The sequence below is a fragment of the Microtus oregoni genome, unplaced genomic scaffold (assembly GCF_018167655.1).
Source record: "Microtus oregoni isolate MIOR12 unplaced genomic scaffold, Mior012 000014F_ref0000157, whole genome shotgun sequence".
Lineage (NCBI taxonomy): Eukaryota > Metazoa > Chordata > Mammalia > Rodentia > Cricetidae > Microtus > Microtus oregoni.
Window position 1 is genome coordinate 45,391,313 of NW_024543073.1, and position 72,089 is coordinate 45,463,401.

The 72,089-nt window shown below is 42.9% G+C and overlaps 1 protein-coding gene and 1 long non-coding RNA gene across 4 annotated transcripts; one reads left to right on the forward strand and one right to left on the reverse strand.

The window, feature by feature from the left end:
• Positions 1 to 1,773: 1,773 nt before the first annotated feature.
• On the reverse strand, positions 1,774 to 17,515 carry Lsm6 (LSM6 homolog, U6 small nuclear RNA and mRNA degradation associated). Of its 3 annotated transcripts, none has more exons than XM_041663483.1 (5): positions 17,378 to 17,515; positions 16,292 to 16,389; positions 10,908 to 11,012; positions 6,895 to 7,008; positions 1,774 to 2,053 (listed from the first exon to the last, which is right to left on the reverse strand). In XM_041663483.1, exons 3-5 carry the CDS (start codon positions 10,999 to 11,001, stop codon positions 2,019 to 2,021), a joined length of 243 nt encoding a protein of 80 aa, XP_041519417.1. In that variant the 5' UTR covers positions 11,002 to 11,012; positions 16,292 to 16,389; positions 17,378 to 17,515; the 3' UTR covers positions 1,774 to 2,018. The 3 variants fall into 3 exon arrangements, with proteins under 3 accessions (XP_041519417.1, XP_041519419.1, XP_041519418.1); XM_041663485.1 differs by lacking the exon at positions 17,378 to 17,515 and adding an exon at positions 16,693 to 16,862; XM_041663484.1 differs by lacking the exon at positions 16,292 to 16,389 and having other exon boundaries at positions 17,378 to 17,468.
• LOC121455798 lies at positions 17,505 to 39,186 on the forward strand. The gene is made up of 5 exons (XR_005975545.1): positions 17,505 to 17,555; positions 27,445 to 27,780; positions 28,111 to 28,238; positions 29,033 to 29,133; positions 38,729 to 39,186. It is a non-coding gene; the product is annotated as an uncharacterized LOC121455798 (long non-coding RNA).
• Positions 39,187 to 72,089: the final 32,903 nt, after the last annotated feature.

A 72,089-nucleotide genomic window follows, 5' to 3' on the forward strand; every position in this document is an offset into this window, starting at 1 on the left:
CAGGGCGATTGATAGGCCACACACACACACACACACACACACACACACACACACACACACGGAAGCTGCTGTTTCCAGACTGTAAGGAGATCCCTCACACGAGCGCGTCTGTCACTATCACATAATCAGGCGCTCCGCTCCTAGCTTGCATTACATACTGCCTCCAACAAGAAGCTCAAGATGGGAGCCGTTCTCTGAATGCTGAGGGAGAACACGAAAATCAGACCACATGCCCACCATCTGTATTTGTACTTGTCAACAGCTCTGTTTTTGGATAAACACGTTTGAAGTAAGAATCAATTCAGCTTGGAAGATTAGCCAAGGAATAGCTCACAGACCCAAACAAAATGTGAAGTCAGATAGTCTAGAAACCGAGCACAAGTTGTTTCCCACTAAACATTCTGTTTTGTCACAGCCCGAGAGGAAGATGGTGGCAACTAGGGTTTGGGGGCACAGGGACAAGGAAAATGTATTTACCCAAGCGGAAAAATGTCCACCCTAGAACAATTGTCTTTGCTACAATCCAAATGAAAACCATTCATGGACTACATATAAACTACAGTTAAGAAAAAGTAATTTTAGCATTTACAATCTGTTTCAGAATTCTATCACATAAAGGTATGCACAGGGGACAATATGTACTGGTCCAGGTGCATAATATGGTCCTTTATTACCATAAAAATGGTGGCATTTCCCAGAGTCAATCTTGATTAAAAGTGGTTCTGTGGATGAAAACACTGCTCTATAGTAGAGCTATTAAGCTGGAAATGACAAGGGGGAAATAAAGACTTACACACTGCAGGAGAGGTCGGGGAAGAAGAGAGCAAAGTTGGGGTCCCACACACTGCAGGAGAGGTCGGGGAAGAAGACAGCAAAGCCGGGGTCCCACATACTGGAGGAGACAGCAACGGAATTGCGTTCAGGGGCAGTTGATGGAGTGAATGAAGGGACACAGTAACCTGGCAGCCTCACACACTCTACAAAACAAATGAGAACAGGTGTGCTCCACACGGAGAGATATCCATTTTCTCCAGAAAAGCAGCCATTTGTAAAAGAACAAATTGGTGATTTGTACTTACACACTAGTTCCTATTCAAGTCTGTCAGGAAGTGATAAATTACTGAAGCTTCAGATAAAGTGTTTTATTTTCAATGTGTACACCATCAAACCTTACAAAACATTTCTCTTTCCCTGAGTTATCAATAGTTTCTGATTCCTGTTTGAGTGAGACAAATGTCGCACACACCTCTCCAAAAAGCCCCCTCTCCCTCCCTAGCTTCCCATCTGCCCCCAGATCCAATCAGGCAATTGTTAAAAAACACACTCCAAGTCCCAAGACAGGAATTCTGTTTAGATTGAAGGAGGGCTGAGGAAAGTCAAAAGTCTCCATGGTCTTCCAGTGTCCACACAACCAAAGCAACCAAACACACGGTTTCTAGAGTGCAAGCTTCATCATGAGGAACATGACCTGAAGACAGGAGCATCTGAGCACTTGAAAACTGAGTTATGTACTCCACCTCGACCATAGCCCGCTACACAGAAACAGCTGAGCACCTCCTGGCTTGGCAAGCCAAGATTTACACCGATTAACGCCAATGCTCCTGAGAGGAAGCAAGTCAACACAAGATGCCTACCTGCACAGAACTGGTGGAGCATGGTTAACCTCATAATTTCCAAATCAAGAGATTTGCAATCTTTGTGGAGATACCACCACTAGATTGTTCAATGAAATGACACTGCTGGAATCGGGTAAAATAATCCAGGAGAGATGTATTAGTATTTTTGCTTTTTTTTAATTTTAATATTCTGTACAGACAGGAGTAAATGTGAACATGAAACGTTTAAGACTTGATTTGTAATGTAACACTTCCATCTTATTTAAATGTCAATTAAAAAAACAAAACACACCAACCAACCACTATGAAAACAGGCGGCAACTAGGGTCGTAAAAGAACAAAAAAAACAAGCTCTTCATAATCAAGTACATCCAAGTGTGAAGAGGGCTGCTCCTGGTGTCTTCACATCCTTCGCTTCTGTGTACTTATATACAGCACTGAAAAGACAGAAAGAATTAATAATCACTCCTACGTCACAGTAGCAGATTTAAAGACAAGCAGGGCCCGGCCATCGACCAAGCAATAGAATATCAGTATAAAATAAGCTTTGAGTCTAAACCTGGCTTTGGTATCTGACACGATTACAACTAGTCTTATCTATACATGTTACTGACTTTACAAATTAGGACTAGAAATTAAAAGTGGATGTGCCTAAAACTTAAGAATGTTTTGTAATTAGCTATATCACAATTAAACAGCTAGATCCTCTAGGCTGGATCTCACAAGGAGAATGGCCAACACATGTGGCTGGAGAGATGGCTCAGCACTTAAAATGGCGTATCACGCAAGAGCACTCGCAGATTTTACAGAGCATCACTGCTGGGTCACAACCATCTGGAATTTGAATTCCAGGGAGTCCAGTGACCATGTCTGGCCTCAAGTACCAGGCACACATGTGATTTGTTTACATGCACGAAGATACACTAAAAGTATATTTTCATCTATCTCTCCAATATAAACTATAGTTTCTGTTCACTTTTATAATTTCCAGAGGAGAAAAAAAAAAAGGAGAAGGTATTTTTAGGAATAAGCAAGTGCTTAGCCTGAGATTGCTATCAGTAACAACCTTGGGTGCCATCCAATGTTGAACTTTGCTGGTCACACCACGACCAACTTACTGAGTACAACACAGCATGTGCTGCATAGAGACAGGTTCAAGGAGGCAACTGGGCCACTGGGCAAGCTACCACCTCAGGTGTACCTTCTCCTACCCCACACATCCTCAGACACTGACACACAGTAAGCATGGCAGTGAAGCTGCTCACAGCAATAGAACTTAGAGCCATGATGTGGGTTCCCCTTTTTGTGCTGTGAATGTTTTATTACTACTGGTTAATAAAGAATCTGCTTTGACTTATGACAGGGCTGAATAAAGCCAGGCAGGAAATCCCAACAGAGATATATAGAGAGAATAGGTAGAGTCAGGGAGATGCCACGTAACTGCCAAAGAAGGATGCTCAGAACCTTCCCATAGGCCACAAACTCGCAAAGATACACAGATTAATAGAGATGGGTTAATTTAAGATATAAGAGTTAGCTAGAAATACACCTAAGGTATTGGCCAAACTGTAGTAATTAATATAGTTTCTGTGTGATTATTCGGGTCTGGACGGCTGGGAAACTAATTTACATACTGGAGCCAACATGGGGCAAGAATTTCGACATACAGCCTAAGAAAGTTTAAATTATTAAAACAAAAAACAAATGACTTCTAGACCCACAAAAACAGGGATCAACTGCAGCTTCTTGGTAGCTGCATTTTTCTCAGATAGGCTCTGTTTGCTGGAGGTGAGCACAGGCATGGCTCCTTTAAGAGAAGGCTTCCTGACTCAGCATTAGCAGCAAAAACCGCATGGCTTCTTTAAGAGCCAACTTCTTGGTTCATGTTGGTAGCACAGATAGCTCTGGCTCTTTTGGGAGGTTTGTGAGCAGCGTGCTACTAGTTGCTTAATGGCGACATAGACTGGCTGCATCCCTGGAGCTGGGTGGTGAGCACAGCTAGCAGAGGAGGCAAATATACCTCTGCCATGTTGGACAGGGTGGAGCCAACAGGCAGGTACAAGGAGTTGGTCCTAGCCTGCTGTAGAGTCTTACAGCTAGTGGTTACCGGCTCACTGCGGCGTGGCCTCTTATACTAGACAAGCCGATGTAGAGCACGTGTCCAGCCTCTCTGTTCCGGCTGAGGATTTAGGTTTCTGACCTCCGTTCAAGCAGAGGATTCTGATTTGTGAGTCTACCGCTAAATAAATAACCATCTATTTCTCAATTCTGAGCTAGTGTGGGATTTCTTTTAAGCGTCCTTTTTCACTAACTATGCCCGCTTATGGTTTTAAGAAGCGTTTCTGGTCAGACAATGATTATAGATGCACAATAAAGACAGATTCAGACAAAAGTAAACTTCTGAACAGGTCACAGTGTGTTTAAAAAATGTACATAGGCGTGGGAGAGAAAGGAAAAAGAGTATAAATAAGAGTACAGACAGATATAGATTAAAGGAGTAAAGATAATAAATCTTAAAAATAAGTAAAAAAGTCATGTAAAAATGAAAAATACACAATCTGCATTACACGTATTATTGTGTTTTCTTTGAAATTTTTGACTGCAGAGAAACATTTAATTCTGGGGGAGCTAAGCTAAACCAACATACATATTTTAAAGGTGTCTTGACTTTAAAATTTGGGTCTAAGGATATATTGCTTTGGAAAAAAGAGGTTCTGCTTTTGTTTCCACAGAGGATGAGAACCTGTGGATTCCTTCCAGGCAATGTGGCTTGATGGAACAAGACCCTCTGAAAGGTCTCCATGAACCCTAAAAATACTTTACCCAACAAACAGCAGGAAGCAGTTTGGAGAAAACTATGCCCAAATTCCCAAAAGGATTGTGCATAAATGTTTATTTTCATTTTAAAAGGGTTGGCTATAAATGTTTAATGGTCACAGTCAATTTCTTTAAAAAAAAAAAGGTGGGAGGTATGATTAGAAATGAAATCACTGGTATGGATTTTGGTTTATGTCAATTTTATGTACATTTTTATTCTTGTTTAAATATATGTTTATACAGCTCATTAAAAATTATGGATTAAGCCGGGCGATGGTGGCGCACGCCTTTAATCCCAGCACTCGGGAGGCAGAGGCAGGCGGATCTCTGTGAGTTCGAGACCAGCCTGGTCTACAGAGCTAGTTCCAGGACAGGCTCCAAAACCACAGAGAAACCCTGTCTCGAAAAACCAAAAAAAAAAAAAAAAAAAAAAAAAAAAAAAAAAAATTATGGATTAATAGATAGTCATCTATAACAGTCAAACTTGTAGTCATGTTAGTTAGGTTTTCTAGATGTACATAAATATATTTCAGATGGATAGGTATTCTTCAAACCTTTCAAAGACCTACAGAACATGGCATTTAAAATGTTTTAAGAACTTAAGACTTTCCTTGACGGTGGGATATGTCTGCTTCAGACAGCATCAATCTACTTCAAGAGGATGATGGGCATCAAAGAGGGTCCTTATGAAGTTTGCTATCCATCTGAGCAAGAAACTGCTCTTGCCTGGACTGCTTGACAGTATGCTGTATGAACTGAATATGCAGGACCCCCAGAAAAGTGACTGCTGAACTTTCCAAAACACGGGATGGTCCTTCAGGGTTCCTGCTTCATGAAAGAGTCTGCCATACATTCTGCAGGACACAGAAGAAAGTGACTGACAAACTGCTAATATAGGTGAAATAGACTTTCCAATTTCCTGCTTCATGGAAAAATCTGCCTAATACTATGGGCCTGTGGGCTGAAGATGGATGACCCAACGTGACAGAAAAACTTTGGATGACTGTCCAGGCAGTGAGATGACTCTGTCAATTCTAGAGCTTTGGAAGTTGCTAACAATGCACTTCCTGCTAATGTAGGTAATATATCCTTCTGGGGTCTTTGATGGAGTTGAATGCTAGGTAGTCATAATGATAGTTTTCCTTAGTTATAATAAAAGATAAACTAAATATAAAACTTTAGACTCACAAAGAAATATTATAACTAATTCTTGCTTGATAACTGTTTTATTATATGTAATTTTACTATGTTAAAGTTAAAATACTTTTTATTTAGACAAAAAGGGGAAATGATGTAGAATTCCCCTCTTTATGCTATGAATATGTTTTATTATCATTGGTTAATAAAGAAGTTGTTTCAACCTATAGCAGGGCAGAATAAATTCAGGTAGGAAATCTGAACACAGATAGAGACTAGGCAGAGTCAGGAAGACGCCATGTAGCTGCTGAAAAAGGATGCTGGAACCTTACAGGTAGGCCACAGCCTCATGACAATATAGAGATTAATAGAAATGGGTTAATTTAAGATGTAAGAGCTAGCTAGGACTTCGCCTAAGCTACTGGTCAAACAATGTTGTAATTAATATAGTTTTTGCGTGATTATTCAGGTCTAGACGGCCGAGAAACTAAGGTGCAGTCTCCATTTACAGAGCCACACTCTCTACTATGTCACTTCAGCTGGACTGAAAGGCACAAATCCCCGCACCTGAAACTTACCTAGAAAAATGACAGAAGTTTGGAGAGTGTGAAGGTGGCATAGGAATAGCTTCTATTCTACAGATGGCACTGGGAGAATGTAATAAATGATATTTAAGCCAGGTAGCACTTGGGAGGCAGAGGCAGGTGGATCTCTGTGAGTTTGAGGCCAGCCTGGTCTACAAGAGCAAGTTCCAAGACAGGCCCCAAAGTTACAGAGAAACCTGTCTTGAAAACTCCCCCACCCCCCCCACCCCCAAAGAAGAAGAAAAAAGGTAGTCGGAGGGGAGGAAAAAGGAGAAGAAGAGAATAGGAAGAGGAGAAGGAGGAAGAGGAAAGATATTTAAGATAACAGGGTTGCCAGGCAGCAGTGGTGCATGCCTTTAATCCCAGCACTAGGGAGACAGAGGCAGGCAGATCTCTGTGAGTTTGAAGCCAGCCTGGTCTACAAAGTGAGTTCTAAGACAGATAGGGCTACACAGAGAAACCCTGTCTCAAAAAACAAAACAAAAGATAACAGGCTCCTGAAGAATAAAGAAATATCCTTCAGCTCTTCATCAATAGAGTGAGAGAAAAAATTTCTACTTCCAAGCCATGGAAAATTCTCTTTCCATTCAAAAACAGAACAAGTTTATGCAAAAATCTAAAATATAAGCACAACAAACAAACAAAATGAAAAGGGGCCTTACCATCATCTAGAAACCCCCAGTGCCCTCACATACGAGACAAAGACTTATTCTGAACACTACCACAAGAGAAGCGGTTACCATTGTTTCCGCGGATGAAGGCATCCCCATACTTATTCTTCAGCTGCCCATTTACATACTCTTCCGTCTGCTCCAGTGCTATATTCATGTAGCCATCCAGGCAGGCCAGGACCCCTGGAGAAAAGTAAGAAAGGACTGAAATTACAGGGTATATCTTAGAACCGACAATCACTTTATTCATTAGCCTCCAAACACATAATATAAAAATTCACACTGTAAACAAAACTCAATAGACTTAAACACAAAAGGAGCTTTTACTCTGTGCCAATCTTAATGAAGGCTGGATGGGTATAGCATCCACAACTCCACGACAGGCAACCAACTGCCACTCCGCTCCTGGTATGTGTGATCACCACAGCAACTCTGAAAGCCTTCACAAAAGTATAAGCACTAGAATATTCCAACCAAAGTGCTCTTCTTTGGGAGCGAGGGACAGACATAGCAACTATGCGTGGACAAATGAGCCTTCAACCCAGTGACATTTGTTACTTCAGCCACTGGGTGAAATACGGATCTGGCAGATTTATCTCACTCTTGCACGACGCTACTGCAGCAGATGAATGTGCTCCGGGTTAAGAGGAAGTCTCCACAATCTGTTAAGATAATAGACAGCAGGTGCTCCTGAAAGAACAGCTCAAAGCTGTGACTGCAGTCAAGAGCAGCTTGTGAACAGAGAGCAACATATTGCATTACAACACACTGCATTCTGTTTTGTCAGTTAACACTATTTTTAAAATCAAAACTAATAGAGAAAAATGGCTACAAACATTCCAGAGAGCTTTCAAGGAAAACAGCTCAAGTGAATCATTAATTGTGTTAAGATGGTACAAATTTCTAAAATCTGACCAGGTGACGTTTTTCTAAAGATGAAACCAGTAAGCTTCTAATTCTCAGCCTCTAATCTAAAGTGATATTTGTAAGAATAAAAACATAGTACAGATTCAATTGAATTAACTAAGCCAATAGTCCCATTTAAAATCTTAACTTCATTAATATGCTCCTCGCTCTCTGCTTCTGCCCCCATTATCCTCTAAACAGAGGTTTCTTTTCAAAACCGTATGTGTGTGTAATCAGAACACAAGACATTAACCGAGCAGAATTCTATGAGCAGCAGTAAACTTGCAAAGGATCAGACTGGACTGTCAACTATCAGGCACAATGACTTCTCAGCCAGAGGAAGCTCAGGACAGCTTTTCTGCTGGCTGCTTCTCTACTGCATTATATTTAAAGAACATTTACAGACTAGCAAGAAATTCAAGGATATAATATGGAATTAGTCAAAAGGGTAATTCAAAACATAATGCTACTATTACTTGCTGTTACTAAAAATATCTAATCTTATAAAAAAGTTAAAAGATAAAAAATGAGGTTTTGCTCAGCTGTAGGGCATTTGCCTAGCACATGTAAGGCCCTGGGTTTAATCGCCCATATGCAAGAAACACAAAACAAAACCATTCAAGGTGTTAAAGTTGTAGCTCTTCCTCTTCTCCAAGAGCGAGAAGAAAAATGACAAGCCAGAGAACTGTCACAGGACACGGGTTCTTCCCCTTTTCTTCCTTCCTAGACTTTTCACTATGGAGACACTGGCAGAGCACCACCTTCGCTGCCTCCAGGTGCTGGGACTAAAGGTATGCACTTCCTAGACTTTCACTATGGAGACACTGGCAGGGACCCACCTTCGCTGCCTCCAGGTGCTGGGACTAAAGGTGTGTACCCACCCCAGCCCTGATCTTTCTTGTTAGAACATTATCGGTTATTGTAGGAAGGAAGAAAAAAACAGACTGTATAGGTGTGAACGCCCTGCCCTGTGGCACAGGGGATTATCTCCACACAGGGGAATACAGTGAAACATTGCTTCCCATTACTTGCCCGGAAGGCCTAAATAACAAACTAAAACACGTATTATACTTTTATAAACAGAAACACTTTCCCTAAAGAGAAAAGAACAAAAGGCTAAGATAGCTAACCTCTTCAGAGAGCGGATATTGAGAAAGTACCACACACAATGTGCCCATCTTACCCGCTGTCAAATACATGGAAATCCCTCTCTCTCTCCTTTGGGCTTACCCAAAGTTTATGGCTGCAAACCGGGCAAGGCGGCACACACAACCATAATTCTCATTCTCTGTCTCTCTCCATGTCCCTGTCTCTATCTCTCTCTGTTTTTCGAGACGGGGTCTTGCTGTGTTAACAACTCTGGCTGGTCACTCTGTAGACCATGCTGGCCTCGAACTCACAGAGAGCCGCCTGCCTCTACCTCCTGAGTGCTGGGATTAAAGGTGTATGCTATCACTGCCTGGCCACTGCCATAATTCTAACCTAGGGATGGGAAGGGATCAAGACAGAAAGAGAACTTGCCTGAAGATAGCCGGGTATTACAATAAGATCCTGACTCAAAAAGCAAGCAAGACAAAAAATACTGGCAATATGCTATTAATGTCAAGAAACTAAGAATAAAACAAAGTTATTTTCCCCTTTATTTTTCAAGATTTCATCTTACTTTAATGATGTGTATATGTACAGGTACATGCACATGAGCAGAGGTGCCCTTGAGGCCAGAGCTGTGGGATCCCCGGGAGCTGCCCAATGTGGACACTGGAAACTGAACGCAGGTCCTCTGTAAGAGCACTCAGTATGCTTAACTGCAGAACCATTTCTCTAGTCTCTGCCTTTTCTTTCTGCTCTACTGGGGATGGAACCCCACCCTCCTGCTTGAATCCCCTCGTCCTAGTACTGGGATTCCAGTGGGTTACTAAATATTTATTGCAGTCTTATGTTTGCCTGCATGTGTGTTGTCTGGTGTCTGAAGAGGACTGGATCCCTGGGCATTCAAGTTACCGATGGTTGTGAGATGCCCTGTGGGTGCTGGGAACCGAATGAGTCCTCTGCCAGACAACCAGTGCTCCTACTTCTGAGCCAGCTTTCCAGCCCAGTGATTTCTTAAGAAAGCTCTCCGGTCAAGTTTGTGTTTGCCCTGGCTCCTCACTTCCTTGGTGAGGGTAACCACAAAATCTCAGTTTATAGAAAACAAAATGACAATGTAGTGAAGTGATCAACACACACTGGGTTACATGTAAATGTGTGGACAGAAAACCTTGAAGAAATGTAGGGAAGAGACAAAGAAATGTCAACAAAACTGTGCTGATGAATTAATTAGCTACCACTCTGAAATAGTCTAAGTAGTTTAGCACATCTTAATTCGAGAAGAGTAGAAATTTCATAATTGGTAAAACAGAATCTGGTATTATTTCAGAGAACTGTTTTTGAAGCTGCTGTCACTGAGACCCAAGCTCTGTCCCCGAGCTCTGGCTCCATAAACACCACGCTGTGACTGAGACCCAAGCTCTGCTTCTATTCCATAACAACGTTCATCTTTAGTGGCTTCGGCCTGGCTCTCAGTAGTCTTCATTACCTTTTTGGGTTTTTGTTTCTTTTTGTTTTGAGAGAGGGTCTTATGTAGCCCAGGCTTGCTTCAAAATCAGATATAGCTGAAGCTCTCCTCAGACTCCGAATCCTCCTGTCTCTTGCCGGTGCTGGGATCATAAGCATGTACATTTATTGTTCCCAGAGCTCCTGACAAAGTGTTCTAAAAACAAAGATGCATCTCTGGATATACATTACATGACCAGATGGCCATGCTGTAAAATGAGTCTGTCTAAATAACAAGTTGCCAATCTTGAACTCTTCTGCAAAAGCAAATGCTGCTGAGCCCAGGTGTTCTTCGGTTCCCAGTGTTTCATGGCAGAGCTACTTCTGCCTCCCGAGTTGGTGTCAGGGACTTAGGCAGAAGAGCTCTCAGAACAGACAGGAGATGGACTAAGCACAAACACTGCAAGTCAGAGCCTACACTGCCGGCAGGCTTTTCAGTATGAAAGAAATCACCTCAGAGGTAGAAGACAGAAAAATTGTAAACGAGCAACATTTTGGTCTACTGAGTATGTTTAAGAGGTCAATAAAGTAATAAGTCATAGATTCTTGGTTACGGTAGTTAGGATCAAATTTGAAAATCCTACCTCGATAATCCACCCCAGAATTGAGCTTCACCACAACTGGCCGTCCGATGATCTGCTTTAAGAAGTCACTAGGGGTTTGCTTCCGCAGACTCATTCTTAACAATCCTGGTCAGAAATAGGAAGGAACAATAAATGTGCACACTAAAGTTAATTAGTCACCAAAAAACAAAACCAAAACAAGGTAACACAAAACTCTCGGGCCTTAACATGTCTATAGGAGATGAGCCATCAAAGAACTTGTATGACGTCCTGATGCACAGGACAGATGGACTGCTGCACACACCACCTCGCATAGCCCCACAGCAGCCCAAAGCAGCCCACAGCACAGCCTTAGAGCTCTTCACAGAGCAGTTATTCCTAATCACGTGTCCTGCTGTGTCACACACAAGACACCCATATAGCCACCTCTGGCAACTCTATCACCATAAATACAACATGCGATCTCCGTGAGAACCCTAGAAGAAGGCATAATATTCCCATTTTACTGAAGAAAACAGAATAGAAAGATTAAATGACTTCTGTTAAATTGTGGTGAAACAAAAATATGGTAGAATATTTAAGTTAAATCTAACTTAAAGCCCACATTATACAAAGTAGGTCCACTCATCAACAACTGACAAGTCATAACTGAAACCTACAGTATAAACCAGCACTTTCCCAAGTACTTTACATGTACAGATTCATTTAAAGTTCACTATCCAAGGAAGCAGCATTAGTGTATGCTGCGTGTATGAAAAGGTACCTGCTGAGTGCACATCCACATGCTGTTGGTGCCCGTCTTTCTCAGCCCCTATCCACCTGATTTTCTGAGACAGGGTTTCTCGCTGAACCTAGAGCTCACAGATGTGGCTAGCCTGGCTGGCCAGGGAATCCCCTCCAGACCCCTCATCTACCTGCTCTGCTTTCCACATGGGTGCAAGGGATTTGAGGTCTTATGCTTGTTCAACGAACATGTTTTCTGACAGCCACCTCCCCAGCCTCATTTACAGATTGTTGAACACTCTGCTCCAAGGTCAGAGGTGGTTAAGTTAGACTTTGAATTGTTCAGGTACAATTGTGGTAGGAGTGCTCTGAGCAAACAGGGAAAAAGACTTGAGAGTTCAGATCTAAGAGTCTAAGCAAAAGAAACAGCACTGCACACCCAAATTAACTGGACCAGGCATGTCCCATCACATCTTTCAAACTTTATCTTGTTATGCAATAATTATCCCCCCAAAAATGTTTCAATAAAAAAGGAAACTATTAGTCACTTAAGCAAAAGTCAGAGACTAGAAATTGCTTTTGTTTTAGTGAAATTCAGCAACATCTCTTATAATATATATATATATATATATATATATATATATATATATATATATCTTATACTATACTGTCATGCATCGTGGAATACTATTTTAGGGACTTACTCTATCCCCAATTCTAGAATTTTGTTTTTAATCAAGACCACACATTCTTCCATAAACAACATTGTTGATTTTACTCCACGAATCTCCATCCAATCCACCCAGTGCTGTGAAGACGCTCTCCATGTCCACCATGGAGGACTAGCCAGTTGGTGAAGCTGGGATGCTAAGGGGTAGATCTCTTAGCAGCTCAACCAAAGTGTACACACACACACTGTGCAAGGCAATCAGAAAATATGCACCAGGCTTGCACTTCAGGAACTTAGAATCCAGAAGTTAAACTGTGTGTTAAGGACATGAATAAATAACCAAAAAGGGAAATAATTCTCTTTACCCAAGAAGCCAAGTATTCAAGTTAAATAAAAGAAAATACAAATTTTAGAAATTATCACTTGAACCATCTACAGCTGCTAACATGATTTGTTTTAAAAAAAAATCAACTGATTATTTTGCTTAGCAAATTTTAACTTTTCCACTAAGCTGTCAGCTCATTTTCTTAGGTCCATAGTCTTAACAAATATCTAAAATTACAACTGCTATTTATCCAAGATGCTGGCCATACAACAATCTTATTTGTGTTGTTTTGAGTTTAAAGAGAAAAATGGCAAAGTAACAGATTCAGTACTTTTCATGAGTTTAGTAAAACAAACAAATCTTCCCCCTCATCTAAGAGCCACATATGTGTGTCTTGCACATGCGCTGTTTTACAGCTAAAAAACTTTTAGGGACACCATTAACTCATCTCTCAAGTCTTGGGGTTACTTCCAATCACAGAGGCCAAATTCTACTATTCTAGTTCACTCACGTACAATCCGAAATAAGAAAAATGTCTATTTGCATTAAAAGCCAGAACCCAAACCCAGCAGGGGAGCTGGCTCAGTGGGTAAAGTGCTGTGTTCAAGCACAAGGACCTGAGCTTGGATCCACAGCACCAGCACTAGGGGAAGAGACAGGGAGATCCCAAAGGTTTGCCAGGCAGCAGTCTAGCTCCAGTGAGCTCCAGGTTCACCGAGACCCTAACCCCCTTACACACACACACACACACACACACACACACACACACACACACACTTTTTAAAATCTAGTTCACGGTAAATGCAGAAATTAACTTCACTGGTGCTAACAACATCTGTATTTTTGGATGAAAAAACAAGTGAAAGAAGAAAACACAACCCTAGGCTTGACAACAGTCAGTGCTTTAAAAATGTTAGCTGTCCGTACCTTTTAGAAAGCAGAAATACTTTCTTCTAAGCTTGCTAAAAATAACACCCCGATTGAACCTCATTTTTATTTCAACCACCATCAACCTCTTCCCAGGGCAATGCACACTAAGCTACCTACTAAGCCTTAGCTGTGGGGTGAGGCTGTAACACGAAGAAATGGCCTTGGCGTTTACTCTCCAGGGGGCTACACTCACACAGAAGTGGCAAATTCCATAGAGACCATATGCTTTCAGGTGGAATTACACACAAAGGTCTACCAAGAGAGGACTGAGCCCAGACGTGGCACATCACAGGAGGATTACTGAAAAGTACACTAGCTGCAGAGAGAAGCTGGGCAAAGGCACTGGATATTCTAAAGTGAAATCTACACAGGCAAAACAGAGACACTGTTGGAGCGCAGGGCCACATTCGTTCTCGGGGAATAGAAGCACAGGCTCAGCTGGAATCATCTGGACCATCAGGAGAACCCAGCCAGCATGTGCCAGCATGTCTGGACCAGAACCCGTACTCTTAGGAACTGGCTAGTTGGAGGATACCATGGTCAGGAAAAGGGCACAGGGATCTGCTGTGTCCTCCTTCCTATTTACGGTGGCACAGCACACATTAATTCAGACTCTGCCTCTTGTTTTCTCCGCATGTGTCACTATCTGCACTTCCTAAAAAAGGCAGGCTTTTCTCTAAAGACTTCAAGCCACATGAAAGGATGGGCTGAAAGCAAGGCCCTCATTTGTTCTCTAGAGTACATTCTGCTAGAGGGCTTGAAAGGGATGCTTTTGAAGTTATCTGGAACGAGTATGGTTGCCTCAAATTGGCTGTTCTCATCACCCAGGAAGCCAGACCCTTTGCATTACTCCTCATTAGGTTCCTCGGTACTGCCTGGGACTTAATGACTTGCTCATAAATCCATTCTGTACAAGTAAATTGGTCTTGACACCACAATTTTTCCCATCACTTGGCTCAAGTAATTTTAAGTTTTCATCTTTTAAATTGGATAAGGCAGAAGGAATAGTTCTGATAATTTCTGAAGCTAGAGCTAAGACTCTTGAACCAAAACACAAGAAAAGGACTTCCTTTTGCCAAGGGCACCTTGGTAAACTTCTCACTTCAAACTCAGCCGCACTCTCTCTAGGACTCTAGTACCTCCCCATTCATAGAGGTGTTAAGTCGCAGCATCTATTTCTGGTCAGAAGTCACCAAGTGGTCTAATATGCCAGGATCTGCTCACAGTGAGCAATGGGTTGAAGAAGGCGGGGAGGAGGTATGGTATGTGTGTCAAATTTTATTCACCCAATGATGAGGCATGTTAGATCCAGTCTCTTGCAGATATTTAAGGGGACTTGAAGGAGACAGAAAAATATCCTACTTCTCTGGTAGCCTTGGCTCCTAAAAAGACCGACCAAGTCTGTGGAAGAGGCATTCAAAGCCAGTGTCAAACAAAGCCCCGCCCATCCCCTCCTCACCAATGTCCATCCCACAGGTCCGGCGCCTACAACACCATGCACTTCAACATCTATAATCCCAAGGCCTTTATGAATGACCACGGACACAAAGTAGACAGGAGCACTCAATGCTCAGAAGGCGCATCCAAGTCTGCAAAGATGCCTGGGCAAACGCAGGTTTCTGAAGCTTATGCAGCCAAAAGGCACTTTAGGTTTGTTTTTCCCTGCATTTTACTCATTCATTATTTAGTGGGACAGGAGTAACAGCATCTGCCACAGCATGCACACAGGTGCAGAGGACAACTTTTGGGAGTCTGTTCCACTGAACTTCCTAACTGTAATGTTGCTACTTTTATGAATCATAATGTAAATATCTGATTTGTGACCTCCGTGAAAGGATCTTCCAACAGCCCCAAGGGGTCCCAACCCACAGGCTGGGAACCACTGGTGCAGAGGAGCCTTTACAACATAGGAGCATGTGGTCCAACATGCCAACCACAGAACCTCAGCCAAGCCCTAACCCCCACCTCTCCTTCCCTCTCTTCAGGCCTCATTTCCTGGTTAAAATAACAAGGTATTTCAGGACAATCAAGGCTTAAATGAGAACCAGATGATGAGCACATAAATGTCTCCTTAGCTGTGGGTCCAGCCAAGCCTGGTTCACACCTAGTAAAGCCAAGTCGCAAGTCCAACTCCAAAGGCTTTGCCTTTACAGACACAAAGGACTTTTCCCTTGTCATCTCCACCTAAACAACATGCTACTGCAACCACTCACATTATATTACACATGGGGAGTAATCTAGTGATCATGAACGTAGGTCAGATGTGACACACATATGGAACTTGAGCATCCATGCACTTTCTGGATACAGGAGTATTTTATCCAAACATGAAGAATCTGAAAACAACCATCAAAATCTCGAAGGGGAAGCCGGGCGGTGGTGACGCACGCCTTTAATCCCAGCACTTGGGAGGCAGAGGCAGGCGGATCTCTGTGAGTTCGAAACCAGCCTGGTCTACAAGAGCTAGTTCCAGGACAGGCTCCAAAACCACAGAGAAACCCTGTCTCGAAAAACCAAAAAAAAAAATATAAATAAATAAATAAATAAATAAAAAAATCTCGAAGGGGTCGACATTCTAAGTAATAAATTTCTAGTGCTGGTCACAAAAAAAAAAAAAATGACTTTTCTAATTTCCAGTCCTTCACTAGAAAAGAAAACAAGCCAGGGGAGTTTAAAAAAAATTTTTTTTTTAATTCTACTACTTACTAGGCCACCCCTCAGTGAGAAAAGACCTGATGAGTAGTCAAGGGTACTCACTTGGGAGGCCAGGAACTGAGTTCTAATCTCCTCCGCTACTTAATCAGCTGTGCAGCTGGTAACTATCACCAGGTCACCTCTCATGGCCCCAGGCTCATCTGCAAAATAATGGAGTTATGCTAGATGGTTACTGACATCTCTTCCTGTCCAGCAGTAATACCAACACAGACACACAGACACACACACAGAGAGATTCTGCAAGAAAACCATGAAGGCAGACAGGCACTACAATAAAAAAAAAAATAACAACGCCTGAATCAATCCCAGAGCAGCAGTTGGAAGATCCAGAGTTCAAGGTCAGATTGAGCCACCTGGTGCAACTTTAAACAAGCTCCCCAACGGTAGTGATGCCAAAAGAGAGGCTGTGCCTTGCTAACCTCAGAAACAAAATACGAGCATACCCGGGCTGGGTGAAAGCATCAGTGCCACACGCGAGTAAGGTAAATTCCAAACATTTTTAAAAAGAACCAGCCTGGCGATGTGCAGGAATTATCTAACCTAATAACTTCGCTTCTGAGAGCCTGTCCAAGTTGAGTTAAGGGTCACACGGGAGGCTAAAATGAACAAGTCAACCACCTGAAGGGGTCCCTCAGGGATCCAATGATAAAACAAGGACCAAACAGAAGAAATGAATTTAAAAATTACAACTTGCTACCTTATTAATGCAAACAGAAAACTAAATATTACTGATAATTGATTTAAAATAAATGGTGGTCTTAGCTGAAATAGAAACAGGCACACTCAAGAGAGAAGGAGGTGGCGTTCAGAAAAGATCATTTCCTTAGCTCGTCGTAGTTAGGGTTTTCCAGCGCGCACGGTGGAGGAGAGCACCGGAGTCGCGAGCCATCTACCCCTGGGCGCGAAACCCAGCCAGCCCGGGCGCGCGCAGGAGGGGACCGCGGCGGGCGCGCGCACCAAGGGACAGCGCTGAGCGCGCGAGGCCGCGTGGCCCGGACGGCCATCTCCTGCTGCAGGCCCGGCCTGGGCTCGAGCCGCTCCCCCGCCCGGCCCGGGCCTCCGCGAACCTCGGCCGACCGCTCCAGCGCCCACCCGCTCCCACTCGCCCCTCCCGGGCTGCGGACTCACCTCGCAGCCGGATCCGGAGCCTTCACGAGCCGGGCCTCTACGGACGCGCGCTGCGAAAACCGAAACCGCCCCCGGCAGCGCGCTTTCCCGCCTCACCCAATCAGCGGCCTGCTTAGCTACGGCAGCTCGCGGGATCAAAAAGGCCACACCGGGACGGAATGCTTTCCTCCAAGAACTGGTTTGTTCAATGAGAGATTTGCTGCCCAGGTTTTGAAGTAAAGGTCCGGTGTTTTGATGTCCTCTGTTGCTAGAAAATCGAATACAAAAACAAAACAACCAACAAAAAAATACTAGAAGTGATCTTTTAAGATTTCATTACAATAAAGAATACCTTAAAACCATAGGAAACAAAAACGAATAGGCTATTGTAAGTAAGTACCCGGAAATAGCCTTAATTTGTTTTGTTTCGTTTTATTTTGGTTTTTATAGACAGGATTTCCCTATGTAACAGCCCTGACTGTCGTGGAACTCACTTTGTAGACCAGGCTGGCTCGGAACCCACTGAGATCCACCTGCCTCTGCCTCCCTGATGCTGGAATTAAAGGCTGGCGTCAGCACTGCCCGGCATCCTAAAATAATTTAAAGAAAATAAAAGTTAAAAGCCGCAAGCCCCCAAACCTATTTCTAAATATTAATTAAATGGATGAAGTTTAAGTTACTGCTAGAGATTGTTTCCATAGCAATGTTGCTACAACAAAAATACAAATCATTTAAAGCAACTGAATTATAATGGCGCCAATTCTAAGAAGACATTACAAACTAGTTTAATTGAAAATTGCATGAGGATACCATTTAAGTGCTGTAGGGGAACTTGGTTTGGGATATTGCGTGAATTCTTAGTGTGTGTTTTCTATTTATAGAACGAAAAGATTACAGGAAGACCTGATTCCTTTCTATACCCATGCTTTCATTTATAGTGACATTTTAATTTATATTTTATATTGTATTTTGAATTTATATTTTAATTATGTTTCTGATGTTTATCCATCATCACAGTTATAATACCGTCAAAGAACTGCTACCCGCCCCTGTTAAGGATCTAAGATGCAGAATTGTTTCCTGAGACACAAAATGGCTCCTTCTTTTCTAAGTTCCTCTTAGAGAAGGGCGAAAGCAATAGACCTGTGACTGGTGTCACGGACAGAGAACAACTGGATAAGATTTGATAACAGCCATATCCTTTGGTTCCTCTGTATAATCCCAGTTGATGTCAAAACCATCAGTTACAGACAGTAATAAGACAGCATTTTAGACTCTTGAAATATAAAGTATAAAATTAACAATATAAGTAAAGTCGCATTTAAATGTAGCTGTTTACAAAGAAGAAGCATGCTATACTCTGTCCCTAAAATAAATTGCTTTGTAAACTGAACTTGAAGCTGAGGGTCTCTAGCAGTTGATGGCATGCCTAGTGTGTGTTAACATCTCTGCCACTACAGTGATGGTGCACACACAAGCGTGGGTGCAGGGGGATTAAAAATTCAAGTTCATCCTCAGTTAAAAAATGAATTTGAGACCTTGCCTCAAAAAAGGAAAGTGTACTGCATTCCTCACTGATGATTGTGGTTATTGGATGTGTATTACATATGTAGACAGAGACAGGTATATTCATAGCTGCTTTCGCTTTGCCACAGAGCTGTGACACAGCCCTCAAGCCTGGAGTGAGAAGAGTTTTGGGGGCTCAGTTCATCTGCAGAATAGAATAGCTGCCACTGTCTTCAAGGGCACAGCCCTATAAAGCACCAAGGCGACAAACTTATAAATATGTGGTTATTCCAAGAAACCTCTCAGTAGCTCACTACTGGCTTTGCCAAAACACCAGACGCACTCCACATTCCACGGGTACACTTTCCAGATCCTCATCCTGTATTTACAAAGAAAACCTGTCCAAAACGTATTCCAGATTCCAGTTCAAAAGCCAGTCCTCAAAATTCCACCCCTAACTTTACTAGGGAGATTTTAGTCCAGTGTACTTAGGTCAGATGCCACAGTAATAAGCCGACAGTGTCAGGTAAAGACCATCATTGGCGTTGGGATGCACCCCTGTTATACACTGCATAGTGTAGTAGGAGGCTGCTTGTTCGCTTCTGGCTGCCCAGACCACAAAATAATCACTCAGAAACTATATTATATAAATCACTGCTTGGCTGATTGCTTAATATTTCTGGTTAACACATGTCTTAAATTAGCCCATTTCTATTATTTTATATTTTACCACTAGTCTCATGGCCTACTAGCAAGGTTTCTGTGTGTCTGTCTCCAGTGGTGGCTACATTGCTTCTCCCTGACTCCACCTTCTTTCTCCCAGCATTCAGTTTAGTTTTCCTGCCTAGCTCTACTCTGCCCTATCACAGGCCGAAACAGTGCCTTTATTCATTTACCAATAAAAGCAACACATATACAGAAGTACTTTCCACACCATCTCCCCTTTTCTGTCTAAATAAAAAGGAAGGTTTTAACTTTAACATAGTAAAATTACATATTACAAAACAGGTATCAAGAAAGAATTATTACAGTTACAATATTTATTTATTGTTTTTTTTCTTTTTTATTGATTTTATTGAGCTCTACATTTTTCTCTGCTCCCTTCCCTGCCTCTCCCCTCCCCTTCAACCCTCTCCCATGGTCCCCATGCTCACAATATACTCAGGAGATCTTGTCTTTTTCTACTTCCCATATGGATTAGATCCATCTATCTCTCTCTTAGGATCCTCATTGTTGTGTAGGTTCTCTGGGATTGTGATTTGTAGGCTGGTTTTCTTTGCTTTATGTTTAAAAACCACTTATGCGTGAGTACATATGATAATTGTCTTCCTGGGTCTGGGTTACCTCACTCAATATAATGTTTTCTAGCTCCATCCATTTGCCTGCAAATTTCAAGATGTCGTTATTTTTTTCTGCTCTGTAGTACTCAATTGTGTAAATGTACCACATTTTCCTTATTCATTCTTCGGTAGAGGGGCATTTAGGTTGTTTCCAGGTTCTGGCTATGACAAACAAAGCTGCTGTGAACATAGTTGAGCACATGTCCTTGTGGCACGATTGAGCATCCTTTGGATATATACCCAAAAGTGGTATTTCTGGGTCTTGAGGAAGGTTGTTTCCTAATTTTCTGAGAAATCGCCACACTGACATCCAAAGGGGCTGTACCAGCTTGCATTCTCACCAGCAATGCAGAAGTGTTCCCTTTCCCCACAACCTCTCCAGCATAGGCTATCATCAGTGTTTTTGATCTTGGCCATTCTTACAGGTGTAAGATGGAATCTCAGAGTTGTTTTGATTTGCATTTCTCTGATGGCTAAGGATGTTGAGCATTTCCTTAAGTGTCTTTCAGCCATTTTAGATTCCTCTGTTGAGAGTTCTCTGTTTAGGTCTGTACTCCATCTTTTATTGGATTATTTGTTCTTTTGATAACCAATTTCTTGAGTTCTTTGTATATTTTGGATGTGGGGTTGGTGAAGATCTTTTCCCATTGTGTATGCTGTCATTTTGTCTTGTTAACCATGTCCTTTACAGAAGCTTTTCAGTTTCAGGAGATCTCATTTATTAATTGTTTCTCACAATGTCTGTGCTACTGGGGTTATATTTTGGAAATGGTCTCTTGTGCCAATGCGTTCAAGTGTACGTCCCACTTTCTCTTCTATGAGGTTCAGTGTGGCTGGCTTTATGTTGAGGCCTTTGATCCATTTGGACTTCGAGTTTTCTGCATGGTGAAAGATATGGATCTATTTTCATTCTTCTACATATTGATATCCAGTTATGCCAGCACCATTTCTTAAATATGCTTTCTTTTTTCCATTTGATATTTTGTGCTTGTCAACAGTTACACTATTTATAACTACTTGTCTTTTATCATAACTAAAGAAAACTATAATTATTACTATCTATTCTTCAACTCCATCAAAAATTCCAAAAGGATATAATATTACATAAGTTAGCAGACATTGTAAGCAACTTTTAAAACTCGAGAAATGACAGAGACATCTCGCTGACCAGACAGTCACAAAAAGTTCTGTATCGTTGGAGCATCCATCTTCACCTTACAGGGTCATAATATCTATCAGACTTTTCCATAAAGCAGGAAATCCAAAGAGCTGTTCTGCATTGTAATGGCGAAGTCCATCAATTGCTTTCTTCTGTGTCCTGCAGAAGGTCTGGCAGACTCTTTCATGAAGTAGGAACCTTGAAGCATCATCTCACCTTTAGGAAAGTTCAGCAATTATTTCTCTGTGGGTCCTGCATGTCCAGTTAAGCAGTCCAGGCAAGAGCAGTTTCTTGCCCAAATGGCTAACAAACTCCATAAGGAGACTCTTTGATGCCCATCATCCTCTTGAAGTAGATTGGTGCTGCCAGGAGCAGATGTGTCTCATGTCATGAAAAGTCATAAATCTTTTAAACATTTTAAATGCCATATTCTGTGGTTTTTGAAAGATCTGAAGACTATCTATCTGAAATATATCTCTGTACATCTAGAAAAACTAACTAACATGACTACAAGCTTGACTATTATAGATGACTCTCTATTAACCTATATTTCTTACCAAGGCAAATTATTGATCTCTATATCAACATAGGCTTTGACACATATATAATTTCATGTGTCCACAATTATAATAAAAAGAAATCCCACACTAGCTCAGAATTGAGAAAGAGATGGTTATTTATTTAGGGGTAAACTCACAAATCAGAATTCTCTGCTTGAACGGAGAACAGAGATTGAATCCAACAATCTGAAAGAGCAGCCGGGGAAGAAGGAGGGATGCAGGCTCTGCATCTGCATATATAGTATAAGAGGCCACACCGCAGTAGGTAAGTAACCTCAAGCTATAAGACTTCCTACAGCAATAGTATTGTAGAGGATAGTTCTTCAGCCCTAAACATGCTCTTCCTCCCTCTTAGTCGTGCCAATCACTCATTACTTTTTTTTTCCCATGGAGATTTTGCCCTTTATAGAGTGTTATAGACATGATATACTCTACACAGCCTTTTCAGATTGGCTTAGATTTCTCAGTGCCTTTATAACTCATGTCTTTTAAGTGCTGAGTAATATTCCATATGGATGTACCTCAGTTGGTTTGTTCATTTACTTGATAAAGGTCAGTCAGGTTGTCTCCAAGCTATGGCAATTACTGATAAACGTATTATAAATGTTCCTCTGTGGGTGTTGTGTGGAATTAAGTTTTGGATTTTTAACTTATTTTATTTATCTATTTTTCATTTTTAAAAGATTTATTTACTTTATTTTATCTGTATGAGTGCTTTCCCTGCATATGTCTGTATGAACTACCTGTGTGCCTGGTGCCATTAGATGCCAGATGAGGATAACAGATTGCCTGCCATTGGAGTCACGGATGATTGTAAGCTGCCATGTGGGTGCTAGCAACTAAGTCCAGTCCTCTGCAGGAGCAACAAGTGCTCTTAATTTCTCAAGTACTTCTCCAGCTCCTGAGTTTATTTTACTGTTTACTTCTGTGTCTCTATGTAGGCATGTGTGTGCCTGCATGTGGGTACCTGTGCCAAAAGAGGGTGCTGGATCTCCTCATGCTGGGATTACAGGTGGCTAGAGTTCTGGAGTTTGGTCTTCAGGAAGAGAGGCAAGCTCTGAATCACTAGGCATCTCTCCAGCCCCTGGAATCAAGTTTTAAACCATTTGTGCAAACATCAAGAACTCTTCCAGGGTACACAATGAGATGTAGGATGGTGTGCAGGAAGCGTGTATTTAGTTCTGCAAGGATGGCTGTGCTGTCTCCCTTCCCCGTGGCCTCAGCGGTGATTGGCAAACTCTATGCTCCTCGTGCTTACTCTGACATTATGTCTCCTTTATTGTGATTGTGGGCCGCTCTGAGAAGTCCATTGTAGAACCGCATTGTTGTCCTAGTCACGTGATGTGGAGTGTGTTCTCCTACGCTTGGCTTCCATCTGTACATCTTCTTTGGCCATGTGTCTGATCAGGCCTTTGGTCTAGTTTTGAATCAAGTCATTCTTTTTGTTGTTGACTTATAGGCACTCTTTTTAGATGCGAGCTAATAACCCTTTGCCAATATATTCTTTGCAAATGTTTTCTCTTGGTCTTAGCATTTTCTTCTCAACCTTCTAAAGCCATCATTCCCAAAATAGACGTGTGCTGCTGTAAAAGGCTGAGGTGGATTCTTGCCATGCCACTGTTAGTTGTGTGCTTCTACAATTCTTTGTGCCAATTCTTTTTTTTTTTTAATTTGTGTATAGGTGGTGTGGGACAATGGTCTGTATTCTGTTGATTATATTTTAAATAAACACTGATTGGCCAGTAGCCAGGCAGGAAGTATAGGCGGGACAACCAGACAGGAAGTAGAGGTGGGTCAATGAGAACAGGAGAATTCTGGGAAGAGGAAAGCTTGGTCGGCAGTCATGACCCAGCTACAGAAGAAGTAAGATGTGACTGCCTCGCTGAATAAGGTACTGAGCCACATGGCTAGCATAGACAAGAATAATGGGCTAATATAAGTTATAAGAGTTAATAAGAAGCTGAGCTAATGGGCCAATCAGTTTATAACTTATGAAGACCTCTGTGTGATTTCTTTGGGACTTAAAAATTGTGGGAACCAGGCAGGACAGAAACCGTGACAATATATATGTGCATGTGCACCAGAGGACAACATTGAGTGTCATTTCTTGGGACCTACATTTTGAGACAGGATCTCTCACTATGACCAACTTGCCTAATCAGCTAAGCTGGCTAACCAATGAGCCCTGTGGATCCACCTGTCTCTGCCTCCCTGGAACTGGGAATACAAACATGCCAACCATGCCCAACTTTTACATGAGTTCCGAGGCTAAAACTTAGTCCTATGCTTGTTCAGCAAATACTTGACTGACTGACTGACTGACTGACTGAACCATCTCCTTGTCCACAAACCAATTCTTTAGGTGTCATGTTTTTTGTTTGTTTTTTGTTTGTTTGTTTGTTTGTTTTGTAAGAGAAGGTCTCATGTCTGGCTTATTTCATGAAGCATCCAACAGCCCTCTGAGTATATGAGTGATTGGATGACAAAACAGATATTGGATTGGATTTGCCAACATTTTACGAAGCATATTTTAATATTGAACATCAGTGCGACACTTCCAAGAACAGTGACTGATCTTGTTTGAACACTGCCTCAGCCAGTGTGCTACACTGGTGGGGACCTAGACCTTTCCTGGACCTTCAGCCTGGGTAATAACAGCATTTGAGCCATGCTGTTCTATGTCCACTCATCTACATTTTCAAGGAAATGTGGAAATTATTTGTTAAAGTAAATGATAAGGAAAACATCTTCATTTGATTCTAGAATTAAATATCTTCTGCGATATTCATGCGCTAATTGACTGATCAGCAAATGTCACTGTGATAAAACATGACCAGAAGGGACTTCCAGAAGAAAGACTTTATATGGTTCCTGAGAGAAGAGTTCACAATGGTGAAGAAGGCACGACAGCAGGTGGTCAGAACTGAGAGATCACATCTTCATCCACATGTATGAAGCTGGTGTCGGGGAGGGAGACGAAGACAGACAGAGACACAGACCAGACAGACAGACAGACAAATATCAGAAAGCTGGGGCCAGGATAGAGGACTTCTGAAACCCGCCCCCCATCACCACCACCACATTACCCCTGCAGCCCCAGTGATACACTTTCTCCAGAAAGGCTGTATCTCCTAAAAGCTCTATAATCTCCCCAAACAGCGCTCCTAACTGGGGACCAAATATTTAATTCTTTGAGCCTACAGGAGGTATATTTTCATTCAGACTTTCCACAAAAGCCAATATGTCTTCTGTCTAACCTATAGAGAGTTTCTATTCTACATTATGAATACTTGACTTCAGATATAATATTTGATATGTTTACACAGTGTTTGAACTTCATCAGCCACCACTTTGGTGTGACTTGGATTTCAGTAGATGGGACCTGGGTCTGAGCCCCACGAGCAGGGTACCCTAAACGCTGTGATGTTTCATGCCCCGGGAGCCCAGAGAGCCTCTCTCAGCTGTAAGGTGCGGCGAGATTGCTGTGAAGCTGCCCTTGTATTCTAATCAAGATGAACTTGAAAGGTGAACATTATAAGTGGTAGAAATTATTTATAATTTGGTAATAAAAGTTTATATCTAACACTCCAGATTTCATACGTCTGCTATGTGCTGGCTCTGGGTTATAAAACAATTGTAGTTGCCTTTACGTTTGGCCTTATAAGAAAGGTCATAAATTAGAATGATAGCATTCGTCCTCTTTCTGAGCTCAGAAAATTTCCATATTAACATCTTCACCTCAAACATAAATGGTTACCCAACTACAAAGAAAAGAGTTGCGCTGAGCCTTATGAATTATAGTTTATGTTGGAAATCTGTGTACACACGCCTGCAGCAGTGCATTCCAACTTCAGGAAAGCTGGCTTGACCATAGTGGAGCTAATTCAACTGCATGGGCAACTTAAATAAAGAAAGAACAGCATATAAAACTTGGGGATATTTTAGATGTCAGCAAAAGGTTGCTAGGGTATGCAATTACTTTAACTCTTAAAATGCATTTTTATGTCTTCAAGTATTTTTCCTTTTCCAGAATATCTCTACCTCATTACTTAAAAATAAGCTTGCATTCAGTTTCAAATGTTTTTATATAATGTGGTTTTAACTGAAAATGTGACAGTCTGGGTTTTCTCCCCCCTACAGAAAAAATACACAGCACATTCTATTATGACATATAATGACTAAGTTCTTCCCAAGATATTGATGAATTGGACCAATGCTTTATGTTTAGACTTTCAAAAAATGTTTATAGCAAAACCCAGATGTCCTTAATTTTCCAGTGTGGAATATTAAATCCATATGCTTTGCCGGTGTAGATCACTTTCACCATCCTGTCAGTGTGCTTAGAATACAGTGAACTGTAAACAAGCAGGATCTAGTTCTAGAACAATCACACGGGCCCAGACTTTCATCTGCAGAGAACAGAGTTTGTTAGTTCTTGATTACTTTCAGCATTAGAACTCTTTCCCATGGAGGAATCAATAGAGCTAGAAATTACTAATGAGTTAGCATGGCTTGGTCCATGAGGGCTGCTGTAGCAATATACCCTAGACTGGGCAACTCACAAACAACAGAAATGCATTCCTCACTGTTTTCAAGACTAGGAAGCCCACGGCAAAGGTACCAACAGTCTTGTTCTCTGCGTCTTTGACGGCACCTTCTGAATTCATTTTCATAAGGAGAAAGTGGCAAGGGAACTGACTAGCCACTTATATAAAGACACAGATCCACTTGTGAGGGCTGTGACTTCATATGGATCCAGTCTGAGGGCTGTGACTTCACACAGATCCAGTCTGAGGGACCTATGACTTCACACAGATTCAGTCTGAGGGCTGTGACTTCATATGGATCCAGTCTGAGGGCTGTGACTTCACACAGATCCAGTCTGAGGGACCTATGACTTCACACAGATTTAGTGTGAGGGCTGTGACTTCACACAGATCCAGTCTGAGGACCTATGACTTCACACAGATCCAGTCTGAGGGCTGTGACTTCACACAGATCCAGTCTGAAGACCTATGACTTCACACAGATCCAGTCTGAGGGCTGTGACTTCACACAGATCCAGTCTGAGGGCTGTGACTTCACACAGATCCAGTCTGAAGACCTATGACTTCACACAGATCCAGTCTGAAGACCTATGACTTCACACAGATCCAGTCTGAGGGCTGTGACTTCACACAGATCCAGTCTGAGGGCTGTGACTCCACACAGATCCAGTCTGAGGGCTGTGACTTCACACAGATCCAGTCTGAGGGCTGTGACTCCACACAGATCCAGTCTGAGGTCCCTGTGACTTCACACAGATCCAGTCTGAGGGCTGTGACTTCATACAGATCCAGTTGTAAGGGCTATGACTTCATCACTTCTTTTCTCTTGTTTTAAAATGTGTTATTATTGCTGCTATTGTTGCTGTTATTGTCGTGGTCATGATTATGTTAGCTCTATGTGTGATGGCACAGCAGATGTGAATCGGAGGACACTTTGTGGAGTACTTCTCACCTTCCACCTTTCCTTGGGTTCTAGGCTGTCAAGCTTGCGTAGCGGTGCTTTTCCTGACTGAGCCACCTCACACAACCAGTTCTTACTGCACAGCTGTGCTGGTTAATCTGTCAACTTCACACAACCTACAGTCATCTGAGAAGAGGCAACCTTCATTCAGAAAATGCTAGCATCAGACTGACCTGTAAGGAGGGCCCAGCCACCGTAGGTGGTGCCCCCACCCCCGGCAGACAGTCCTGGGCTGTGGAATAATTGGAATTGCAGTAAGCCAGTAAGCAGCGTCCTCCATGGTATCTGTTTTAGTTTCTGCCTCCAGCTCCTGTCCTGAGTTCCTGCCCTCAGTGATGGATGTCCAGAAGTGTAAGTCAAATAAACCCTGTTCTTCCTAAGTTGCTTTTGGTCACGATCTTTATTACAGCAATAGAAATCCAGCTAGAATAATAGCCCAGCCTGGCCTCAATCGTACCTCTTCAATGCTGGAGTTACAAATGAGGCCACCACACCTAGCTGTCCATTCTAATATTATCATGCTGTGTGTTAGGTTCCAACATAGATTATTACCATCCTTCAGACTCTAACAAAGCAGAACCCAAAAACAAAAACAAAACAACACAACAACAATGCATATCTGTTGTTCCCTTAAGAGCTCAAGGAAAAAAAATGGTGCATTTGTTTCTCTTTTGACAAAAGGTGCTTCAGCATCTGGACATGATTCTAGCAACTTCCCAAACACAGAGAAGATGAAGGGAGTCTCACGAGAACAACATTGTCCACGCAGAACTGGAAGCAGACACAGCTGTGCACACCTATAGTCTCAGGTACCTGGGAGGCTGGGCCAAGAGATAGCTTAAGCCCCAGAGTTCAAGATCAGCTTGAGAAACACAGTGAAAACCTCATCTAAAGAAATGCTGAAGCAGTAACATTAAAAAGAGGATTGGGGACCGAACAACTTCCTTCTTGAATTATAACTAGAAGTAAAATAACGAGATGTATGCCTTGAAAGTCTTCTGTATGTAACCAGATGAGAAGACTCTTGGCTGCCTTCGGTTGGAAGGGACAAGACCCGCTGACTCCTGCTAAAGACCCAGACAGCTTGTAGATGACACAGAGCGTGGCGAGGACAGACAGCTTCCGGTTTAGTCAGTGATCAGGATAGATGCTGCCGAGTGAATTTCATATCAGTGTTTGTGTCAGGTACCAAGCCACTGGTCCTGCCCAGGTACCAGTCCGGGCACTGGCTAGGTTAGGCTCCATCGTTTTTGGATTGCAACCGTTCCTTTGGAAAACATTTGCCTATTTTCTTTCTGCTTGGCAAATAAAAGGTGCTTCTAGATATAAACTGGTGAATAAATGACTAAATGAACAAGCCCTCAACTGGTCCCAGGGTGAGATTCTCTGAGTATCACTGACGTAGTGATATCAAGTGAAATATGAAGGAAAATGATGTCCGTTAGTGGGTCCTAGAGGAATTAGACTGTAAGCGCTCCTTGAACTTTACCCTCTCAACCCCAATCATACACAATTAATTAATAGATACTTCTCCGCCAGTGATTAAGTACCTAAAACTGATGACTACAGCCCAAGTCTAACGTCTCCATCTATTTCTATTCAGGAGCAGGAAATACGCTAGACCCTTCAAGGACAGAATCACTCTCCAAAGGACACCCCACTTCAGTAAAGTAACCGACAGAGGGCGAGGGAGATAGCCCACAGGTAAACTGAAACCGGGAGGACCTGCTTTTGGGTCCCCAGTGAATATGTGAGAAAAAGGGCAGGGGTGGCTGTCAGTGCTGGCGAGGCAGAGACAGGATGAACCGGAGCTCTCTGTCTGGCCAGTCTAGCCAACTGGTGAACTCCAGCTTCAGTGAGAGCTGTCTCGAAATGTGTAAGTGGAGAAGAGATTGAGAAAGATCCTTGGCATCTATTTCTGATCGCCTGCTGCATATATACATGCACATGCACACGCACACACACACACACACAGCATGTATGCATATCTTGAAATTCATGCACATGACACACACATACATGTACAGAAAAGTTAACTGTACATTAGGCATTAAGGAGGACTAGAGTGTTAGGTGTACCACCCACCCCAAAATAACTCAAACTACTCTAGTGCAGCCTGTTGTGAGAACAACTCAACTGTGTATTTATAAACATCCAAAATTCAAGAAAAATAGATTCTGAAAGAACTCTAAAGAAAATTGCTGCTCCCTCAAAAAAAAAAAAAGAAAGAAAGAAAGTGGATTTTATTTTCTTAGGCTGTGTCTAGGTATTTAAATAACACTTTATTAGGCTTCACTAGTTGGCGCGGAGCTCAGGAAAGCTCTGTTTTCTCTTTGATGTCCTTACAGTCCTCACCCACTGGTGATGTTTCATTGACCCAGTGTACCCTGCTTTGGTATTGCCTGATGAAGCACAAAGGCCTGAACTCCACTCGAAGCTCACAAGAGCCATGAGAAGGAGTGGGTACTTTTCCTAGGCATAGGTGCTGAACAAAACGGGGGCTGAGATGATTTACATCCCTTGACGACTGTTTTCCAGCTTTTTTGTGAACAGACACATAAATAAATGCAACTTTAAAGTAAAATATAAAAGAGTAAACCCCAACAATCTCTTTCAGACAGCAATTGGGACTCTGCAGGTACAAGAGCCCTGCCTTGGAAATTCTGTTCCTGCAGGCATTGGCTCTGCCACTTCCACTAAAAGTAGCTTTAATTAAATCTGTATTGTTCTACTTATAAATAAGGCTTGGGATTCAAAGGCTGGGGTGGAAACCTGCTAGCTCAGAGGTTGAGTAACACTTAGGTAACCTCCTCTTCTTGCTGCTGTCTTCTGTAGGAGGAGGCCACTTGTTCGTCCTGGCTGCCCAGAACCAAAATAACCACACAGAAACTGTATTAATTAAATCACTGCTTGGCCCATTAGCTCTAGCTTCTTATTGGCTAACTTTTACATTAATTTAACCCATTTCTATTAATCTGTGTATCATCATGAGGTTGTGGCCTACCAGCAAAGTTTTAGCATGTCTATCTCCGGCAGCTCCATGGCATCTCTCCTCCTTCCTTCTCCCAGCATTCAGTCTAGTTTCCTCCACCTACCTAAGTTCTGCTCTATCATCAGGCCAAGGCAGTTTCTTTATTCATTAACCAATAAAAGCAACACATAGACAGAAGGAACTCCCACACCAGTCTTCCACTCTGCCAAACAAAAAGAGCCATGCCACTCTAAATCCCTCCTGGCTACTTCCAGTGCATGTCTCTCTTTCTCCCAGATGTCCTCTGATGCTCTATGATCACTTTCTGTTAACTGGTTGCTAACTCAGCCTCCTGACTTAAGGTTAATTTTAATTAATGCAAGCACAAACTTGGGGTTCACAGTGTGATTGAATATCCCCAACGGGGATTACCCAAAACAATTGAAGTCAAACTGTTTATGAAATGTTTTCTTTTATACTTACTACTTTAAAATAGTGAGGACATGCAGTCAACCTAAGTATACATCATTACAAGAATGAACCACAAGACATGTTTACTGTAATGCTATTCAACTTCAAAGAAGGAAGCACACAACAACATAGATAAGATATCATAAGATACCTTGTGAAGTTAGGTAGTCACCAAGAACACGGTCCTTTCTTTTTCTTTTCCATAGTCCCACTTACAGCATCTAAAGGAGAAACAACCTGCAAACCCAAACAATGGTTGCCAGGAGTTGGGGAAAGAGCTGATGGGTGGTGGTTGTTCAGGAGGTAGAAAGTTTCTCTTGATCGAGATGGATACTAGAGGTCTGCCGAGAACACTGTGTGTGAACCTGTTGATGGGTTACATCGTAGGTTGTTTGTGTGCACAGGTATGTAATAGCTATCGTAAGAACAATGAAGTTATAAGAATGACAATAATAATGAATGCTGACTGCTTTCTGAGAGGGAAGGAAGGTCATGGACTCTATTTTACTCAGTTTTAATGTTCTACATATTTATTACCCAAAATATTTGGGCCACTCATTACCACCCTGAAAAGGTCTCTCTCTCTCTCTCTCTCTCTCTCTCTCTCTCTCTCTCTCTCTCTCTCTCTCTCTCACACACACACACACACACACACACACACGTGCACACAACACACTCACAGGCACACATACACACACATTTAGGATGCTGGCAGCTGTGGTCAAGGCAAGAGCACCAAGGACTTTTGGAATAAATATGCCTGGGATTATTACTAAGAATGCAAATCCAATCAAATAACAGAGATGATTTATTGTTTTTATTAATACTGTTAAAAATTTATTTATTTACTCATGTTGAGGTTTGAACCCAGGGCTTTTCCTATGCTGTTCAGGTACCCCACCACTGAGTTACACTCCCATAATCCACCACTGAGTTACACTTTCATAATCCACCACTGAGTTCCACTTCCATAATCTACCACTGAGTTACACTCCCATAATCCACCACTGAGTTACACTCCCATAATCCACCACTGAGTTACACTCCCATAACACACCACTGAGTTCCACTTCCATAATCCACCACTGAGTTCCACTCCCATAATCCACCACTGAGTTACACTCCCATAACACACCACAGAGTTCCACCCCCACAATCCACCACTGAGTTTCACGCCCAGCTCCCGTGTTAGCTCTTTTTTTTTTTTTTTGGTTTTTCGAGACAGGGTTTCTCTGTGGTTTTTTGGAGCCTGTCCTGGAACTAGCTCTGTAGACCAGGCTGGTCTCGAACTCACAGAGATCCGCCTGCCTCTGCCTCCCGAGTGCTGGGATTAAAGGCGTGCGCCACCATCGCCCGGCTCCGTGTTAGCTCTTGATTCCCCTCACTGCAGATGTGAGCATGCTTCATCCACAGACATGGACTTGAAGGGCTGCCTTTCCAGAGATTTGTGTATTAGCTCACATCCTGTTCTTCCCAACAAACCTGCATCTCCCTGCTCTTCCAGCACATCTGGATTCCAGTCAATAGGTGTGCCCAGCCCGGAAAAAGTGGCAGTTTATTAATTATGTGTTTGAACCGAAGATGGATCAAGAACTGAGAGTTAGTGAGAAAGGTTCATCACCCTAAAGCAACAGGCAAGTTTTAATGAGATGTAGTCATCCCTTTTTAAAAGTTTCGTTTGGCCCAGGTGGTGGGGTGCACACCTTTAATCCCAGCACTTGGAGGCAGAGGCAGTAAGTTCAAGGCCAGCCTGGTCTACAGACCGAGTTCCAGGAAATAAAGTTCCAATTGCGTATATCATAAAAGTATGGCAGATCTTCTGTAAATAAGCAGGAGGAAATAATAATTTTTTTAAAAAAATCTCAAAATTTGCATCATTTCACCACTCCCAGAAAACAGTGTTCCAGGGTGGAGGCACTCCCTTTATGTGTCTCTTAATTCTTACACTGCATCTTACACACTGTTCTATATATTAATTTTCTTAATTATAATTTATAAAAATCTTTACATGTTGTGACTATGAGATCATTTTCATAGCAGCATAATACTCCACAGAAACTTAACTTCTTTATTATTATAGAATCATGTATTTTTATTTACACCAGTCATAACAACATGTACTTAAATGTATAGGCATGTGAACATTCTGCCTAGATATCTGCACACATATATACATACACAGATATACAGATATAGAAAATTCTCATCTGAGTATTTGCTTAGACAAAGCCCTGATGTAGAATCACCGTTTTCAGGGATTATATTTGTGGTGGTGTGGCTGGAACCCGGGGCTTTAGTATGCTTGCCCAACCCTCTACCTCTGAGTTCCATTCCTAGAGATCTGCACACTCTCAAATGTCAGTTATGCTTTAGGTGGCACTGTGGGAAACGGCTTCATGACAAGAGAGGAAGTATGGAGACAGCTCCTTTAAAGCATAGCCTCCTTGGTAAAGATTGCTTTTCCACCGAATATTGTGGAGTAGAAACTCCTACAATACAAGGACAGGGCTGATTCACGGTTACCCCCAAACACCTTGCCACAGGCCTAACCCCAAGTATTCTGAATATCTGGAAATCTGTATATTTGGATTTTTAAAGAATATTTATTTACTTCTTTAGCATGCCCAGGTGTGTGTGTGTGTGTGTGTGTGTGTGTGTGTGTGTGTGTGTGAGCACCCGTGGCATGACATGTTCACGGAAGCCAGGGGCAACTGTGGCCATCAGTTCTTTCCTTCCACCTTTATGTTTGTTCCAAGGACTGAACTCAGGTCATCAGACTTGGCCGCAAGCACCTTTACCTGCTGAGCCATCTTTCCTGTCCTCCCTCTTTGTTTTAGGGGACACTGAATTGAACTGTACATGTTTCAGACTCTACAGAACCTGGAATTCTTTGTACAGCATTCAGGAAGCACTTGCTATTTGACAGGTCTTTCTCTGAGCACATTTTACAGGTCTAAAGCAATTTAACCCCCATATAAACCCTGTGAAGTTATGACCATGATCATCACCAAGCTGTAAATGAACTGACTGAGATCAGACAAGTAACCTGCCAAAAGTCACGTGGCTAATGCATTGCAGATCCAGAATTTGTACCCAGGATTTTCTGATCACTAGTGCAGAGCTGTGACTGTAAACTTGTGTTCTTTAGCAGTTGTGGGTCAGATACTTCTTTGCTCCTGTCAACTGTTGCATTTACAGTTGCCGTGTGAAATAGCAGTATTTTATCACCTTTGAGTATCTCTGCAATTTTAAATAGGCCTGGATTTTTCTGGCCCAGGGTCTCTCAAAAGGCTGCAGTCAGATGGTGGCTAAGTTTGAATCAACCATAAATGTGTGTAGTTAGGGTGTGGGTGAACCTCCGTGTGTGTGTCTGTATGTATCTGTGTCTGTCTGTCTGTTTGTGTGTGTGTGTGTGTGTGTGTGTGTGTGTGTGTATGTGTCTCTGTGTGTGTCTGCTCACAAAGTCACCCTGCACAGTCTCCCTACATAGGCTATCTATGCTTCTGCATAGCACAGCTGCCTCAGCAAGCAACTAACATGGGAGTTGTGGACTTTCTGGCATGGATGCTCCCACAAACAAGTTGGTATTCTTCTATGACCCACCCACAGAAGTCACATGTGGCCTTTCTGCCATCTTCTATTGGTCAAGATGGTCACAAATCATCTCCAGTTTCATGGGTGTCTTTGAGGCCACCTCTCAATTGGAAGAGGAGCAAATTGCAATATACCTTGTTGCTGCCTGCTTTGAGAAATACTGCCTACTGCATAACTAATTTCTGTAGCCCATGGAAAGCTTTAAAACTCATTTTTTTTAATGCCACGGAGCTGATCACATGTTCACTGATTCATTTCAGTTTGTCAACAGCCTGCTCTTCTGATTGATAGGATGTACGCAAGGAATGACACATTGGCAGCGTGTACTCACAGGACGGTGCTGTAGCTTACGGCTCTGGGACAAAATGAACCCAGCAGCCTGTATGTAAATGGAGCCCAGGCCCCTGGCCTCTACGTTCAAGATTCTTAAGTTATCTGTAGAGTTTCGAAACATCCTCTGTTTCTAAAACAAAACAAAAACAAAAACAAAAAACTCCTTATTAAACAGCAGGTTTTAGTGCACTGAGAACCTAGAGGCTGTGCTGCTGACTGTGGCCACTGCTGTGTAGTCGAGTGTCTGCCTTTGGCAGCTGGCCAGGAGTGCCAGACTTGAGCACATCGTGATGTAGGACACCCGCTGCAGGGGTCTTCCCTTTTAGCTCAGATTTTCTTTATACAGAAGGCTATTCACAAAGATGTTTGGAGGTGAGCATCCTACTCACCTTTGCTTTAGGCAGAAAAGGTAGTGGTCCCCAAAAGAGAAATGTTTGGAGTGATTGCATTGCTCCTTTGAGGCCTTGGGTATGCTGTATATCTTTCAGTTGGTTGGTTTCTTTTGTACATCTTGTCATTTGTTTGTAACTGGTGGAGTCCCAGAACTCTGCATGCAGAATATGTTCTAAGCTCCAGCTGTTGTCACCACTACCTTTAGCAGCTGACTGGTCCCAAGTGGGTTGAGGGCTCAGTAACCACTCCTGTGCTTTACCCCTACTTCCAGGGTCTCAGAGCACCTCTGTGCTGGTCTCTTCAATGTGCAGTCATCACTATGACTTCAAAATGGAGGGGTGACCAATGAAAGCATTTCCTGCCGCTTTCCTGGGGTACCCAGCACAGCTAGCCTCACAAGCTTTCTAGCCCCAAGCCGAACTCTGAAACTCCAGAGACTAGGGCTGCCTGGCCGGAGCAGGTCCTATCAGGCAAGGCTGTCGAAGGGACAGACAGTCCCTCACACACAGCAACAGGGGCATGCCTGAGCTCCAGTTATCTCGGGAGAGAGTTTGCCATTTTTGTTCTTGGTAATTAGATGGCTGGTTGTAGATCCAAGCCATTTTGGGCCCCTGTGAGTGTGAATCTTCAGGTTTGAATTAATCCATCAATCCATTTGTGGCTTTCTACCCACGAGCCAAATGGCCTGTCCTAACTAAAGGGCAGACAAACACCATCCATACAGCTACTTCACAGTTTACCTTGGAAACGTTCTAATGGCCAGTTTACATAGCTCTGTGTCCAAGCAAGACAGGAAGCACTGGGTTGTTCCTATTCTTTGTCACAGTGATGCCTCCAGAGATATTTAGATGCCAGCCCTTTCTGACTGTAAAAGAAATTAATCCTGGCCTATGAAAAGTTCTCCGTTGTCAGGTCTAACGGGCAGGATTATCTGAACCTTCTGAGTCCTTAGAAAGTCAGATGCCGAGCACATCTGGGCTGCTTTGCTCTCCCTTCGAGACTCGTCTTCAATAACCCCCTTTGATCCTGGGGGCCTCTTTCAGTGACAAAAATAAGAGCATATGAAACCTGATGTATCCTTGCAAGCTCCCAGGTCAGAGCAAACTTCTAACAAGTTCCTAATGGCCCCACTGAGGAGTTCTGGCTTTCTTCACAGGTGGGCACAAGGCTATTGGAGGGTTCACTTGGGTCTTCAGTTCCGAGACGTCACAGTTCCACGGACCTCTGGGCCTGTGTCTGTTTGCAAACGGTTCTCAAGCTCATAAATCCATCCATTTACAATTTTTTTCCCAGTATTTTTTTGTGGTTAGATAAGAATTTAACCCCACATTTCCTGGGTCACACTTCTTTTACCTCACTGACCATTTGTGTGAAACAGGCAGGCCAAACACACTCTAGCCAGGAAGAACGCACTGCTAGGCTTAAAAGGAGTGACCAGAAAGGTATCTCCACACAAAGGCAGCTTCGTCTGTGGGCTGAGGTGAATTGTGGCGTGAGGACTCCGCGGCTTTTCAGACCGGACGGCTCCAGAAGAAGGCTAACACTGCTGGCTGGGCCGCCTGCCTTACTGCGAGGGCGCGGGTGAAGTGCATGTCTTCATAAATCGGCCTCTGTTTCTGCTTCCCATCTGAGCTACGCCAGCCTGCTCTGTGAAAGCCTGGATTGAAAAAACTTTTTATTTTTTATTTTTAAAGAGAGCTATCTTTTCAAATTGTGCTTATATAACATTCAGCTAAGGCAATGTATATTTATTTCTTCAAGTAGTGCTATTGCTTGAAGTCTACCTCTTTGCCTTTGACAGTAAGACAGACCGCTTATCTTCATATTTTCATAATGAAAACTCCCCAAGCTCGGGCTGCTATGGCAGATTTACGGCTTTTGAGCAGGAGAACTGACAGGCATTCTAATACGGAAGGAGATATGATGTCCTTAATGTACAGTGATGTCACTGCTAACGAGGGAGAAGCAGCCAGAGCACTTGCAGTCAGCACCGTGGCTGTCCTGGCTGGGGTAAAAGAGACCTTGTCACCCCAGAAAGGACACAGGTAATGAAGAAAAGGAAACCAAGCCTCAGGTACAAAGGCACCAGCTCACTGTGGACGTGCATTAGCTTCAGGAAGTTGACGCTAAAACTGTCTGGACAGAGCTGACCTTGAGAAGGGACAGGGTGGGGCGTGGTACTCTGAGTGTAATTAAAACCCTCCAGGGAACAGGCAAAGGAAAGCTAGGCCGCCTTCTGACCTTCGTCTCTGTCCCCTTTATCCTGCCCCAGAGTGGTCTCAGAACTTAAAGACGTGGACAGCTACACTGTCATTAGCAGGATGCCCCTATTGTTAGGAAATGCCACACACTCGTGTCTTTTATTTGCAAATGAGGCCTTAAAGGTTTAACTTTGCAAGGAGAAAAAGAAATTCTTAGAGGTTGCTTTTCCAATGTCCTTGTACAGACTTGTGACTGAGGAAGAAACACCATAATGAGAACAATCTGAAAAGTCTGCACTCCGCAGGCCTCCTGCATGGCTGTGGCTGGAAAGGGTCTTTCAAAGGTTTCAGGAGCATCTTCCACTCTGAGAGAATGGGGCTGTGTGTTGGTAGCAAGGAAAATGGAACACTCAAGATCCGTGTCGGTTTTCGCCATTCCCATCAACTTCCCCGGAAGTATGAGGGTTAATTTAAGACCTGAGAGGGCTTTTGCCAGCTCTGAGGATAGCCAAGCACTTAAAATTTGCCAGCTCCATTAAATGTACTTCTCCTTAATTAAACGCAGATACATTCAGAGATCTACATGCTCAAAATTAAGTATCAAAGATTTATTGTATAAAGGAGCCAAACAGCAAAGGCAGAGGTCAGAACTGACCAATATGACAAAGGACTATATTTTTTATTATGTTATTATCTAATGAATTTTAATGCACTGAGACAGTGGTTGTGAGCTGGACAGGCTTTTCTGGGCTGCGATTTAATCTGCCACTCGCAAGTTACAGGGTACAGGAAAGTTAGCTATTTCTTTAGGGCTCAGCTTCATTGCTTGTAAAAAGGGAAGGTCATTTCACTTCTTTCATGGTAATGAATGAATGAAACCAACAAATAGCAAGCCATTCACTGATGTGGGATTCCCCTCTGTATGCTGTGAATATCATTGGTTTATAAAGAAACTGTCTTGGCCTGTGATAGGGCAAAAGCATGGAGGTAGGTGGGGAAAACTGAACAGAATGCTGGGAGAAAGGAGGCAGAGTCAGAAAAAAGCCATGAAGCTGCTGGAGACAGATACACTGAAACTTTGCTGGTAGGCCACGGCCTCGTGGTGATGCACAGGTTAATGGAGATGGGCTAAATTAAGATGTAAGAGCTAGCCGATAAGAAGCTAGAGCTATTGAGCCAAACAGTAATTTAAATAATACAGTTTCTGTGTGGTTATTTCAGGTCTGAGCAGCTGGCAGCAAACAAGCACCCTCCTCGCAACAATTCACTATTTTGTTCAAAGCATAATTAAGTGAAAAATTAATGTTAGCGTTTTTTTTTCCCCCGACATCTTAAGGAGGCTGCAGTGGTCGTCGCCACTCTCCGAGCTTCATCATGCCGCCCAAGGATGACAAGAATAAGAAAGATGCCAGAAAGTCAGCCAAAAAAGACAAAGGCCCAGTAAATAAGTCTGGTGGCAAGGCCAAAAAGAAGTGGTCCAAAGGCAAAGTTCGGGACAAGCTCAACAATCTAGTCCTGTTTGACAAGGCTACATACGACAAACTCTGTAAGGAAGTGCCCAACTATAAACTTATTCTGTAAGGAAGTTCCCAACTATAAACTTATTACTCCAGCCGTGGTCTCTGAGAGACTGAAGATTCACGGTTCCTTGGCCAGGGCAGCTCTTCAGGAGCTCCTTAGTAAAGGGCTTATCAAGCTGGTTTCAAAGCACAGAGCCCAAGTAATTTACACCAGAAACACAAAGGGTGGAGATGCCCCAGCTGCTGGTGAAGATGCATGAACAGGTTCAATCAGCTGTACATTTGGAAAAATAAAACTTTATTAAATAAAAAAATTAATGTTAGCAATGTAATATGTAAATTGTTATTATTAAAAATTGATATTTATTTTAGTCACATTTATTACATGTAAAATTGCACTATTTGCAGTTAGTGTACAGATAATAGCAAAAATTATTTTCACTCACCATACTAGAAGAAACAGGTAATTTAGGCTTATGACTCTGGCATGGTGGTGGAGTCCAGCATGGTGGGAAAACATGGCAGCAGGCTGCAGGCATGGCAGTCAGAGCAGGAAGCTGAGCATTCACACCTTCAAACGCAAGCACGAAGTAAGAGATTTAACTGTGATGTACTTCCTGTAGTAAGCCCGCACCCCCTAACCCTGACCCAAACAACTGAGGACCAAGGTTCCAATACCAGAGCTCATGGTGCAGACATTTACCATTCAAAGCACCACACATTCCACTGGTGAACATGGATCCATACCATGTAAACTCACTTGAACACACACACGTACACACACATGCACAATGATCAAACAAACCAAAGCTATATCCTGAGGGTCATGTGCTTTCTTGTCTGATGCATTTGACTTGTGTGGGTATGAAAGTGTGGATATTCAGTCTTGATGCTGTCCACTACCTCTCTTGTCTACCTTTCCCTCCCCTCGAGACTCCAACTCAGTGGTTCCCAGTCTTGATATACATAAGAACACCAGAGGTACTCACTATAAATTCACAAGTTCTGGTGTGGTGCCAGGGTCCAGGCATCTGTAGACTCAACAGATAACCCTGATGGAGGTGGCGTGCAGACTTAATCACATCCTGGATCCCTAACGTTACCTGCTCTTGCCTCGTGGATGAGAGGGTGACCCGTGGGGAAGCCTCTGCTCTTCTCTGTTTTATGTGAAGACTTGGATTACCTTCCCTTTAGGAGGTATATTCAGGTTCACGATGATCCAAATTAAGGCTGAGTCAGAAGAGGTAGGTTCTTTTCTTTTTTCTTAGAGCTTTGTTTTGTTTTTAAATTTTATTTATTTATTTCATATACCTGGGTGTTTTGTCTGCATGTATGTCTGTAACATGCCTGGCCAGAAGAGGGTGTTGGATTCCCTGGAGCAAGGCTGTGAGCTGCCCTGCAGGTGCTGGGAGTCAAACCCTGGTCCTCTGGAGAACAGACAGTGATCTTTGTCGCTGAGCCACCTCTCCAGACCTAGTGGGTTTTGTTTTGTTTTCTATACATAGTGTGTGATGGGTGAGTGCCATGGCGTGCATTGGAGGTCAGAGTTGTTCTCCTCGTCCATCGTTTGGATCCTGGGCATCAAACTCAGGTTTGCTGGCGTGGCAGAAAGCTCTCTCCTGCTGGTCCATCTCACTGGCCCAAAGAGGATTCCTTTAGTCATCTCTTGCCAAGGTTCTCAGAAGGAAAGAAAAGATGAAGGGTAACTTCAGTGAGACCATTCGCGCAAAAACTTAGAATGTTGGCACAGTCTTTATGATTGTCTATATGGAAGAGCCTTTGCCTCGTCTTTGGGTTGTGGGTGGACACTAGGTAGTAGGAGAGATGCTTCAGGGTCTGTGGATGAAAGCCAACAGCAGTCTTTGGACACAGGTGCTCCCTTGTCCTGTAGCTGTGACATAACATCTGGCAAAGGCAACTTCAGGAAGAAAGGATGCATTTCAGCTCCCAGTTCAAAGGTGAAGTCCCCCAGGGCATGAAGGGCAAGGAGCAGGCTCAAGGCTGTCCTGTGTGTCTGCAGTCAGGAAGCAGAACGATGGCGGAATTTCTTCTGTTCACTCCTTCGGGGGCCACAGCCCATGGAAGCTGTCCACCTGGCTGAGGGGGCTTCCCACCTCAGTGAGTCTGACCCGGATGACCTTCACAGGTGTGCCCAGAGGCTTGTTTCTCAGGTGTTCCTGGATCCCATCCAGTTGTCAAAATCAACCATTAAAAAACCATACTGGTAGGGAGGTCATAAGGTGCTTCTGTGGCCCCCAACTTGGGCTGTGGCCCACTTAGGTAGATGCTGGAAGACTTTGTGATCCACATGTCAAACCAGTTCTTGCCTTTCAGTTTGTCTGTTCTTGTCATTTATATATGGTCACATATGTGCAGAAGAAATGGACATGACTGCAGGACACGGTAGGCAGTCTTATTAGTAAAACACTGGATCGAAACTTTCACTAAAATCTTTAGTTTATAAATATAAATTTAAAAGATTTACCTCCCTGTTTCTGCTAATGTGTAAGAGTTGTAGAAGACATTAATCCCCCTGTCTTAGTTAGGGTGTCTGTTGCTGTGAAGAGATGTCATGACCACAGCAACTCTTATAAAGGAAAGCATTTACCCGGGGCTTGCTTACAGCTTCAGAGGTTCAGTCTGTTATTGTCACTGCAGGAAGCTCTGTGGCAGGTGAGTGGACTTGTGCTGGAGAAGGAACAGAGGGTTCCACATCCTGATCTGAAGGCAGCAGAGAGAGAGAGAGACACTGGGCCTGGCTTGAGTGTTTGAAACCCCAAAGCCCAACCCCAGTGACACACTTCATCCAACATGGCTACACTTCCAAATCCCTTTCAAGTAGTGACACTCCCTAATGACCAAGCACTCAAATCTATGAGCCTGTGGAAGCCAGCCCTGTTCAAATCACCCATGTCATACAATAAGAAGGAAGCTACACGTCTTGAAAAGTAGACACTCTTTTTAAACCTGACAGAAGACTGAAATCATAGGATGAAGTGCTGACATCAGAGCTGGGGTGGGGAAGAGGAAGTCAGAAATCAAAAAAGTCTGTCAGGTCTTCATGTGGGCTTGTGTGATTCATACGCGGTTCATGAAAGATTTGGCAATGACAAACATTTCTGAACAAATAACAAACAAAGCTTAATTTGAAATCAAACATGTAATTAATCTGAAGTATTTCTGTTTCACCAGATAATACCACCTCAGTCTTGTTTCTGAACACAAATATGGGCACTTTGCACAGCACATGTCTTCATGTCATGACAAGCCAGCGACTACAGACTGTGATGCCCAGGCGGTGGGAACAGGTTTTACTGTTCACACACAGTTTTATGCTCCTGTAGAAACAGTGGTTTAATTACAGAAAACAAAAGACTTTCACTATTTCCCTACTGTCGTATTTCAGAATGAAAGTGTCTAATTTGGCTATCGAGGGACTGTATTCTATCTGAATGATTGACTTTAAGAATTGTTGTTTGAGTCATGGTATTGAGTTTCATAAAAAGTCAATCAATGCATTGTAGTTCTTTTGAGATTGGAACTGAATTTCTAGCAATTTCTGCAATTGCCCTAAATATTCCTGCTGCCTTTTTATTGCATATTTATATGAAGTACCATTCTCAGCATTGATGGTTATTAAATAAGTATTCATTAACCCTACAAAACATTGAAGATGCTCTAATCCTGCAGGATTAAATATTCAGCTGAGGTCTGACTCTTTACGTAAAACAAATAAGCACATCTAATTAATATGCAAATGTGCCTTAAACTTCAATGAATGGTGAAATGGTATTAATTATATGTGTACTAGATAATTGTTTTGTAATAAATTTCTTAGGATTTCTTGTCAGTAAATGTTTGATTTTCTCACCTATCTGATATTCTTGTATATATACTGGGTCACATAAACATTTCTCAGGCAAAAAGGGTCAAACAAGAACCTTAAGCCGCGTATGGAGACTGGAGACGTAGTTCAGAGGTTACGAGCATGCGCTGTTCTAGCAGAACCCTAAGCCGTGTATGGAGACTGGAGAGGTAGTTCAGAGGTTACGAGCATGCGCTGTTCTAGCAGGGGACCCACATTCACTTCCCAGTGCACAGGTTAGGCAGCTCACAACCACCTGTAACTCCAGCTCCAGGGCATCAGGTGCCTTTCCTGGCCTCCGCGGGCACCTGCACTTACATTCCCACACCCACACACTGACACATATGATTGAAAAATAAAATAAACTTTTTTAAAAAAAGAAGTCTTGTACTAGAACAGAAGACCAGGAACACACACGGCCACAGGAGCCAATGACAGGTCCACGAGATCTAAGCTGCGACTGACGAACTCCTAGGGACTCCGTGTGGACATCTGGAGAGTTAAAATACCAGCACGCATGATTACAAGAAGAAATGTCCGACATTTTTTCATGAGGGAAATGCAAATCGAAAGTATATGGAAAGTCCGTCTCAGCCGTCAAAATGGGCATTGTCAAGGAAATAAACGACAACAAGGCTGGGAAGGATGCCAAGCGCAGTGGGGGGGTCAGGAAGGAGTCCAGAGAGGAGGGTGTGAAAGACAGCAATGGGCAGAATATGGCTGAAGTATGTTATATGCATGGGTGAGATTATTACAAAGGCAAATATCGGTTCATATAATTAACACGGCTTGTGATGGAAATCTCAGTGCCAACCTGGAGGAGGTGGGGGCAATCTTAAGGGACATCCGTATTTTCACAAATTCTTCCTCCTGGAGATATATAAAGTTCTCACAGTGAAATCCCATTTTGCTTCTGATGTAGGAGGAGGAACATATTCACCTTGCAATCTCCCAGAGCACTGTTCTCCTTAATAAGGCCTGCCCTCAAGAAGACTCATTTAGGAACCCAGTCAAGTGACTCCTACCAGATCTCAGCTGACTCTTAGAAAGACAAACACCAAAAACCTAGTCCCTTCTCACCTTCCTGCTTCAGCTAAGAGGGAAGAAAAACTTGAGAAGTATTTGTAAAAGGCGCAGTCCAGGGGCATGTTCTCTCTAACACAGTGAGATGTACCTCAAAATTAGCATACTTCTCTCCACATCCTACCAGATCCTCAGTAAATCTCCTCTGAATACTGAGGAATTTCACCTAGATTGTTTTTACCAGGCCTAAATTATGGAAGTGTCAAACAAGAGGAAAAACACTAACAAGGGCTCCTGAGATATTTTGGCCCCAGATGTCCCCACCCACGGCAAGTCATTTAACACCTACATAAATAAGCAGAGAGCCTTACACTACTTATTGGAGCCCTTTTCTTAGCCCTTGTAGTCAGCAGAAAATGACAGGGCACATTAAAAAGTGATCAGTTTGAAGAGAGAGCTTCAGCCCAGACAGAAATGACAGAGATTTTGGGATGATGATTCTCAGGCATGTCAATCAGTTATGATTGTGTTTCAGGTCCTCAAGAGATAAAGTGAGCAACAGGCATAACAGGTGGACAATGTAAGCAGAAGATAGAAGTTAAAAAAATAAGTCCAAAGAAAGTCTTTCAATCAAAACCCACCAAACAAAAATACTGAGTGTTTTGAGAGGCTTTGCAGAGGACTAGACATAGTTAAAGAAACAATCTGTAATCTGGAAGATATGTCAATGGAAATTTCCCAAAGGAAAACACACAAAAAAAAACCCAAAACCCTATAGGCTATACAAATTATTTAAGAACTGTGGGTGAAGTGGCAATATTGTCAGTTATCTTATGAAGTCAGAATCAATCATACTGACTTTTTTGCTTTGTTTGATTAGATTTTTCTGTCTTTGATTTGTTTTATCATATTTGTTTAGCCATTTGTCTTTCAGAAATTTGTGTGCTCTTACTTCAGACAAATGTGTTGTCACACTGCTGATACTCTTGTAGATGACAAAAAGCCTACAAAGCGGCTCTGTTTAGGAACAGACTGAACTATCGGAGGTCTGGGAAGCTACACTCTGTGAACCCAGCCACAGTCCATTGTTCTCCATAACCACGAGTTAAAAGAAAACCAACAGCATAGCAAAGGAAACAACATTGAACTTTGGGTGACTTATAGGTATAAGCTGGGTAGGTTTTGCTTGTTTTTTGTTTTAATCTTTAACATTCACGTGAGTCTTGGTCTGAAAATACCATTGCCATAAATAATCCTTTTTTCAACTTGATAAACTCATCATAAAGAAATATTTTAGATCTTTTATTGTACTGAAATCACAAATAAATATCATACAGCCAACTTAAAGTAGCCACGCTAACTCTTGTCCAGGTCCAAATTCTAAGATTTTCAGTGGACTATATGGTTGGGATGGGCATTCTGAAGCCATGGAGATTCTCATGGGTTTCATCACTACTGATTATATTTGGTGGCCTTATCTACCACAAGAGAAAAAAGATATAGAAGAATAATGGTATGTCCTGGTGATATGATTCATGACAGAGATGAAAACTCACACTGCATTGAGGAAAGACCACATACATATCCTTACTACTCATGTTAGGCTGCTGGAACAGAAATACTACAGACTGAGTGGATTAAAAAAACAGAAATTTATTTCTCTAAGTCAGAAGATTCAGCTGAGAATGTTCTTCCTGGTTTACAGATGGAGGCCTTCCTTCTGCAGATTCTCCCACAGCGGACAGAAATATTGCCTTCATGTTCCCTCTTTTAAGGTTATATCACATTCACGAGGGTTCCACCTTTGTGACCTAATTCCTTCCCAAGGCTCTACCTTTTGATATTGCCACACTGATCATTTAGGCTTCAATACATCAGTCAGGACAAGGAACACAAAGAAGCAATCCATTACACCACCTGTAGCAGGGGTAAGCCCACCGTGAGTCCTGAGTGTCCCTGAGCATCACTGCTGGACATACTGCGGTGCAAGACCCCGCCCTCTGCCCACTCAGTGTATCTAACTGTGAGCATCATCGCTGGTCGCTGGACGTACTGCAGTGCAAGACCCTGCCCTCTGCTCGCTCAGTGGCATTTTATTGCTCTGTTGGCCCTAAGAAGACTGAAATGAGATTACTTATCCTCCCAGAAAAAAAAAAAAAACCACTTAGAACCAAAGTTGCAGTTTTCCCAAATTCAGAGTTCCTTGCTAGCATGTAAACTACCAAGTGAGTGGGAATATTCTTGGCCTGTCTGTGTCATTTCTTTTCCCTTTGTGGGACTTGGTAGGTGTGCTGGATAGTTTTATGTCAACTTGACGCAAGCTAAACTCATCTGAGGGGAGGGAACTCAGTTAAGAACAAGCCTCCATAAACTCCAAATGCAGGTAAGCCTGTAGGGCATTTTCTTTATTAGTGATTGATGGGAGATGGCCCAGCCCATTGTGGATGGGGCCATCCCTGGGCTGGTGGTCCAGGGATCTATAAGAAGGCAGGCTGAGCAAGGCATGAAGAGCAAGCCAGTAAGCAGCTCCCTCCATGGCCTCTGCATCAGCTCCTGCCTCCAGGTTTCCGCTCCGTCTGTGTGAGATCCTGCCCTTACTTTTTTCAGTGATGAACAGTGATGGAAGCGTAAGCCCGATGGACCCTTTCTTTTGGTCATGGTCATCGCAGCAATAGTCACTCTGACAAAGACAGGAGTTGTGGGCCACTCCAAGTGAGCATGAAGCTGCCACGACTGCTCATTTGATGGTGATAAAACCCTGTGTGTCCTACTCAGGAAGCTTATGTTCTTCGCCACCATCCATGACACCAGGACAAAGTAAGCCGCTAGCTTTGGCCCCGACATAATTTCTGGCAGCCGTACCAAGGCAAGAGGCTTCTTTTCTTCTCTGACAACAGCCATTGAGAAGAAAAGCTTCGCTAGGCCACCAGCTCTCCCACGTGTTAGAGGCGTGTTAGCTGCAGTGACGCACATCCGACTCATGAGCTGTGCTAGCAATACTCCTTGAGTAAAATCGCGACAAGCAGTTCATTGTCACCCGCTGTGATCCTTCAGAGTTTCAAAGAAGCTGGGGGGTTAGCTCAGAAGAAACTGATCACTGTGATGACTGTGCTAATCCTTGTGATTCCTCGGGGCTTTCTTAGCACTCTTGCAATTACTGAGAGCTGGGGCAGTTTCAGATTCATACAAGGCCAGTGGCGCTCAGTCAAGATGGATTTTGCCCTCGCAAGTGACATGGCAGTGTCTAGAATCAAACTTTGTGTCATAACCAGAAGATGTTGCTGGCATTGGTGGGTGAAGTTCAGAGGTCTATTAAACATCATATAACACCCAGGCAAGCCCACGGCAAATCACACCCTTTAAAGGGCAGCTGTGATGAGTCTGGAAACTTTGCCCTTCTTACTGTAGTGATGCTGATCCCACAGGGTAGGCAGTCCAGTCAGGGGTGCTGCCAGGAGCAGAAGATTACTGTCTCCATCATAATCCAAGAATCAGGGAAGTCATTGCATGTGGGTACCCCAAGTCCCTGAACCTGCCAGTAAACATTAGTAAACATAGTCTGTCTTTGGGGCCAGGACTGTGGCGGTGTTTCCAGTTTGTTGCCATCTGTGTCTTCTCCTGTGTGCACTGTGGCGGTGTTTCCAGTCTGCTGCTGTCCGTGTGTTCTCGTGTGTGCACTGTGGCGGTGTTTCCATGTCCCGCTGTCCCTGTGTTCTCGTGTGTGCGCTGTGGCGGTGTTTCCAGTCTGCTGTTGTCCGTGTGTTCTCGTGTGTGCACTGTGGTGGTGTTTGCATGTCCTGCTGTCTGTGTGTTCTCATGTGTGCACTGTGGCGGTGTTTCCGTGTCCCGCTGTCCGTGTGTTCTCATGTGTGCACTGTGGTGGTGTTTCCGTGTCCCGCTGTCTGTGTGTTCTCATGTGTGCACTGTGGCGGTGTTTCCATGTCCCGCTGTCCGTGTGTTCTCATGTGTGCACTGTGGCGGTGTTTCCAGTTTGTTCCCATCTGTGTCTTCTCGTGTGTGCACTGTGGCGGTGTTTGCATGCCTGCTGTCTGTGTCTTCTCGTGTGTGCACTGTGGTGGTGTTTGCATGTCCCGCTGTCTGTGTGTTCTCGTGTGTGCACTGTGGTGGTGTTTGCATGTCCCGCTGTCTGTGTGTTCTCGTGTGTGCACTGTGGTGGTGTTTGCATGTCCCGCTGTCTGTGTGTTCTCGTGTGTGCACTGTGGTGGTGTTTGCATGTCCCGCTGTCTGTGTGTTCTCGTGTGTGCACTGTGGTGATGTTTGCATGTCCCGCTGTCTGTGTGTTCTCGTGTGTGCACTGTGGTGGTGTTTGCATGTCCTGCTCTCTATGTCTTCTCGTGCACTGCACATGAGGCTTTAAAACTCTAAACCTCGCTCTTCCCCAAGTGTCCAGTTAGCTAGAAAATTGCTTTTTCCCTTGAGGGGATGACTGAGAGGAACAGTTACAGTATACACTAATAATGTAGAGACCTCCCTCCAAATGCCCCAGAATCAGTGGGTCTGCGTTTGTTAACTGACCTAGATCTGGAACCTTCTTAATGGAGCCAGTCAGCCTTCTGAGATGAAAGTCAGTCCTCTGCTGAGTAGCTCTTGATTTTTAGTTACCAAAATCAAGCATCGGCTTCATCAGTTTTCCATTTCTAGGTAGCCTGAGAAACAGGTGCCCTCTCTCACCCTGGGGCCTTGCTGCTAACAGTGATAACTAGGTCCTTGCTGCTAACAGTGACAACTAGGTCCTTGCTGCTAACAGTGACAACTAGGTCCTTGCTGCTAACAGTGACAACTAGGTCCTTGCTGCTAATAGTGATAACTAGGTCCTTGCTGCTATTAGTGACAACTAGGTCTACCTTTCCTTCGATGGTTAAAGACACTACCTGGTCCTGGACAGTTCCTACTCCTTTTCCCACCATGAATATAAGAGCCCTGATTCCATAGCTGCAGCTCCCACTGAGAACGCTAGCACCACTGAGCTTCTTAAAGGTAACCAATCTGACTTTATCCCATTTCCCATGGTGTCCTTTTGGGCATGTGAATGGACTCCTTCTGAGAAATTTAACCCAGTGGTAAGCCTTACAAAGTGCATATTCTCCTTGTACCTACTTCATTGAAACTATTGATCTTTTTCTCAAAATTGTGTCCCAAAAGTGCCAATACCTCAAGGCTCCAGAGAGGCTCCAGAGGATCAGTAGCTAAGAGCACTTGGTATGCAAGCTTGAGGCCCTGAGTTCAAATCTCCAGCACCCCATAAAAAGCCAGACCTGGCTATGCACATGCCCGTAATACCAGAGCTGTGCAGAGACAGCGGCAAGAGTATTGCCAAGGCATGCCAGCCGTCAGCCTAGCTCCAAGCTCAGTGATAAACACAGGCTCGTGAGGATACGGTGGACAAAGAGGAGAGCAGGACATCTGCTGTTCTTCTCTGGTCTCCACACATGTACACACATGTCACACTGTCACACACACTTCCCATAGCTCGGTGTTCCCTTTAGGCCACCGTGGTCAGTAGGCTGTTAGAAGCCGTTGCGGGAACATTCCTGGGCCAGTTAGTGTCTCTGCAAGACTACTAAATCTGGAGTCAGAAATTAGCATCTATCAAGCATGCTCAGGCCCAGCATCTGCTTCCAGCTGCCTCATACCCTCCAGGTCCATCCCCATGGATGTCCAACAGGTCAAGACAGCACATGTCCCCCTCTTCAATACTGCTTTCCGCCAGCATCCATTTCTTTCTCAGTGGAGCCTGCACATCTTGTGGACATATGCCCGTGGAAGTAATTTACCCTGAATCTATATCCAGGAAATACTTTGGTAGGTCTTGAGGAAACCTGCAGAACAAAATGTCCTTCTAGAAGATGTCTGCTTCCAATGAGATTGCACACTTACAAGCGAGGTTTGTGTCTTCAGCCCTCATAAGGGGAAGCCATCTTCTTTTGACAGCCAGAAGGACCTAAGCGCCTCTATGTGAATGTCCCCAAATTGCATTTTTGTTTCCACTCTTCCTACCAGACCTTGGCTTTGACATAAGAGACCTACTGAAGTCGCACATCCAGTTTCCCCTTCCTCCCTCCTTCTTTTCTCCCTCCCTGCCTCCATCCCCCCTCCCTCTCCTGTACCTTTGGAGCCTGTCCTGGAACTAGCTCTTGTAGACCAGGCTGGCCTCGAACTCACAGAGATCCGCCTGCCTCTGCCTCCCGAGTGCTGGGATTAAAGGCGTGTGCCACCACAGCCTGGCTCATTTTCTCTCTCGCTGTTTCTCTGAGACAGCATCTCTCTGTGTGTAGCCTAAACTGTCCTCAAACTTCATGTCCTCCTGTGTCAGTCTGCAAAATGCATGACAGGTGTGAACCAGCATGTGTGCAGCCCACATTTGCTTGTATGTACAGCCTGGCCATGCTTGTGTTCACACCCTGAGCCAACTTGGAGCACAGCAAGATATGAAGACATTCATTCAAATTCACTGTGGAGGATTGTTGGCGTTCAGAATGACTTGAACTGGTCCTTAGACACTCTGGGCCACCCTGCACTTTAATTGTTCCCTTTCAGGAATTACTTTTTGCCTAGAGAGTCACTGATCAAGCATGGTAGATCTGGACTGCAGCCTAGTTAACTAAGGGTGAAAGAATTGTAAGGGAAACTGCTGTGAGGGCCACAATCATCCCACATATTTCAAACAGAAACCCACAATATCCAAAATCTCAGTCTAGGATACTTTGCCTTGACTTTCTTATTGTGATGGAGGAGGGTCATGTGTCTATGTGTTACTTTCATTGGTTAATAAAGAAACTGCCTTGGTCCTTTGATGGGACAGGAAATTAGGCAGGTGGAGTAAACAGAACAGAATGCTGGTAAGAAGGGAAGTGAGGCAGATGCTATAGCTCTCCTCTCCAAGATGGACACAGGTTAAGATCCTTCCTGGTAAGCCACCACCTCGTGGTGCTACACTCATTAATAGAAATGGGTTAATCAAGATATGAGAGTTAGCCCGTAAGAGGCTAGAGCTAATGGGCCAACCAGTGTTTAAAAGAATACAATTTGTGTGTTGTTATTTCAGGGCATAAGCTAGCCAGGCTTGTGGGAGCCAGACAGGAACGCAGTCCGCAGCTCCTTCTACATTACTAAGTTAGTTTGTGAGCTAAGCCTTTCTTTGGGGGATTGTGTGATCCCAGGATAATCACACTCAAGGCAAAGGAAGTGAAGCCGGAAAGGAAAAGGGGCAACTGACATCACCACCCAGCCAGAGCTTTGCAGGAAGAAAACACAGACAGATTTTTCTGTCCTGCCCGCCAGACCCCAAACCATGACATGGAAACGTAGCATTAATTATGAAAGCTTGGCCAAAAGCTTAGGCTTGTTTCTTATTAGCTCTAACTAGAGATTTAAATCAACCCACTTCTATTAATCTACCTGCTTCCACGTGGCTCATGACTTGTTACCTCATCTCTTACATGTCGTGCTTCCTCCGTGTCTCGTCGAAACTCCACCCTTCTTCTTCCCAGCATCCTCTGTGCCTGAAAATCCTGCTTAGCCATTGGCCATTTGGTTCTTTATTAAACCAGCCAGAGTGGCATATCTTCACACAGTATAATCAAATATCTCTCAACACACAGCCCTGTGGTGAATATCCAACCATCTGGTGAATATCTTTCTCCATCCACTTCAAGCTTAAAGGGCTGGCCAGCTGCTTTCTATTGCCTCTTCAGATCTTTCGCTCGTGTGTATCTGCCCTGTCTGTGGTCTGGAAGACTGTCTGAGGTAACTGTACAAAGAGTCAAGAGAAAATCAAGGAATGAGATAAGGTTGCAAGACTGGCATTCACCACAGCTGCTGCCAACCACCAGGGCTCTCAAACTAGAGAAGTGCTCCCTCTTCTAGTCCTGACAGCAAAGGGACTTTCTAGGGTTCTGTTTTCCTTTACCACAGTCTGCATCTTTGCAAAGCTTGAGTACAGGTTGTGTGTGCCTTGTTTCCTGTTGGTGCCCCAATACACAAAGGTTTGCACAGGACTATAGCGGTCACCCTCAGATCTCCCCAGAAAGGCCTACTCGCTCTCAGCAAATCACCGGTAGATGTCTTTAGTTGTATGTAAAAATAAAAGCTGTGTGATTGGCACATTGATCTCCTCTAGGTAGGAAATAAAGGGCTTCATTTTGCCAATCAGTTTGGGGCTTATCAGGAGAGCCCCTGGGGCCAGAGTGAGATGCCAGTGATATTCTCAAAGGGGATAGATGGAGTTCTCATTTCTACCATCTGCCAGGGAAAGACTGGAAGGAAAGAGGCAATGAAAAAAGCTAATTTACTCTTTTTGGGAAATTAGGCAAATCCCAATATTGATTTTACAAAAGCGAAAAGAACATTACTGTGTGGCAAGCTTCCACAGATACTTTTATCCAAATGTAATTCAACCAATGATAACTCTAGAGGCAGGAGACCAATATGCTTGCTACTCTCCATGTGTGGCTATTTACATCTAAATTAATTAAAATTCAGTATAATTAAAACTCTTACTCCTCAGTCACCCCTGGACACGTCAGGAATGCTCAGCTGTTGCAAGTGACTGGTGGTCACAATTACCAAAGTATTTCCACCACTGAAGAGCACTCTTTGGTGAACGTCATTACTCCTAAAAAGTCCACTCCATATAGCTTTTTATGATGTGTCTTAAAACGTATCATATTTACTGAATTTTTAAGACATTAGGTTAACAGATACGGATAAAGTATTTTAAGTGTAGATGTGTGGTGGCTAATCTCACCAATCATGAGGTTGAGGCGGGAAGACTGCTGTTAATCCCAATCCAGCCTGGGCTATATGATGACATGAGACCCTGTCTCAAGCAGAGACAAAAGCAAACAAACAAGCCCTTTGAGTGTGTGATGTGATGTGATGTGCAGAAGTTGGAGATTTCTTTCTGTGGTGGTTCTGAAGGTAGCAAAGTTTAGCTTATTTCATAAAAATTTTAACTATTTTATTTTAAACTTCATACAGTTTTTTTCTCTCTCCAGATAATAAGAATCAACAGCAGGGGAACAAAACTGATCTTTTAAAATTAATTCTTTCACGACGCTTAAATCTTTAAAAAGTGTTGTATAATGTATTCAAGATTTCTTCTGCTCTAAGTTTTAAGTAAACATGTGAAAATAACCATGGAAGTTGATATTTTGCCCACCTGCTCAGACTAAAGACCAGCGAACATTTCTGCTACAACAGAGAAGTCAAAGTCTCCAAGCATTCTAGTCATAACAACAACAACAACAAAAAAACCCTCACAAAATAGCACTATGGAAAAGAGGGGGGAAGTCTGTGTCAGCCTGACAAAACCAGAGTTCTGATAGTCTAAAATAAAATGTTAGAATGGGTTAGTACACAAATAAGCCAAAATAAAGAGCAGACTTCACGTTAGTGGAGCTCTCTAGGTGACACTTGTGTGCACCATGGTGTGTGTCCTTTATATATTTTATATGAAACCACTTGGCCATTTTTCCCTTTGAAGCCCCACTCAGAGGAGCTGGGTTTTCTCAGAAGGGGGCTGTCATCACGGCCAGCTATAGCGTCTTCTCCTGAAAGATACATTAAATTTCCTATTACAATGGAGGAAACTGAAAGAAAACTGTTGATTGCTTGACATTGACAAGTGGTTTTTCTGGAAAAACAAAGTCAAATCAAGGGACTTGGGGGAAAGGAAAATTGAGATAATTTTAGTTAAAGCTGACTAAGATTGGCTGTGAAGATCTTTTTCAAGGATTTTAAAAAAATTACAGTCTTTGCTTTTCATTTTGAAAAGATTTTGTGTGTGCCTATGTGTCTATGTCCCACCTCTGTGTGTGTGTGTGTGTGTGTGTGTGTGTGTGGTGTCCCCAGAAACCAGAGAAGGAACTATCAGTGTCCCTCAGAGCTGGAGTTATAGCCCCCGTGGGTCCTAGGATTCAAACTCCAGTCCTCTGGTAGAGTAGCAAGTGCTCTTAGCCATTGAGACATCTCTCCAGCCCCATACTTTTTAAAGTTATAGAAACAAGTCATGCTTGTTATAAATGTGTTAGAAAACAGAAGTGAGCAGACTGGAGGACTTAACGTGATCAATGAATCTCCCAAGAGGCAAACCCTGCTCACAGTTTAAGATGTACGCTCAGGGTTTATGTCTTGGACAATATTAATCTATTGCTCGAAGGGGTACAAGTGACATTGTTAAGTTGAAATCAAATTTTTAAATATTGTTTGTCTGCTTTTTCACATACTAAAACATCTCATATTAGAAATGTTTAAAACAGGGGCTGGAGAGATGGCTCAGGTGTTAAGAGCATTGCCTGCTCTTCCAAAGGTCCTGAGTTCGATTCCCAGCAACCACATGGTGGCTCACAGCCATCTGTAATGAGATCTGGTGCCCTCTTCTGGCCTGCAGACATACATGCAGACAGAATGTTGTATACATAATAAATAAATAAATATTAAAAAAAAAGAAATGTTTAAAACATTGATTTTTGAATAGACTTGTTCTGCTCCTTCCGAAGTACAGGGAGATGTAGTGTGGGTCTGGAGTAGAGTGTTCTGCTCTTATCAAGAGCCTGAACTGGACTGTTGGATTCCCTGAGTTGCAGAAGAAACAGTTCTCAGTTTAGAAACATAAACATCAGCAAACACCTCCTGCGTTTGGTTTCTGCAAACCCCACTTCAATTCTTTCACCGCTTTTCCAAATCCAAGACATACACGGTTATATTTCTGCAGGAACTGGAGAACCTTCCCTTTAAATCACAGAAAACAGAGAAAAAACAGCTCCTCATCTTAGAGTCACACATGGAATATGTGATCGTACCTGAGGCTGACAGAGCGGTAGTGTTGGCAGGAGATACTGTCAGTCAGTGAAGAGACAAAGGTCCCAAGAAACAGCACAAGCAGGAGGGGATAATTGTTCCCCATCGTGCAAAAATGGCACCCACAATTGAGACAAGATCTGAGTGCAACGTTATATGGCCTGAGCAGGTTGTGTTTATGCATTTAGGAATATGATATATGTGTATATGTATGCACACACAGAGATATATGTAACAACAATTAAAGAGGCCATAAATTTGAAAGAGAGCAGCAGGGTTGGGTGCATGGGAGGATTTTGAAGGAGAAATGATATAATTATATTATGATCTTAAAATAGCTTAAAAATAGATAAAGAAATAAATTAGATTGGCATCCCCAGTTTGGAAAGAAGAAATCCATGGCCGAGCTCAGCCTTAGGAACACATAGCAGAGTAATGTAAGGGATGTGTGACAGACTTGGCCTGTTTCCTACACAGGAAGCTTGCATAGGTTTCAGTCTGGGGTGTGACCCGGATTAGCTGCAACATAACTGGGCACGTCTGTGATCCCCAAACTCTGGAAAAGGATACAAGAAGATCCGGAGCCTGGGATACATAGTCAGACTCTGTCTCTGTCAAAGCTGTTTTCTTCACCTCCATCCTCGTCCTCATCCAGGTTTCCAATGGCCGTTTTCAAGCAATTGCTGGATGTTATTAATCACGGATCTGGGAAGAGGTGGACAGAGATTCTACCCTATAGACTAGATGGTGCACAGAACCTTACACAGAAATGTGTTTACTGATTTGGTTTTGAGAAGAATTTCTTAAATTGTGGGCTTATACGATTCAGTTTTAATACCACCGTGTTTAGCAGCTCCAAGGGACATCGTAGTGAAGACTCCTGCCTCTGCCCTCGGCCCGTGGGCGGGCTTCCAACAACTACCGCCAATCCGGGTCCAGAGCCATGCACCTCTACATCAGCGGCACCCAGGGCTGAGGCTCTGCTGACTCTGGGACACGTGGCACTGCCTGGGAGGAGTGAGAAGCTTCTGGGCAAGGCCAGCACCCACACTTTGCAGCTCTCTTCGACACTGCAGATCGAATTCGCTTCTGGCCATGAAACAACAGAAAAGCAGCACGGGCTCTAGGAAGTTGTCTTGCATTTCCACAGACGTCCTCTTCCTTGATGTCAGCCCGTCAGCGTTGGTTGCTGACCAAAAATGCCTGCTGAACTTCGGTCAAGGCTTCTAAATTCTTTGGCTGTAATTTGCCTGGAGCTGGAGTTATAGGCAGTTGTAAGCTATTCCGTATGGGTTCTGAGCATAAGGCCCAGGCCCTCTGCTAGAGTGGCGTGTATTCTTAATTGCTGAGTCATCTCTCCGGTGCCTTATTATTTATTTAAAAAATTCTAAGCACGTTTATTTGCTTATGTGTATGAACACACACCATGGTGACGTGTGGAGGTCAGAGGACAACTTGTGGAAGTGGGTTCTTTCCTTCCCCCAGGTGGGTCCAGGGTTGAATTCAGGTTACCAGTCTTTGCCCCAATCATCTTCACCATCTGATCCACCTTGTGAGGCCTTGTTTCTTATTTTAGATTTATTTATTTTATTTTGTTTGTGAGTGTTTAGCCTGTATATATATACATATATACATATATACATATATACATATATACATATATATATATATATATATATGTATGTATATGCACCACATTCATGCCTGCTGCCGGGGAGGTCGGAGAAAAATGTTGGATTCCCCAGAACTGGACTTAGGCATGCTTGTGAAAATCATTGTGGCAACTGGGAACCAAGCCTGGGTCTTCCAGAAGAGCAACCAGGGCTCTTAACCATGGAAGGGTCCCCTCAGCCCCGATGTTTGTTACTTTATAAAACAAACATAGCTCCTAGGGAGAGGAGGGGAAATACAGTGTGGTGCTTACCTGGATGTTAGCTGGAGAGACTGTGGCCTCACCTCGAAGTCACACATCTGGACACAGCTACACGGCTGTTTTTAGAAAAGATTGAGTGCAGGGGAAACTGCTCTCCAAGTAGGTGGCACCTTCCAACTAGCAGGCAGGACTTAAAGAAAAGTAGCCTGCCTGCCTGCCTCTGCTTCTGCCTACGCGAGTGTCTCTCGCTGCTGGTGTGATCCTCCGTGGACATCAGACTGCAGCTCCCCCAGCTTTTCTAATGTGCTCTGAAGACCAGCGACTCCCCAGGAATCCTCCAGGCCTTCAGCACCCACCGGGCTGGGACTGCCTAACCGTCCAGTTTTGTGGTGGATTGAGCTGCTAACGGGTCCTCAGCTTCTCCAGCTTGCAGTCAGTCACGGTTGAACTACCATGCTCCTATCATGTAAGCCAATCTAATGAAATGAATATCATTGGGTTTTATTATGGGTGTGCATATATTTTATATTACGTATATGTACATACACATGTTTTATTGATTCTGTTCCTCTAGAGAACTTTTCTTAATACAGATTGTTACATAAAAAGGAAATAGAATGTAACCTTGCCACTGAAGGAAAAGATATTGCTAATATTTTTATCATCGTTTTCCTATTCGCTGGGAGGTTCCTAGGTCTTCACCTGAACTTGCCTAACTCAGAGTGAAGTTTATTATTAGCAACATCCTCAAGAAAGAGACTTTTGGGGTTTTCTTCCTTTTGGGAGACTGAATTTCCGTGGTTCCCTTTCACGGATGGACAGCATTACTCCCCAAAGATGTCTCCGGGAGCATCTTCTCTCATGATGCCTGTCTTCAGGAGGCAGAGTAGGGAACTTCCTGAGACAGGACAACACAAGGACACTGTGAGCCTAGTGTGCTGGCTCAGTGAGTGAAGATGTCACACAAGCCTGGTGACCTGGATTTAGAATCCACAGGTGGTGGAAGGAGGGAACCAACTCCACAATGGTGTCCTCTGACCACGACATATGTGTAGTAACTGAGAACACAGTGCCTGCCCAGTCCACAAAGCCGGATGTCTTAGCATCTCTCCAGTGCCTTATTATTTATTTAAAAAATTCTAAGCACACACATTACACACATACCCATACACCCATGCACACGCACACACACACTCACATGCAGCCACACAGACACACACTCACACACATACATATACTCAAGTGCAGGCACACACACTCTCACACACATTAACACACATGATCATACTCACTTTCTCACACACTCACACACATGCACACACATGTGTGTACACTCACACACATAACACACTCACATGCAGGCTTACACACACTCTCACGCACATTAACACACCCACACATGATCATACTCACTTTCTCACACACTCACACACATGCACACACACATGTGTGTACACTCACGCACATAACACACTCACATGCAGGCTTACACACACTCTCACGCACATTAACACACCCACACATGATCATACTCACTTTCGTACACACTCACACACACACAAATATTTTTTTGAAATGACAGTTTGGCCATAGTGTTTCCTCATTTCCAGCGCCAAAGCTGTCCGGGCCCGAGCCCTCAGGGCATCACTGCCGGCCTGTGTTCCAGCCATCTCATGGACTGGGCAGGAGGTCACCTTACACTCTTGTTCAGCCTTCCTGTGCACCATACTACTCACATCTGTGCCTTCTGCCTTCAACAAGAGGAACTCTGACTTCAGATTGTGCTCTACAAACTCCTGTGATCTAATTTCCACCCTTACAAGAAAATGCCCAGACTGGGTGGGAACTATTTCCATAGTGGCATTCCGTGGACGGGGGGGGCCACGCTGGCCACAGAAAAGCTCTTCGCCCATGTGAGGTGTCACTTGCTTCAGACCCCATCTGAGCCAGCCTGGACTGGCATGCTGCCTTGTTGGAAGTGGGCCAGCTACCATGCTATTGGTGGTTGTGCATGCAGACACTAGAACACACATCAGACCTGGGTGGGAGGAAGGCATCAGCCCAGACATGTCAACACGGCCCAGTGCTGTCCACAGTCAAAAGTGCTGACTCTGTGCCAAGGTAAAGAACATGATGCTACCAAGGTCACTTCAGTAGCTCACCATCTTTAAGTGCCTTGTGTAGCTGGGAAAAACAAGGAGGATATAGCCAGAGATGGAACAGAAACGGCCTGTTTCTACTGGCTTTCAAAAGAAAGAGGTGGCGCCTGTATCCGGGCACATGGTTCTTATTTAAGTGGCTCTGGTGAGAGAAGCTGGCTAGCAGAGTGCTTGAGTGGTTCGAGAAGTCAGAGCCACTGCTTGGCGGGGCTTCCTGGTGAATCACAGTGGGGCTGATGAGGTTGCCTGTCCATCCAGCTTCCTACACAGGAAACGTCTGCTCCCGCTCACCCTTGGCATTCCAATGTGGCACAGATCTGCCAGCTCAGACATGGGCATCTAACAAGTCAGTCTGGGTCATCTATTAGTTACAGGTCAGTGACAACTCAAGTTGTGTGCAGAAGTGAGAACAGCACCATAAGAGTAAGGGAGACACGGGCAGCTCACTAAATGGACACTGTGGTAGAGCATCGCACACTTCTACTCCAGCGGCGGCCGTCTCAACAGCTCCACAATCAACATCCCAGGAGAAAATTCAGTCCACAACAGAAACCGAGTTATAACAATAGAAGACAAGGTAATCAACTCACTGGTGAACCTCAGTGTAGACCTCTCCCTCATTCCTATGTACTAGACCTAAATAATTGAAGTTCAAGAAGGCTCCTGTTTGAAGACTTAACACTAAGTCTTTTTTAAAGATTTTATATATTATGAATACAGCGTTCTGTCTGTATGCATGCCTGCACAACAAAATAGGGAACCAGATTCCATTTCAGATGGTTGTGAGCCACCGTGTGGTTGCTGGGAACTGAACTCAGGACCTCCGGAAGAGCAGCCAGTGTTCTTAACCTCTGAGCCATCTCTCCACCCCAACACTCAGTCTTTTAGCTGTTGCATTGTCACATGAATCAAATGGCCATGTCCTGGAATATGGACTCAACCATTCAGCCTCCCTTAGCTTTTGAACAGGGTTCTGTTGAAAAGCATTTTTACTTCTGCATAGAGAGGGAACGGAAGAAATTGTTGGTCCGACTCCAATTGTACATCATCTCTCCCTTCCTGCTTATAAGAATGCTTCCTTTATTTTTGATATTTAAATCATGAAGACAAGATAAAAAGCTACTGTGTTTAGAGAGAAATGGCAGCCAGAGTCAATGTAATCATGTTTTATTCAATTTTAAGTGTTTTTTTGTTTTTTAAAAATGTCATTTTTAAAAAGTCTGCCCCAGAGAAACAGGGTGAGGTGCTATTGTCTGCCATTGACTTTTTACCATGAGGTCATCATTATTCCCTTTAAGCCAATGGAACAGCACTGAGTTCAAGAGGGAAAGCCAGCACACAAGCCTGTGTACCCTACTTGAAGAACGGATTGACACAGCAGGGGAATGCTCACTGGGTAGCATTCATTGGTAGGTAAGGAAAACTTTTTGGGCTTAGTGGTGCTCTCCAGCATCTTCTAAGTTTGGATGCTTTCTAAGCCTTTTGCACAGAAACATGCGTCCATAATTCCCAGAAGCCCTCATCAGAATGACTCATTCCAGTGATTGTTTTCTACCCTTAATTCAAATGATGTAATTTTTAACCATTCCAATCCCCTTTCTTAACCAATGAACACTCCGTCTGCTTTCACACAAATCACCCCACCACAAGGACTTTGAAAAGTTTCCAGTTGGTGAGTTGCAGACAGAGACTGCTCATTTGTTTCCCAGCTGCCCAGACCTGAATAACCACACAGAAACTGTATTAATTACAACATTGTTTGGCCAATAGCTCAGGCTTCTTATTAACTAATTCTTACATCTTTTTTTATGTTTAATGACAAGAAATGAATAACATGAAAAGTATTTAACATATGATTTTTCAAACTTAAACAAACAGGGAAACAATAGGAAGGAACTAACAACATTAACAACAATGTCAAGCCCCTAAATTCCATGTCATCTTCGGGAGGTCAGGAAGCAATCTGAACATCATTTCTTATTGCAGTCTTTCTATGGTATAGTTGTCTCTTTAATGTTGCCCTTGGATAGTCAGATCTGAATGGAAAATGATGGGATTTTTCCATATTTGAATAGTTGTTTTAAAGCTGAGGATTTGAATTCCAGACTCTAAGTGATACTACTAGCCTCTGCTGCCACAAAATCAACCAGAACAATGTTATCTTGATGAGGAGTGGAATAAGTCCTTCTCCTCTGATCACAGCTGGCTTAACTGAAGGTCTGCCGTCTCCTTTGTGTTAATCTGTGTATTGGCACGAGGCTGTGGCTTACTGGTGAGGGTCTTCGGCAGCTACATGGCATCTCTTCTGGCTCCGCCTTCTTTCCTCCTCTATCTCTGCTGGTTATTCCTGTCCAGTTCTATTCTGCCCTGCCATAGGCCAACACAGTTTTATGCATTAACCAATAAAAGCACCATATATACAGGACGTCCCACAACTGCAGGTGACACATGTTTCTCTGCATGGCTAATTAGTTCGCGAATAGAAGTAGCTCATTTCCCATGCCGTTTCCCTCACATAATCTGTGCCTACCTAATAGCCTTTAAACTTCCAATTCCACAATTACTTCTGGCATCCTATAGTGCTTGAACCAGTTTCTACTCCGAGCTCCCCTTCATCCTGTCTCCTTCTGAAGCAGAGGTGGTGGGCAATGGAGGACTCATTCAGCTTTGGGTGGTTTCTCTGCACAATTCTGATGTTTTAGCCATTCAACGACATCCTATTCCCCGTGGAATAAGCAGTAACTTCCCCCTCCCCAGTCCTCAGAGTTCCGAGTGGTTGGCCCTGGGTTTTCATCTTGTTGGATTCAGTTGAGCCTATCATTAGCAACTTCATCATGCATTTTCCTGAACAGGTCTTGACTCAGTGTGATCACAGGCCGGGCCACTGGCTAGTGTATGTCACTAGCTTCATTACCCAAAACTTGCAGGGTTTGGGTACCTGGGCTCTGCCAAATGTTGCTGTGTTGGTTTCCTATGGCCAGTGCTGCAGAGTATCACTACTAGGTGGGTCAGAGAGGCAGAAATTTGTGATTCCTGGTCTACAGATGGGAAGTTTACACCTAGACTTCGGCAGGGCCCTGTTCTTTCTAAAACCGTAGGGACAGAGTTTGGACTTTAAAGCCTCCTTTGGAAGGCACAACAGAACCCACAATGCTCCTTAGTGACCTCTGCGTGCTGCCTAGTTTATCTGTATTTTTTTTCTCTAATCGTGTTTAATTAATGGATTCATTAACCCTGTGGTCACGGGGGAAAGCAGGGAAGAAGCGCTGTTCTGCTGCTGTCTTCATGAAGCTCTCGCTTTACCGACAATCACAGACAATAGGCCAGCACCCTAGGGGTGGTGTGAGAGAAAATTCCACGGTGGGAACAAGCAGGACCTCCTGTACAGGGAACAGACCTGGAGCGGGGGCGCTGCTGTGGAAAGGCTATCCATGTCAAGTCTGGGGGAGAGCCCTTTGCCGGGCATGTTCAATTCTCAGGTCTGAGCCAGCATAAAAATAAAAAGGTAATTGAGAAAGGCTTGCAAGGAGGGAGTCTGCTGCAAGGGTAAGCGGGGGGGGGGGGGGGGGGGGGGGGGGGGGGGGGGGGGGACGGAAAGAGGCAGAGCTGTGTTTCCTAGAGAGCAAGACTGCCACCAGAGCGGGTGGGCCTTGCAGCCCTCAGGAGCTCTGGGAATGTGATTTTTAGGGACAAAGACTTAGACATGATCATATTTGTGTTTTCAAAGGACCACTCAATCTTGCACGAAGTGCAGACAAAGAGCAGGGCGCCAGTGGCCTCAGCGGAATGGCTAGACCGCTGTCCCTGCTGTTCAGGTAGAGCCTGGGGTCGGCTAGGCGAGGCAGGTGTCAGAGTGAGAATAATCAAGAGGAAACTGACTCAAAGGCTTTTCTAAAGAGAATTTACAGGGCCTGCTCCTGGGAGGACACTGGAAAAGAGAGAAAGCTTGGCCACCGGATATGGCCGGGCTTTTCCACCGATGTCCACGCCCTCTACAAGGAAAGCACCACACACTGCTCTGCTCTCCTGATTTCTGTTGCTCACTCAACTAGCCTCATCAGAATCCCATGGTCACCCTTCACACAATCTACCCTGAAAGCCCTGATTGGCTGGACCTCAGAACTGCCAGCTTCTACCGGAAGTCTGGACTTCTATTGGACCTTGGGCCTCTGTCCTGCCTTCAAGGTGAGAGCTGGCTTTGGTCTTCAGACCTCCTGCCCTCAGCTGCCCTTGCTTTCCTGTCCACCCTGCTGGCTGAACCCAAACTGTGCTTAGGCCCAAACCTGTGCTGAGGACCCCCACGACACAGTGACAACCTTACTCACAAAGAGGATGTGTCCCGATGGCATGCTACAGAGACACATGCCACTCGTCGTTCTGGAGGTCTGGCAGGACTTTACCAAGATGCAGGGCTGAGAAGGAGCATCACATACCTGAGTTGGACTACCATGTGGGCCTCTTCTCAGTGAGCTCCTTGCCTCCCTCTTGGGATCAGCCCCTCATATGAGATGATGAGCTCAAGGTGGGGGGATTTAGAGAAGACTCTTTCTGGAATAGCTTAGTATTAGAAGATGACCAAGGGGACAAAAGCATGTTGTCCTCCTGGTCACTAGGAACTAAGTTGAGTCCAGTTTTTACATCATAGAAGCCGAGTGCTTGTTTCTCAAAAGAATCATCTCATTCCAGGTGGACATTTCCACCCACCAGGAAAGCAGAGAGAAGTATTCCCCACGTCTTTCCTATGGTAGATATCTGTAGTTCTCTTTAGAGGGATGGAGTCTTTAGTTCAGGGCAACAATGGTTATGAGCCACAAAAGGCACCAACTATGAAAGGTGGCCTTGGTACCCACGACATGCTACTGCTCCAGGTATCTAGCTGTGGCCCTTGTCTCACCCTGAGGTGGAAAGTGAGTCTCCTCCCCTGAATGCTTCTTCTCATGTTTAAATGGTATGGGTCACGTGAATTGTGTGACAGTCAAGAGTCTTTTTCTGGAGTTTCAGACTTTGAGAGAATGAGTAGCATGCAGGCCCTTTCTGAAGATATGAGACAAGCTAAAGAGGAAATTGGGCTACAAAAAGATGCTTCCCGTCTCCCACTCGGACATTTATTACTTCCTTTGAGAAACCACTGGCGTTTTCCTTGGTTGGGAACTTCATTTTTTATTGCAGTCCATAGTTGTAACTAATTTGAATATGCTGACCCATTTTACAAGTAAGGACACTGAGTCTTGGAGAAGCCATAATTTACATGCATTTACACGTGCAGTTGGTGATGGACACAAGTCTAAGATCTGGGTTTCGGGGACTCCAGAAATTTCTCTTCTGTATACAACAGACTTTTTTTTTATAGCAGTTATATTTAGTTACATGCTATTTCCATGAAACCTACTTATAGGATACAAAGCTGTCATTGGTTGAATAAAAAAGTAAGCCATGCTATACCAGCTAAAAAAGGCATTTGCTTGTAAAAACTGCTATAGAGGTTAGGACAATTTTTATTAGATAGTGAATGAAATATTTTATGTTGACTTATAATGATATTGCAGAATATTTGTTTTACTATGCAAAAATGTGTTGCATTTGTTTGTTTTAACTATGTAAAGATGAGCTGCATTTGTTTAGTTATGTAAATATGTGTTGCTGTTTCACCTTACCTGCCTAAGGTGTCTGATTGGTCTAATAAAAAGCTAAAAGGACAAAAGCGAGGGAGGATATATAGATGGGGCTTCGGGGCAGGGAGGATAAGGAGGAGGAGGAATTTAGGCTGGGGGAAAAAAAGAAAAAGAGACAGAGGGAGATGCCAAGGAGGCACCAGGGACCATTCAGACAGACAGACACAGAGAAAACAGGAAAGCAGGACATACAGAAAGAAAGGTAAAAAGGTCCAAGGCAAAACATAGATAAACAGAAACAGGTTAGATTAAGTTATAAGAGCTAGAGAAACAAGCATAAACTAAAGGCCAAACTTTCATAATAATAATTAATAATAAATCTTCATGTCTTCATTTGGGAGCTGGTTAGGAGCCCAAAGAAAATACCAACTACATACAACTCCGTATGACACACAAAGAAGCTCTGATAACCCCAAAGCATTTTATCCCAATCACAGAGATGAAAACACACATAAAAATCAGAAAGTTGTAATGTAAATATCTTAGTTAGGTTTCTAATTGCTGTAATAAAGTACCATGGCCAAAAGGAACTTGGGGAAGGGATGTTTATTTCAGCTCATAGCTTATAGTTCATTATCAAAGAAAGCCAGCAGGGACTGAAGCAGAGGCAACAGCTTGCTCAGAATGCTTTCTTCTACAACTTAGGACTGCTTGCCCAGAGATGGCACCACCCACAGTGGGAAATGCCCTCTCATATCAATTATTAACTAAGAAAATATCTCACAGGTTTGCCGAGGCCAGTCTGGTGGGAGCATGTTCTTAATTGAGGTCCCTTCTTCCCAAAGGACACTAGTTTACATAAAGTCGGCAAATAACTAAAGGACAAAGATTGTCAAACCAGCTCAATGGGAGACTCACACCCCCCAAAACGTGGCTGGTTGACTAGTTACAAACCTACAACATTATAGAGAACTTGAAGCATAAACAATTAACAAGCTAGTCAAAAAACAAAAACTAGACAGACATTCTTTCCAAAGCCCCACAGAGCATGTAAAAATTTTGTTACACATTAGGCCATGAAGAAAATCTCAATAAAGTTCAAATATTACATGCAACCACATTCCCTGATTGTTAATCAGGAAAATTGATGCCAAGATCAAATATAAAGACTAATGACCTGGGGAGGGACAGTTTTAATAATTCTGGGGAAAAAAAGAGCTACAAAATGAGGTGTGTCTGCCTATGTGGTTTTGGCTGTGTCACTAAACCAAATGAAACACAGGATATATTATACAATGGTCATAAACCAATTGAATTTTTATGCATTTAAAAACTTCATGTGTATATGCATTCACATACATGTATATTAAAGACATAAATAAGCTTTCTGAAAGAGTGGGCAAGGAACTGTCGACACTGGATGTCTTAAGAGAGAGGTGGTACAGGACAGAGGCAGATAGAAGACTTCATAAGCAGTTAACACATAATTAATGAGGAAACCAATTTGCATAGGTACATATACTTTACAAATCCCCACTGAATACTTTTTTTAAAATATATTGTGGAGCTATGAAGAAACTTTAATAAATTCTTAACAATATAATCAGACTTCGTGCTCTGTTTGTACTGGATTTTCTTTCCACCTAAAGAAATACACCAATTCTAATTGTCCTTAATAATAAAAACTCAGAGTCAGCTATCAGGGGTGAAAGCTGAAGGATCAGAGAAGCAGAGCAGCCAACCACTAGAGTTCTTACCTCTACCAATGCTCAGACCAAAGGGGCGATCCTGTCCCTACAAGTCCTCAGACTAACTGCTATCTCTACAGAACCTCAGAATGCATGTTCAGACCACATCCTCAGACTGCCCTGTCTCTACAAATTCTCAGACTGCATCTGATCTCCTGTCTCGTCCTGCCTTATATTCCTCTCTCTGCCTAACCATTTCACTCCTGCCTCCACCTTCCCAGAGCTGGGATTAAAGTCTTGTGATCCCAAGTGCTGGGATCACCTTTGTGTGAGCTCTGTTTTTCTTTTAGACTGGATCAATTTTGTGTAGCCCTGGGTGGCCATGAACTAACAGAGATTTGCCTGACTCTGCCTTCTGAGTCCTAGGTTTAAAGGCATGTGTCATCACGGCCTGGCCTTTAGTGACTTAGCTCTGCACTCTGATTTTCAGGCAAACTTTATTTGTTAAATCACAAATAAAATATCACCACATTTCCCACTTTTTGTCTAAAATAAAAAAGAGGGCTATAACTAATATAAAAATTATATATAATGTATACAATAACTATATACAATATATACAGGCAATAAATACAATCAACAAAGTCTGGTCCATTTGCATTTGACAAATTTAGATAAAATACTTCATTATCTATCCTAGCTTGGTGAGTCCTAAGTATTGTACCTAATTCACTTTCTATTCTAACTTGCATTACCAATTCAAAACTATCTTTTTATGTCTCTCAACCTTATATACTTTACATTTCTTTAGTGAATTTTTTCCAAGTCTAGTAAACAAGGAAACCTATAACTATCTAGTCTTCAACTCCCTCTTAGACCTGAGAAGGAAATAATATTAACTGAGTAAGCAGGAAGTGTGAGCAAGTGACTTCCAAAAATTGTGAGAAATGAAAGAAGCAGCTGGCTGCCTGGACACTCACCCAAGGTTTCTCTGCAACATTGGCCTACAGGTTTAAAATATTTGACAGACTTTTCTGGGAAGCAGGATTTTTGAAGGACTGTCCTGTCTTGTCTTGACAATGTTTGGCAATCACTTTCTTTTGTGTCCTACTTGTCCAATTAGGACAGCATACTGTCAGCAGTTGAGGCAAGAGCACTTTCTTGATCAGTGGCTTACTTTTGCCACAAGAAAGTAAACTCCATGTGGAGTTTCTTTGATGCCCATCTTCTTCTCTGAAGTAAATTGATGCTGCCAAGAACAAGCATGTCTCACTGTCATGAAAAAGAACCTATGTTATTAAAACATCTTAAATGTCATATTCCGTATATCTCTGAAGTGTTTGAAGCTGTCCTATCTAAAATATATGTTTGACTTTGAAAACATACTTAAAGTGATTACAAGTTTAATTGTCATGGTTGACTAATTACTAACCTGCATTTCCTTATATCCTAATTAGTTGGTAATAATAACTTTCCAGAACTAAAAATTTGCATTATATTGTTAAATGAGCTATATAGGTACAATGCCTTGAACAAGATTAGAAACGTATGTATAATATATTTTAACAAAATTAATCTCAAATTTGTATCAGTATAACAAATTTGTATACAGTATACAAAAGTTCACTCCAATGTAAAATGTTTAAAACTAGCAGTTGCTTCTTAAAAGTAGAATTAATAATCTACCTTTCTATCTTATATCTATATCCTACCATTTTTCTTTTCAGAGTGGATTCAATAATCTACTTTTTAAATACATACACACATATATGAAATGGATATATGTGTATATATCCCCTTTATTCTTTTCAAAACAAGAACCCTGAATCTAATCTCCTTTTTTAGCTTTTTTTTCTGGACCATTACCAATAACAACTTGTAATAATCCCCCTAACAATGACAAATATATGTCACTAATTGAATGACCAAAACCCACCGACTCTACCTCTTGGAAATGTAGGCATCTTATTCTTAAATTTACTCCCCACTGTTTGGGAGCAACATCATCTTTAGGGGATCCTGAAAAGAAAAATTTGGGTTAATTGTCAAGTTCTGGGAGAGATAGCTGTATCATTTATTGTCCAGTCTCTGTATGATGGGAAAGTGCAGGGCTAGTCTCAAGTCCTGGCTAGAGTAATCTGTGAGACTGGACCATTTCAGCTAGCCATCTCAAAATTGTTTTGAGCAGTTTGTAATTCAAAGCTGATCTTTAGGTGGTGTTTTTCAGCTTAGTTGTGTTATCATAGTCTTGGTGGAATCATCATTGTGGGATCCCATCATTTTTTTTTGGCGACTTCAAAGATCACATTAGGTCAGATTATTCCTTTCTTTGATAATTTTTTTCTGGGTAGTTCTTCCTTCTTCTTTGGATGCTTATTTGTTCAAAAGTCTTTACATTTCTCAAGATAGCTTTTTTTTTCCTGAAAAAAAACAGAAACAAAACCCTCCTCAACCCTAACTTTGTGGAGTTTCCCCTTTGGAAAATTTTATCTGATCAAATGAACAACATTCATTAGTTTAGTTTTATAGGTTAGTTTAGATTGAGTGTTCACACTGTTTGATAAACTATCACCTCTTCTAATCAAGAGGTCTCTCTTGTTCAAGTCTAATCTTTATCAGTTTTGATTTATGGTTTCTCCTGAAGTTTTTGTTTTATTTTCTATAGCTGTTTTATCATCTAGAGAAGTATGGTTTCTTACAATAGTAATTAAGTTCTTTGATTGCTCTGGGAAGGAATTTCCTCCACGATGACAGCAAACAACTGAACCAGAATTGGAATGGGGGCCTGCAAGAGGCTCCTCAAGGAGTTTCCCAATAACACATGGTTACCTTAAATGTCCCTTGTTGACCAACATTCATTAGTCCAATGTCTACTTTTGCCACACCTTCTACATAATTCAGAAGGGAGGGGCATTCTATTTGGGTTACGCTTAGAAAAAAAATATTGTTTCTAGGAATGCCCCATTTACAAACCCATTTTGGGTGACTTTGTTTGCCACAATTTAAACATTTGACATTTCTATTTTTCTTCAAACATCTGGAAATCACCTCTCCTATCTAAGCATATACATGGTCATGAAATTCAATATTGATTTTATCTTGCACCCATTCTTCAAAGGGTGCTGATCTTGCCTTTAAAGGCCTATTTATATTTTTGCATTGAAAATTAGCATTTTCAAAAGCCAGAGATTCAATTATTATTTGTCTAGCTTCTGAATTTAATAGCATCCTATTTACTTTTGAAGTCACTCTCTCTCTCTCTCTCTCTATATATATATATATATATATATATGTGTGTACACACACATACATATATATATATATATATATATATATATGCAAATGCTTCTTTTGGGCCCTAAATGACCTTAGTAAATGACATAATCTTCTCTCCTACTTCTTCAAGCAAGCTGAATAAGTTTAACATTTGCTTGACAAAAGGTGAATGCATACTATTTGAGACTATTGCTTCCTTGAAGCTCCTTAAATCTAACATTTCTACCAGAGTCCAATCAGCCCTTGCACAGTCTTGGGGATATCTATCATTTGGCAGTTGTTCTCTAAGGTTACTGGATAAAATAAAGTTGGTTGCTTGAAAACCTTAGGCTGTTCCTCTCTAATCTTATAATGCAATGCTGAAGTTAGCTCTCCATTAAATTTCTCTGTCTGGGTTTGATTATCCTATGTTCTGTTCTATTAAGTTTTTCTAAGGCTTGTATCTTGGCACTCATACAAAACAACCTTTTAAGAGATAAACCAAGAATTATCAAAATGACAAACCAAGACAGAATCCTTAGATTACATCCTTAGACTAATATAATAATATTTTGTTTGTGTTTTAACAAATAAAGCTTGCCTGAAAATCAGAGTGCAGAGCTAAGTCACTAAAGGCCAGGCCGTGATGACACATACCTTTAAACCTAGGACTCAGAAGGCAGAGTCAGGCAAATCTCTGTTAGTTCATGGCCACCCAGGGCTACACAAAATTGATCCAGTCTAAAAGAAAAACAGAGCTCACACAAAGGTGATCCCAGCACTTGGGATCACAAGACTTTAATCCCAGCTCTGGGAAGGTGGAGGCAGGAGTGAAATGGTTAGGCAGAGAGAGGAATATAAGGCAGGACGAGACAGGAGATCAGATGCAGTCTGAGGATTTGTAGAGACAGGGCAGTCTGAGGATGTGGTCTGAACATGCATTCTGAGGTTCTGTAGAGATAGCAGTTAGTCTGAGGACTTGTAGGGACAGGATCGCCCCTTTGGTCTGAGCATTGGTAGAGGTAAGAACTCTAGTGGTTGGCTGCTCTGCTTCTCTGATCCTTCAACTCTTACCCCTGATAGTTGACTCCAAGTTTTTATTATTAAAAACAATTAGAATTTGTGTTACTTTTTTTTGAGGCAGGGTTTCTCTGTAACTTTGGAGTCTGTCCTGTACCTAGCTGTTATAGACCAGGCTGGCCTCGAACTCACAGAGATCCTCCTGCCTCTGTCTCCTGAGTGCTGTGATTAAAGATGTGTGCCACCATTGCCCCTCAAATTTGTGTTACTGTTTTAATTACTAGCAATAATCACCATTACAAAAATATAAATCTTCCAGGTTATTCTAAGAACACCCCTTTGACACACACATAAATAGTCTCAAGAGTGGAGAAACATTTTTAAAATCATGGAATTAAAGAATGGTCTTTTAAAATTATGCTAATGAAGGTGTCTATCAAGTTATATTAAAAGAAAATCCAATTTTGTGTTGTTTACATAAAGAATGCTTTAAAAATTAGTTTTTAATGAAAGCTAAACAATTAAAAATGGTATGACTTGAAAATGTATGCATACAATAAAGAAGCAGAGCTCATTATCTTAATATCAGATGGAGTGGCTGTTAGGGATTAAGTAATAAGAAATGCAATTTTCTAGTGTTAAATTTGAACTTTGTTATGAAGATACATAGGAATATGTGCATGGATAGTTGAATAGAAAAGATACTTTCTGAAACTAAATCTGAATAACTACATGGATCAATTCATTATATAAATTATAACATATCTGATACTTCATTAGCCTAGTTCCTTTACCTGTGTGTACACACACACACACACACACACACACACACACACACACATACAAACAATGCACCTAGCGACCTGAGAACCCTTTTGACCTTTCCACCCCTGCATAAGACACAAAATTTCATGTCTGGACAGTAGAATGGATTTGGACAGTTTTTATTCAAGTGTATCCCCAACACATCTGGATATGAAAGACAGAAGAGTCTGTCTGACCTGACCTGGTTTGGGGTGTATGTACACAAAAGGAAGCCTGTGTTTTCTGGAACACTTTCAGCGAATGTACTAGTTAGCATTAGTTATCCAAACTGAACAGCCTAGAGTCATCTGAGAGGAAAACCTAGGAATCGTCCAGATTAGATTGGCCTGTGGTCTTGTCTGTGGGCATAGTCTTGATTATTAACTGATGCAGGAGGGCCCAGCCCACTGTAGAACACAGCATCCCTTAGTGGCCTTGGGTTGTATGAGAAAGCTAAATAAGCATTATCCAATAGAGCAAGCCAGTGGACAATGGTCCTCAAGGTTCCCACCTTGAGATCTCAAAGTGTAGCCACTTTCCCCACCCAACTTGGTTTGAATATTTCATCACGGCAGCAGGGAGGAAACCAAGACGATCACATCTTTTGGAGCCCAAGCAGGGTACTCAACACATACAACTTTCAACCAGGCCCCGTCTCAGTGACAGTGACAGTGCACATCTCACACTCTGCTGATTACGTGTGAACCCTGGCCAGTCCCTCCCTTTGTTTCCATCCCCACCCCTGATTATCACTGGTAATTTTTCTCTTGAGGACTTTAAAGAAACGATAGTTGCATGGACTAATTGATGCTATCTCTCTTTAGAAGATCATAGAGGTGGTGCAAGTAGAAAAAACAGAATTCCAACTCCTTAAAGGGCTGATCTGTGAGCAAACACCTGGACTGAACAAGGTGGCATTTTTCTAAACAAAGAATCCTTAAAGTTAGCTGGCCATACACACAAATGTCTGCTAGCCAATGGACTTCGTCTGTCGTGGTGAAGACTGCTGCTTTTCTGTCCTGTTCAAGTGGCTGCTGCTTTCTCAGGATACAAGTGT

Bases quoted from the DNA above. Each gene is read 5' to 3' on its own strand.
- Lsm6 (XM_041663483.1), bottom strand. From the start codon at position 11,001: ATGAGTCTGCGGAAGCAAACCCCTAGTGACTTCTTAAAGCAGATCATC. The intron at 7,009-10,907 runs GTAGGATTTTCA...ACTTTTCTCCAG, and splicing joins TTCTGGGGTGGATTATCGAG to GGGTCCTGGCCTGCCTGGAT. The intron at 2,054-6,894 runs GTAACCGCTTCT...CTGTCTTTTCAG, and splicing joins CTTCATCCGCGGAAACAATG to TGCTGTATATAAGTACACAG.